Source organism: Muscardinus avellanarius (genome assembly GCF_963383645.1).
Source record: "Muscardinus avellanarius genome assembly, chromosome: 16".
NCBI lineage: Eukaryota > Metazoa > Chordata > Mammalia > Rodentia > Gliridae > Muscardinus > Muscardinus avellanarius.
The window spans coordinates 38,701,074-38,772,518 of record NC_137802.1 but is presented as its reverse complement, the minus strand read 5'-3'; the positions used below and the strand labels follow the sequence as shown (position 1 = coordinate 38,772,518).

At 43.8% G+C, this 71,445-nt stretch overlaps 2 protein-coding genes and 1 pseudogene across 4 annotated transcripts in view; 2 read left to right on the top strand and 1 right to left on the bottom strand.

The window, feature by feature from the left end:
- LOC308275681 (uncharacterized protein C17orf67 homolog) overlaps positions 1–4,127 on the bottom strand; it is a gene marked incomplete at both ends in the record, with an annotated part of 15,140 nt that extends 11,013 nt beyond the window's left edge. Inside the window, 2 exons of the mRNA XM_080714037.1 lie at positions 2,479–2,585; positions 4,073–4,127. Coding sequence (XP_080570163.1) covers positions 2,479–2,585; positions 4,073–4,127 — 162 coding nt within the window. The remainder of the gene's footprint in view (positions 1–2,478; positions 2,586–4,072) is intronic.
- Positions 4,128–17,837: 13,710 nt separating this feature from the next.
- On the top strand, positions 17,838–45,087 carry DGKE (diacylglycerol kinase epsilon; the record flags this gene model as incomplete). 2 transcript variants are annotated; one of them, XM_080713715.1, is made up of 11 exons in its annotated part: positions 17,838–18,301; positions 29,135–29,294; positions 33,355–33,474; positions 35,199–35,342; positions 35,830–35,987; positions 36,883–36,934; positions 38,697–38,810; positions 40,456–40,527; positions 43,221–43,348; positions 43,566–43,629; positions 44,908–45,087. In XM_080713715.1, the coding sequence occupies 11 exons, from the start codon at positions 17,838–17,840 to the stop codon at positions 45,085–45,087; spliced, it is 1,656 nt and encodes a 551-aa protein (XP_080569841.1). The 2 variants fall into 2 exon arrangements, with proteins under 2 accessions (XP_080569841.1, XP_080569840.1); XM_080713714.1 differs by having other exon boundaries at positions 43,566–43,677.
- Positions 45,088–53,795: 8,708 nt separating this feature from the next.
- Positions 53,796–54,028, top strand: LOC308275680 (cytochrome c oxidase subunit 7C, mitochondrial-like; annotated as a pseudogene). The gene has a single exon. The product of its transcript is annotated as a cytochrome c oxidase subunit 7C, mitochondrial-like (transcript).
- The last annotated feature ends 17,417 nt before the right edge of the window (positions 54,029–71,445 follow it).

Here is a 71,445-nt window from a genome sequence, read left to right as displayed (position 1 = left end):
GTACCACAAAAGAATAAAGTGAGTCTCTCTGGATGAGTAAGAGTTAACCAGGTAGACAAGAGCAAAAGAAACAAATAAGTGGGGGGCCTAGGAGAAGAACTTAAAACCCACTATCATCCTGCGGTGTGGTGTGGTGTTGTCCGTGGTGTTGTCTGTACAGAACCCCGTCAATGTTGTTCCTTCTCCTCCTTCTCTGCACCCTCCCCTCCTCCCCCAGGAATGGCCACTGCTCTTAAGACCTCTCCTTGAAGACAGGAACATAAACTGTTGGAACTTGCCGGGCGTGGTGGCGCACGCTTGTAATCCCCGCGCTTGGGAGGCAGAGACAGGAGGATCGCGCAGGATCGAAGCCAGCCGCACGCGCTGGCTAAGGAGACCCTGTTTCCAAATAAAAAATGTAAAAATAGATCTGGGAGTGTAGCCCGGAGGTAGAAGGGCTTCCATGGACCCCAGTACCACCAAAAAGTAAAAGTAAAATAAAATAAACTGTTGAAACTCTTTTGCAAAGTAATTCAATAATCTATACTAAAAAGCTCTGAGCACATTCATGTCCTCGGACCTCACAACCTATTTGTATTCACCGGTTTGTAAAACCCCCCTGTGGTTCTCTTCTGAACACAAGATAAAGAACGTGGTCCTCAGACCCTTCTCGCCCCTGCTCTGTTGGCCTCCCTGAGCCCTCCCATCCCGCACCTGGGCTATTTGAACCCCTCTGGTTTCTTCTGATGTTTAAGCCACTCTGGGTCACAGCCAGGGGCCCCCTGCTATCTCCAACAGACTCTAAGCAGAGACCCAGTGACTCTTTCCGACAGCATCAGCACCCAGACTTAGCACCCAGCCCCAGCACCCAGTCCCAGCACCCAACTTCAGCACCCAGCCCTAGCACCCAGCCCCAGCACCCAGCCTCAGCACTCAGCTCCAATACCTAACCTCAGCACCCAGCCTCAACACCCAGCTTTAGCACCCAGCCCCAGTACCCAGCCTTAGCACCCAGCTCTGCACCAGTACTTCTTGCTCAAAAGTGTAGTTTCCGTATGCGAGTGCTGTCCTAAGTGCTCCTCTATGAACAATTTTACTATATCTCCATGAAACAGTTATGTTACCGCTCCTGAGAGTGCTGGCACATGCCTGTAATCCCAAACTGACTTCAGCCAGTACTGTGCCACGGGGCATTGTTTTTCTCTCTTTTTTTCCTTTTTTGTTTTTGTTTTGGTTGTCTTGGATGTGTGTTTGTTTTGTACTAGGGATTGAATCCAGGGGCATTCTACCTCCAAGCCACACTCCCAGCCCTTTTTATTTTTTATTTTTAACAGGTTCTTACGAGGTTACTGAGTCTCATTAAGTTGCTGGGCCTGGCATCAAACCTGCGATCCTCCTGTCTCAGCCTCCCACCTACTGGGACAACAGGCATGCACCACCATATCTGGCTTCATCGGACACCTTAATAAAAGACTTTTTAATGAACTTGTCAGACTTTGCACAGGGTCTACACCGAGTGAAGGCAGCGGCAGGTCCTTCGGGGCCTTCACATGGAAATGCAGAGAAAAGGGGCTGAGCGGGCCCGGCCACGGGACCAGAGATGGGAGGCCAACCAGACCCGCCCCAGGCACTCTGAGCCAGGGTCGTCAGCCTTGCCCTGAGTGGGACAGAAACGCCGTGAATGCCGGAACTGCTTCAGCAGGGAAAAGCCGAGCCAGGCCCGAGTTGGGCCTGAACCAGCAAGGCAGGGTCTAACAGCATCCACTAAAATCACAAAACAAAGGTAGAAAAGGGTGCTCTGGTTCCAAAAGACTAGATGGGGGACACCATAAACCCACAAGACAGAGTTGTGGCGCACGCTTGTAATCCCAGCCCTTGGGAGGCTGAGACAGGAGGATCACAGGTTTGCAGCCAGCCTCAGCTACTGAGTGAGGCTCTCAGCAACTTAGTGAGACTGTTTCCAAATAAAATATAAAATAGGTCTGGAGGTGTAGGTTGGAGGTAAAAGGCCGCTGGACCTTCCCTGAGCTCCATCCCCAGTACCACAAAAAAAAAAATCAAAATCAGGGTGACAGATCAGGGAAGGCCCCCCACAGGCAGCTGGGGCCCTGATTCTGTCAGACCATCAGGACTGAGGAAGCTAGTCCAGCCCTCCCAGGGCCCACAGGGAAAGGTTGGGTCAGCATCAGCCCAAGGGAACCACTTCCTAGCAACCAGATCAGGCTCCAGGTACTGGCACCCTACTGCCAACCCCACTGTCTCCGTTTCAGACACTGTATTCACAATAGGTGTGTGGAGCTGGCACATCCAGGAAAAGAAAAAAAAAAAAAAAAAAACCTAAGTAAAGGTTGAGTGCGTGCATATCTCATAGCTGAGACTGCAGCAGGACCCCCCATCTCACAGTCCTCGCGGGCACAGGAACCCACTTTAGTTTCAGAGTGAAGGAGTCCTCAGCAAACAGCATTTTTTTTTTTTTAAGTACCAGCATCCAGCGCTCACCCGCATTGGCTCATCAGGGAATCCGGGCTTGTTGGGCCTGTCCTGTCGCCGGGACCTCAGGAGCTGCTTGGCCTGTTTCTCCGTCAGAATCGGGGAGGCCTCTGAAAAAAATCAGGGAGGTGCCTTAGAGACTGTCGGGCCCAGGAGTTTATCCTCCATCTCCACCAGCAAGGCAAAGCATTTGAAGTTCAATTTTGGATAGCATGCAAAAGTTCTCTCCCAGAGACCTGTCCCAAAGAATGTGGCGTTCCAAAGGGCTCAGAGAGGAATTTTAAGTTGTTTCTCATCTGGTTGACTAAGAGCAAAAGCTTCAGAATGTAAATCTATTTACCTGTTGCAATAGCCCATCCCTTTAAAAGTGAGTGGGCAGCCAAGCGTGGTAGCATACGCTTTTATTTCCAGTACTTGGGAGGCTGACAGAAGCACAGCTTCGCAGCCAGCCTCAGCTACTTAATGAGGCCCTCAGCAACTTAGTGACACCCTGTTCCAAAAAAAAGAATAAAAAATAGGGCTAGGGGTGTAGCTCAGAGGTAGAATGCCCCTGAATTCCATCCCCAGTACCTCAAAAGTAAGTAAATAAGTGACTGTGTTTTTTTCTTTTTTCTTTTTTGATACTAGAGAATGAACCCAGGAACATTCTACCCCCAAGCTATACCCCCAGACTCCCCCCTTTTTGTTTTAAAACAAGGTCTCAAAGCCAGGCGTGGTGGCACACGCTTGTAATCCCCACACTTGGGAGGCTGAGACAGGAGGATCACACAGGTTCAAAGCCAGCCTCAGCTTCTTAGTGAGGCTCTCAGCAACTTAGTGAGACCCTGTTTCCAAATAAAATAGAAAATAGGTCTGGGAGAATAGCCCGGAGGTAGAAATCCTCTGGGTTCCACCCCCAGTACCACCAAAAAATAAAAAAACAAGGTCTCACTAAGGGCTCACTAAGTTGTCAAAGCTGTCCTTGAACTCCCAATTCTCCTGTCTCAGCCTCCCAAGGATTATAGGCATGTACCACTATTAAGCTAATAGTAGGCATTAACTTAATAAACACATGTTTTCTTTAATGTGTTTTCTTCAGTTCTCTGGTCTGTGTTTTTCTCTTCCCTTCAGTTTGCTTTAATAGTATTTTTTTTAATCCCCAGTAGACAAAAACAAATTTAAAGTTTCCTGGAGGATTCTCAGTCATAAATAAATAAGAGTATGATAAACCTGACCATCACACGTACTCCTCAAAGCAGATACTAAAATCCTATTGTTTTTGATCATCACAAACATTAAAAAATAGTAACATAATAGTATATCAAATTTTAGTGATCTCAGATGAATTCTAAAAGACGACAGCATAGCTGAGAATTTATTGGCATTTTTAAGAATGAATACTCCAATAGAGTTAAAGATTTTTTTAAGAAATAATTTATCCCTAGTGATAGTACTTCTAGAAGCCTGCTTTTACAGAAAAGAAAAACATTGAAACATCTGTACAACATACACTAGGTATTGTTTAAAATGAAAAAAAAATTATTTCGGAAATACCAGGTACACCGCTGTTCCAGTTTACCATGTTAGCATAGAAACAGGCAGCAATTCTGGAGAGCGTGCCCACCTGAGAAGAGAGCCAGCAAGCTGAGAGCCAGCGCAAGGGCTGACAGCTTCTCCATCCCGCCCGGGTTCTTCTCCCTCCTGTGGCTGAATGAACGGCCCCGGACTGAGCCAGCCTACTTGAAGGAAGCGAGGAGGCTCCTTGGGCTGGATGCTTGTTTACGCCTCGACTAACAGAGCTTGCCCCGCGATGCTAACTGTGCCTGACTAGAGTTTGGAGTAGTGACCGCTCAAATATTTTCCTCTGGATCCTGGTGAATCTTCATCCTGAGAAAGGAAGTTGTCCCTCTGTAATATGACTTTCAGAATTTGACTTTGAGAAAGCTGCACGCAACGTCCATTTCATTTAAACAGAAATAGCTAGTACATCCAATAGTCTCTATAAATATTTATCTGTAGCTTTGGCTTCTGTGCCTGTTTTACTGAATACTAACTGTAAGGCGATCGGCGCAACCCAAGAGACTAGAGACCCTGGAGGCCGATTTAATTAGGGAAAATTTATTGCAGGCAAGGCTAAGCTGCCGAGCTATCTCATGCAGGAAAGCAGCAGTGCTAGGAGAAAGCGAGAAATTTTTTATATCAGGGGAGCAAGGGGCGGGGGGGGGGTGCCTGGTCCCAGGAACTCAGTTGCTCCCAGGTGGTGGGGGCTGGCCTTGGAGGTCAGGTTGGAATGCTCCCCCTTGGGTTGTTTTCTTGTTTGGGGTAACTACTCCTTACACTGGCTCACACTGCCCTGTGTAACAATGGCACAGCCGTGCTTGTGAGACCCACCAGGCCCTAGGCGCCCTCTGACCTAACACTAATCATCTCTTACATTTGCATATTTTATGATATTTTTCCAAAGCCTTCACCAATCTAAAAGTGTTTGTTTGTTTGTTTTGTGGTACTGGAGATTAAACCAGGGATGTTCTACTCAATTTTGAAACAAGGTCTCACTAAGTTGCAGAAGGTCTTGCTAAATGGCTGAGGCCGTCCTCAAACCTGCAATCCTCCTGTCTCAGTCCCCCAGGTACTGGGATTACAGGCACGCATCACCACGCCTGGCTCTAAACGTTTGTTTACTTGTTTCCAGCTGACTTTGGCTTTGGAGTGAAAAAGACCAGAGTCCAACTCCTAGCTGCCTCTCTTTCTAGCACCGTACTTTAGATAAGTCACTTGCTCTTTCTGAACTTTTGTCTTCTTCTCTGTGAAAAGGAGAGAATAAGCCGGGCGTGGTGGCGCACGCTTGTAATCCCAGTACTTGGGAGGCTGAGACAGGAGGATCACAGTTCGCAGCCAGCCTCAACTACTTAGTGAGGCCCTTTGCAACTCAGTGAGACCCTGTTTCAAAATAAGGAATAAAAAATCAGGCTGGGGCTGTAACTCGGAGGTAGGATGCCCCGGGGTTCCATCCCCAATACCTCAAAAATAAATAAATAAATAAATAATTTACTACTGACATAGGAGATGCCAACTATCATTAGTAAGAAATATATGTACAAAGTATAATCTTTTAAAATTCTATGAAATAAACTGGGCATGGTGACGCAGGTTTGTAATCCCAGCATTTGGGAGGCTGACACCCAGAGGATTGCGGTTCGCAGACAGCCTCAGCTACTTAGTGAGGCCCTCTGCAACTCAGTGAGACCCAGTTTCAAAATAAAAACTAAAAAATAGGGCAGGGGGTGTAGCTCGGAGGTCGAATGCCCTTGAGTTCCATCCCCAGACCTGAAAAAAATAATAATAATAAAAGTTCTATGAAATAAGCCAGGCATGGTAGCACATGCCTGTAATCCCAGTTCTTGGGAGGCTGAGACAGGAGGATCGCAGGTTCGAGGTCAGCTTCAACAACTTAGTAAGACCCTCATCAACATAGTTTCAAACTAAAAAAAAAATAAAATAAAGCTAGAGGTGTGGCTCAGAGGAAGAATGCCCCTGGGTTCAGTCCCTAGTACTACCAAAAAGAAAAAAAGAAAAAAAATCTCCACATGATGAGTCCCTTAAATTCACGTCTAAGTAGCACATGAAGAAATTAATAAAGATGTTATAATAATATATCCAGAAGAGATGTGACATCTCTTTGGAAAAAGCCCTCCATTCAGAGAAATGGCCTGATGTTTCTGCAGTCAGTTGGCCAGCTCAAAAGAAAACAAAACCTTTTCTGTAGCTGTCTGAGTCGATGCTAATGCGTGTAACTGATATTAAACCAAAATGTCCTGCCCACTCGGTATAAAGATATTTTGAGCAGATTGTAAACAAGAAAAAAAGGCAAGCATTGTTAACAGGGTCGCTTCACATGTTAATTTACTCAAAATTGGTTTGGTTTTATGTACTCTGCCGCTATTAACATCCTCCTGTTTTCAAAAATGAAGGAATTTTAGAAGATTATTTTAGGAATGTGTGTGTGTGTGTGTGTGTGTGTGTGTGTGTGTGTGTCACACTAAATATCTTGGGTCTTTTCTATTCATATTCAAACACTCCATTCCTTTTGCTCTTTGTAGCGCTACGTTGTTTTGTTGTTTCGAATAAACATCTCCACAGACCAGAAAAAAAATTATACCTAGTTGGTAGTGTTTGTGCATGATATCAGGAGGTGAGCCTAGGAGCATTTTACCTCCAAGATACACTCTCATCTCTTATTTTATTTATTTATTTATTTATTTATTTATTTATTTATTTATTTATTTTGGTGGTACTAGGGTTCCTGGAAGCCCTTCTACCTTCGGGCTACACTCCCAGACCAATTATTTTTATTTTTGGAAACAGGGTCTTTTAAGCCAGCGCGGCTGGCTTCGAACCTGCGTGATCCTTCTGTCTCCGCCTCCCAAGCACGGGATTACAAGCCTACGCCAGGCCATCCAGGCCTGGATGGCTTTTAACTTCGTGTGTGTTTTGGTGAGGCAGAGGTTACTTGAACCCAGAGGGATTCTACTTCCGAGCCACAACCTCAACGCTCTTTTTCTGTTTTTAAATAGGGTCTCAGGTCTATGGCCATACCACCCTGAACGTACCCCGTCTCATCTGAAACAGGGTCTCTCGAGGTTACTCAGTCTCCCTAAATGGCTGAGAGAATGAACTTGAACCTGATCCTCCTATCTCAGCCTCCCAAGCATTCGGATTACAGGCACATGTTATCACGTCCGGCTGGCCTGTAACTTTTGATCCTCCCGAGTAGCTGGGATCACAGCCCTCTGCCACTTGCCTGGCTAGTAGAGTTTTTGATTGGTTTAACTAGTTGGTAGACCGCTTCTCTTCTTTGATTCAGAGGATCCCAGATGAGACCTTTGATTCAACTCTTATTTATTTATTTATTTATGTTTTTGGTACTGGGAATTTAACCCAGGGGCATTCTACCTCCCAGCTACACCCTCAGCCTTATTTTATTCCTTTTCTTTTGAAACAATAGAAAAAGAATAAGGCATTCTACCTCCCTAAGTGCTGAGGCTGGCAGTGAACCTGTGATCCTCCTGTTTCAGCCTCCCCAATACTGGGATTATAAGCCTGTGCCAGCACGCCTGGCTTGAGGCTTCAATTTAAGTTTCTCCTGCCCACTTAATACTTAATAAAAGCCTACTTAATAAAAGGTCTCTACCCTACCTTCTTTTTTTTTTTTTTTTTTTTTTTTTTTGGTGGTACTGGGGGTGGAACCCAGGGGCTTTCTACCTCCGGGCTATACTCCCAGACCTATTTTTTTATATTTTATTTGGAAACAGGGTCTTACTAAGTTGCTGAGAGCCTCACTAAGTAGCTGAGGCTGGCTTCGAACCTGTGCGATCCCCCTGACTCAGCCTCCCAAGCGCGGAGATTACAAGCATGCACCACCACGCCCGGCTACCCTACCTTCTAATTACTGGCCATCTCATAGTACCATAATTTATAAATATTGTATTGATTTGTTTATTTTTTAAGTCTGCCTCCTCCACTGGATCATAAGCTCTAAGTAAGCTTGTATTGCTTTTATAGAGACTGAAGAAGTGACACTGGAAAGCCAGAGCCTATATCACAACCTGGGATGCTGGTACCTGGCCTCAGGTGCAGAGGGCCCCTCAGGTGTGATGCTGGAAGGACCATTCAAATGCCCCTCAGTTTGGCCTCTGGGGATATTTTCCCAAAGCAGGGATGCTATAGGAAGACTGAAAAGGCAAGGGCTTTTGTTTTGGGTGTCACTCCGATGAGTAGAATTCTCTTCTACTCCACTACCCCATTCCCAAAGAAAGTAGCAACCAGATCCTCCGGTGATTCAGGTTCTCAATAGATGACGCAATTCCCACAAAGTCCACAAGGTGGCAGAGTAGAAAGTGGAACCAAGGATAACCAGGGTCAGGGGAGAGAAACTCGGGTCCACCATGGTTGACTGTTCAAGTTGCCAGGGGTCCTGGTGAATCCCTGGCGGTGGGGAGAGATGGTGCTGCCAGGCCTAACACTGGTAGTTTAGCGGATAAACTACTTGAAGGCCTCTATCGTATGCTGAGGATTAAGAAAGCTGTGTTACCAATCTGACATTTCAGAACATATAAGGAACGCTACCACCCACATTCATAGCACCCTAACATAACCAATGTTTTCACTTGTGTGTGTCCTCCATTTCTTTTTTGGAGAAATTTTCAAATTACACAGTTATTTAAGAAACGATGACAAAGCAAACATCACATAATTTTCAGCATTGTCATGCTAAATACTGTCTTAACAGGAAAAGAAAATTATTTCAAATTCTGTGAGCTTAAGAATTTCCAGGATGGGCATGGTGGTACAGGTTTATAATCCCAGGACTTGGGAGACTGAGACAGGAGGATCCAGGTTCACGGCCAGCCTCAGCTACTTAGTGAGGCCCTCCTCAAGTTAGTGAGACCTAGCCAGGCCTGGTGGCGCACGCTTATAATCCCAGCATTCAGGAGGCTGAGACAGGAGGATCCAGGTTTGCGGACAGCCTCAGCTACTTAGTGAGGCCCTCTGCAACTTAGTGAGACCCTGTTTCAAAATAAAGAATAAAAAATAGGGTAGGTGGTATAGCTCAGAGGTCAAATGCCTCTGGGTTCCATCTCCAAATCCGCAAAAAAAAAAAAAGAAAGAAAGAAAAATTAGTGAGACCTTGTTTCAAAAATAAAGAATAAAAAATCATGCTGGGGGTGTAGCTTGGAGGTAGAATGCCCCTGGGTTCAATCCCCAGCACCACACACACACACACACACACACACACACACACACACACACACACACAAAGAAATATCTGAAGCTGAGCATAGTGGCGCATGCCTGTCATCCCAGTACTTGGGAAGCTGAGATAGGAGGTTCAAGGCCAGCCTCAGCAACTTAGTGAAGCCTCAGCTACCTAACAGGACTCTGTTCCAAAAAAGGAATAAAAAGTCAGACTGGAGGTGCAGCTCAAAGGTAGAATGCCCCTGGGTTCCATCCCTAGTACCACAAAAAATAAATAAGAATTATAATGAGGTTATTTTGAGACTTAAAAGACTATATTTAAGAGTTTCTACTTGGAGTCTAATACTTGAAAATCATTATTACTATTATTGTAACCATTACTTTTTGATACTGGGGATTGAACCCAGGGCATTCTACCTCAAGTTAGACCTCAGCCTTATTTTATTTATTTATCTATTTATTTTTGAAACAGGTGTTGCTAGATTGTTGAGAGTCTCACTACTTGTTGAGGCTGTTCATGAACCTGCAATCCTCCCCTGTCTCAGCCTCCCAAGTACTGGGATTATAGACATGCACTACGATGCCTGGCTTAACATGATTACTTTTCCATGTAATAAAAGTCTAATAATTAGAAACCATATAAGCCGGGCGTGGTGGCACTCACTTGTCATTCCAGCATTCTGGAGGCTGAAATAGGAGGATCGTGGTTCGTGGACAGCCTCAGCTACTTAGTGAGGCCCTCTGCAGCTCAGTGAGACCCTGTTTCAAAATAAAGAATAGCCGGGTGTGGTGGCGCACGCTTGTAATCCCCGCGCTTGGGAAGCAGAGACAGGAGGATCGCGCAGGTTCGAAGCCAGCCGCGTGCGCTGGCTTAGGAGACCCTGTTTCCAAATAAAAATGTAAAAATAGGTCTGGGAGTGTAGCCCAGAGGTAGAAGGGCTTCCAGGAACCCCAGTACCACCAAAAAAAAAAAAATTTAAAAATTTAAAAATTTTAAAAAAATAAATAAAAAATAGGGCTGGGGGTGGAGCTCGGAGGTAGAATGCCCCTGGGTTCCATCCCAAGTACAGGAAAAAAAAAAGAATAAAAAAGAAACCATATGACCATGATTATCATTTATCCTCCATCTCGATCTTAAATCACCCTCCTTTTTATTTGCATATCCTGAGACACACGATAGAAAGACTGTAAAAAGAAGTTGTGAAGTACTAAAATATAGAAATTAATCACATATGTATTAAGATACACCACTTTACACACCTGGAATCCTAGTACTTGGGAGCCTAAAACAAGAGGATCACAGGTTCAAAGCCAGCATCAGCAACTTAACAAGACCCATTTCAAAATAAAAAAAAAAAAAAATAGGGTTGGGGTTTATCCCAGAGGTAGAACATCTCTGGGTTCTACCCCCAGCACTTACACACAAAAAAAAGATATACAGCTTTATATATTGTTGAATTAAAAACATGTCTTTATTAGAAAAGAAAACACGGTCCCTTTTTAATGAGAGTTGATTCTCCCCGTGTCCACCCTGCACCCTGGCTTCCTCTTACTTATCCTTAGTGCTTGACACACACACACCCCTTCCTGTTTGGAGCAGTAATACAATGGCCTTGGACGGGGGCCTTTCCGGCCTTCTGCACACTGCCAAAGATGGACTTTGATTTTTCTCCTGGGTCTAGGACATTGGCCTCCGTTGCCCAACAGGTGAGGACAGCCAAGGTCAGCCACGGGCTCCCCAGGGCCACAGCCAGGGTGCTGTCCAACTTAAACAGGAACGGGAGGACCGGCAGAGGGGCAGGGATGTGGGATGGGGACAAGTGGTCACAGAAGGGGGACAGAGCGCAGGCAGAATCTTTAATAGAGCCACGTCGACGGCCGCTGTCGTGTTATATTTCATTCCGGAAAAGCACTAGGGCATTTCCCTGGAGACAGCGCCAGTTCTGGGGGGAAAGACAGGTTGTTTTTCTCTGTGGGATCTCAGTTGGGCCGACAAAACTTCAGAGAGATCAGGAGACTCTTTGGCAGGAGTTCTCCAACCTTAAAGTACACAGGAACCACTGGAGGCTCAGTAGACATGTGAGATGCCTCCGACATGGAAGATAAGACAAAACTTAAAATAAACAAAAAGATTGAGAGTCGAGACTATGAAAAGTGAGAAAATCAATAATATTAATAAGTCAGACGTGGTGGCACACACCTGTAATCTCAGTACTTGGAAAACTGAGATAGGATGGTTGCAAATTCAAGCCAGTATGCAGTAACTTAAAGAGACTCTGTTTTTATTTATTTATTTTATTTATTGGCAGCAGTGGGCATGGAACCCAGGGGCATTCTACCTCTGAGCTACACTCTCAGCCCTATTTTTTATTCTTTATTTTGAAACAGGGTCTCACTGAGTTGCAAAGGACCTCATTAAATAGCTGAGGCTGTCCCCAAACCATTGTCTCAGCCTCCCGAATGCTGGGATTACAAGCGGCTTGAGGGACTCAATTTTAAAGTAAAAATTAAAAAGGGCTGGGGTTGTAGCTTAGTAGGAGAGCATCCCAGGGTTCAATCCTCAGTATCAAAGATAGATAGATAGACAATCTTCTGAGAGACAAGAGACAATGTTTGCTTCCATGAAACATGCACAAGACGCTCAGAAATGGGACTATTTGGAAAACAAATCAGGGAATGAAGAAATTCTGAGCAGAGTGCAATGTAGTCCCAGCACTCAGGAGACTGAGGCAGGAGGGTCACTTGAACCCAGGATTTCAAGGTCAACCTAGGCAACTTAGACCCTGTCTCAAAAAAAAGAAAGGAAGGAAGGAAATACATTCTTGGAAATTAAAAAAATATGAAATCAGAAATGCAAAAGTCAATTAAAAGATTTAAGGATAGGCTGGCATGGTGCATGCTTGTGATCCCAATACTTGGGAGGCAGGGACAAGAGGATTGCAGGTTTGAGATCAGCCTCATCAATTTAGTGAATCCTAGAAACCTAGTAAGACTCTGGTTTTGGTTTTTGTTTGTGATACTGGGGATTGAACCCAGAGACGTTCTACTTCCAACTTATGCCCCTATCCCAATTTTATTTCTTAGTTGGAAACAGGATCTTGCTAAATTTCCGAGGCTGGCTTCAAACTTGCAGTTCTCCCGTCTCAACCTCCCAAGTACTGGGATTACAAGTATGCACCACCACGCCCAGCTAAACTCTGTTTCAAAAAAACAAAACATAAAGAGGGCTAGGGTGTAGCTCTGAGGTAGAATGCTCATGGGCTCAAACCCTAGTTAAAAAAAAAAAAGATTTAAGGATAAAACTAAAGCAACTTTTAGAACAAATAAAGCAAAAATGAAAGACTAAAATTAAAGGAGAGGAAATATTTGTTTAAAGAGAGGACATGTATCCAAATGAGTTACAAACCTCTGTCCACGCAGAAGCACATAGATACTCGCAGAAGCTTTATCTGTAGCTGCCAAAACTCTGAAGCAAACAAGATGTTCTTTCAGAGTTGAATGCATAAACAGTAGTACATTCAGACTGTGGAATAGTATTCAGTGGTGAAAATAAATGAGCAATTAAGACACGGAAGAGCCTTATATGCATGTTAGAAGGTGAAGGAGCCACTCTGAGGCCAGACTGCTTGGGGAGCCTGGTCCAGATGTGTATCTGGATTCTGTTGACCTTGAAAGCCAGGAGCTGCTGAGGTTTCTGCTCTCCCTCTTCCCGTCCCCATGTTCTACGACCTGGATCAGCTGCAGTTACTCATTTCTCCCTGAGAAGGTTCTAGTTAACTTTTTGGGAAATTAAAGGAAGCACTAACGAGCTGAGATGTGAAAATAGAAGCTTCCTGCCTCGCCAGCCGTATTTTTGCCAGATGTTCAAGCTACAGCCCGGCTCTCCTGTTGGCACTGCAGTGAGCTGTCTTCCCAGACCTTACCCTCGGGCATCATCTCTGGCACTCAAAGATGCTCGGCTTCCTGGCAGCCTTCACTGGATCAACAGCTTTAGGGCTATTTCATGACAGCGCTAGGTTTGAGCTTGCTATTCCGTCTCTTGAGATAAAACCATATTGTTTAGGAATGCTCTCAGGGATGGTGTATCTAAAGAAAAGCAAGGAAATCCACAGACATTAGAATCAGGATTCCCTTTCATGGGGAGAGAGGGGCAGCAACCAGACCAGCACACGAGAGCCCTCTAGTGTTCAATATGTCATCCTGGGTAGTGGGTACACCCATATTTTATTATTAGTTTTTAAGGTATGTGTGCGTGTGTGTGCGCGTGCGCGCGTGTGTATGTGGTACTAAGGATTGAATACAGGGGTGTTATACCACTGAGCTATACCCCCAGCCCTATCTTTATTTTTTAATTTTGAAACAGGGTCTCACTAAGTTGCAGAGGACCTCATTAAGTTTCTGCAAACCTGCAATCCTCCTGTCTCAGCCTTCCAGGAACTGGGACAACAGAAGTGTGCCACTATCCTCAGCTTTGTGTGCATATATTTTATTAACTCCTATGTAGGTCATGCATTTCATAATTTAAACCAAAACAAAAAAATAGTTTGAGTTCCAAGGGAACTTAGTAAGAAGGCAGATTGCTAGCCTCACTGCAATTCTTATTCAAGAGACCTGGTCAAGACCTGGAAATACAGGTTCTTAAGTGACGCTGATGTAAGTTTGTCCAAAAACCGCACCTGAGACTCCTGTGTTGTTTAAGAATACTCTTATGCAACCACTAAATCTGACTTTTAAAGACATGTAAAAGTTATTTTGTAATACTAAATTTTAAAATAGCCAAATAGGAAATATATCTACCACATGATCAAAAGTATATGTATAAAAATTCAAACCAAGGCTGGGCGTGGTGGCGCACACTTGTAACCCAAATACTTGGGAGGCTGAGACAGGAGAATTGCAGGTTTGAAGCCAGCTACAGCTACTTAGTGAGACTCTTAGCAACTTAGTGAGACTCTGTTTCCAAATAAAGTATAAAATAGGTCTGGGAGTGTAGCCCGGAGGTAGAAAAGCCCCTGGGTTCCACCCCCAGTACCACCAAAAACAACAAAAACGCGCCAGTCTCAGCTACTTAGTGAGGCTCTCAGCAACTTAGTGAGATCCTGCTTCCAAATAAAGTATAAAATAGATCTGGGGTGTAGCTCAGAGGTAGAAGGCCCCTGGGTTCCATCCCCAGTACCTCACACACACACACCATTATTACTATCTTTAAAATTTGCCAGGTGGCCAGGCGTGGTGGCGCACGATTGTAATCCCGGCGCTTGGGAGGCGGAGACAGGAGGATCCTGCAGGTTCGGAGCCGTGCTGGCTTAAGAGACCCTGTTTCCAAATTTTAAAAAAGTATAAAATAGGTCTGGGAGTGTAGCCCGGAGGTAGAAGGGTTTTCAGGAACCCCAGTACCACCAAAAAAAAAAATTGCCAGGTGTGGTGGCACACGCCTGTAATGCCCTTGGGAGGGTGAGACAGGAGGATCACAGAGGTTCAAAGCCAGCCTCAGCTACTTAGTGAGGCTCTCAACGACTTAGTGAGACCCTGTTTCCAAATAAAGTATAAAATAGGTCTGGGAGTATAGCCCGGAGGTAGAAAAGCCCCTGGGTTCCAACCCCCAAAACCACCAAAAAAAAAAAAAAAAAAAGGAAGAAGCCAGGCATGGTGGCACACACTTGTAATCCCAGTACTTGGAAGGCTGAGACAGGAGGATCTCAGGTTTGTGGACAGCCTCAGCTACTTAGTGAGGTGCTCTGCAACGTAGTGAGATCCTGTTTCAAAATAAAGAATAAAGCCAGGCGTGGTGGAGCAGGCTTGTAATTCCCGCGCTTGGGAGGTGGAGACAGGAGGACTGCGCAGGTTTGAAGCCAGCCTCACTGGCTTAAGAGACCCTGTTTCCAAATAAATAAATAAATATATATATATATATATATATATATATATATATATATATATATATATATATATATAAAATAGGCCTGGGAGTGTAGCCCGGAGGTAGAAGGGTTTCCAGGAACCCCAGTACCACCAAAATAAAGAATAAAAATTAGGGCTGGGGTGTAGCTTGGAGATAGAATGCCCCTGGGTTCCATTCCCAGTACCACACAAAAGAAAGAAAGAAAGAAAGAAAGAAAGAAAGAAAGAAAGAAAGAAAGAAGAAAATAAGCCAAAATGTTTAAACATAGGTTTTCCTGGGGTAACAGCTGGGTGATTTTTGTCCCTGATATTTTACTTTTCTGTGTTTTCCAAATGTTCTACAATAGGAATAAAAATTTTAAATGTATTATTTTATTACCTTTTAAAATGTGAACTAATTTAAGGACCCTGCATCAGCTAGGCTTTATAAAAGACAATGATGTTTGTATACATTGTGCCAGTTCAGAGCAGAAGGGATGCTTAGAGATCCTGCCCACTCTCCCATGTTGCAGTTAAGGAATCTGAGGCCCAGAGAGGCTAAGTGGTCCATCCAGGAGCACACAGCCCCACTTGTGAGGGCTGGGATCTGTGACAATTCACAATCCCATATAATGCTCTGTCCATTTCACCACACTCCCCGAATCCACTTGTGCATCCAAAGTGTGGTCCTGGAACTAGCCTCTTCCCAAGAAAGGGAATCAGAACCTGCATTTCAGCAAGATCTCAAGGGCAAGTTATCCCAGAACTGACAATGTTAGAGAAACATTAGAGAAATGGTTTAGATGGCACACTGGCCTGGATTGCCATATTAAAAAACGGTGATCTCGGCTCAATATTAGTTGTGCAGCAGGAAGCATATGTCTCACCCCCTCAGTGTCTCTGTTTTCCTGAGCTGTAAAATGGGATGCTACACTTAGCGCTGTGCCTCACAAGTACGGACAAACAGAATTGGTAAATGTTGCTTCTCCTAAGGTGTTTCAACAGGTTTGGTGCTCTGTAAGAGCTGGGACATCTGCACACTGCTTGGTACAAGTAAGTACTAAGCCAGCGTATAAAAAATAACAGCAAGAACACAGGCGACATTAACCGCTGTTTGACTTGGACTGTCCCACTCCTTGGCATTTAGCACTCTCAAAATTACCGCTTTTCAGCCGGGCATGGTGGCACACGCTTGTAATCCCAGTACTTGGGAGATTGAGACAGGAGGATCCCAGGTTCAAAGAGGGTCTCAGCAACTTAGAAGATCCTGTTTTCAAACAAATAACAATAACCAAAAAAATAGGTCTGGGAGTGTAGCCCGGAGGTAGAAGGCCACTGGGTTCCATTCCCAGTACCCCTCCTCCAAAAAAAATTACCAATTTTCACCAAGTACAGTGGTGCACATCTGTAATCCTAGTACTTGGAAGGCTGAGACAGTAGGGTCGTGGATCCAAGGCCAGTCTCACCAACTCAGCGATTCTCTGTTTCAAAATATGAAATGCAAAAAGGGCTTAGAGCCCAGGTGGTGACTCATGTCTGTAATCCCAGTACTCGGGAGAGTGAGACAGGAGGATTGCAGGTTCAAGACCAGCCTCAACAATGTAGTTAGACTCTTAGCAACCTGGAAAGACCCTGCTTCAAAACAAAAAATGAAAAGGGCTGGCATAGGTTGGAGTAGAATGCTCCTGGGTACAATTCCCAGTTATCAAAAAGAAAAAGGAAAGTTAAGAAAGCTAGGATGAGGCCGGTGTGGTGGCGCACGCTTGTAATCCCAGCATTTGGGAGGCAGAGACCAGAGGATAGCCATTTGCAGACAGCCTCAGCTACTTAGCAAGGCCCTTAGGAACTCAGTAAGACCCGGTTTCAAAATAAAGAATAAAAAATAGGACAGGAGGTGTAGCTCGGAGGTCCAAGACCCCTAGGTTCCATCCCCAGTCCCACAAAAAAAGAAAAAAGACTAAAAATAATAGGCTGGGAGTGTAGCTCGGAGGTACACTGCCCCTGAGTTCCATCCCAGTACCGCAAAAAATAAAAATAAAAATATATAGGCTAGGGTCAGGGCTTAGTGGTAGAGCACTTGCCTGGGATGCATCAGGCCCAAGATTGGGTTCCCAAATACCGCAAAAAAAAATAAAAATAAAAATAAACCTGCCAGTTTCCTCTATCCCAATATTCAAAACAGTGCCAGCTCTCACCTCCACCAAGGAGGGGAGCCGACTTAAGGTAATATACCTTAAATCATTAGAACTTTAAACGATTAAGAAATGGTAGCGCTCAACCATCCTCACGCCCCCATTACTACCCCGCCCCCTTCTTCCTAAGCCCCGCCCCTGTCCGCCCCGCCCCGCCCCTCCGCGGTCTCCACCCTTTTCTACCCGCGCCGGCCCCGCCCCCAGCTCTGGCCCCGCCCACCCGGGCGCGCCGCCGCAGGCCCCGCCCACCCCGCGCTCGGGAAGCGGCGGCTGCGGGCCGACTGCCTGCGCTGGGCGCTGGGCGCAGGGCGCGCGGCCTCCTCGCCTCCCCGAGGCCCGGCGTCCGGCCGGCGGCGCCAGGCCCAGGCGGGAGGTAGGGGCGGAGGGCCGGGGCCTGGGGCGGGCGCGGGCGGCGGGGCGGCGCGGGCCCGCGGTGACGGCGCGGCCTGCCCGCCGGGAGCCTGCGGGCGCGGGAGCCGGGCCTCGGGCTCCGCCCCGGTCCTCGCCCGGCCCACCTGCTCCCGCGCGCTCCCTCTCCTAGTGAGCCCGGCGGCGGAGAGGATGGAAGCGGAGCGGCGGCCGGCGCCCGGGCCGCCCGCCCGGGGCCTCCTCGCCGACGGCCACCTGATCCTGTGGACGCTGTGCTCCGTGCTGCTGCCCGTGGTCGTCACCTTGTGGTGTAGCCTGCAGCGCTCGCGCCGCCAGCTGCACCGCAGGGACATCTTCCGCAAGAGCAAGCACGGCTGGCGCGACACCGACCTGTTCAGCCAGCCCACCTACTGCTGCGTGTGCGCGCAGCACATCCTGCAGGGCGCCTTCTGCGACTGCTGCGGGCTCCGCGTGGACGAGGGCTGCCTCAAGAAGGCCGACAAGCGCTTCCCGTGCAAGGAGATCATGCTTAAGGGCGACGCCAGGGCCCCGGACGCCATGCCCCACCACTGGATCCGCGGCAACGTGCCGCTCTGCACTCACTGTGTGGTCTGCAGGCAGCAGTGCGGCAGCCAGCCCAAGCTCTGCGACTACAGGTATGGCCTGGGAGGGAGGGCTGGAGGCCTGCTTTGATCTCAGCACCTGGCTTCAACCGCTCACCGAGAAACACTCCCGGTTTTGTGCAAACCCGGCAGGTCTGCAGTTAGTCTTGCTGGGATGACGCCTCTGAGCCTCCGCTCCTCAGCCAACAACCTGCTCTTTGGGGTTCTAAAACTTGGCTTTTAACTTCCATCCAGAGGGTTTCTAAGTGCTGCCTGTTTCGTGGCCACTGGCGGCTTCCCTGTTTTACACAGGGAAAAATGAAGTATGGTCAAATTAACTTTTCCTCATACACAATATATATATATATCCATATCCTTGTTTTTATGCCACGAAAACAAGTGTCGTTCCAGCTTTAAATGTTTTGCTAATGTAGCTATTGGTGCCATAGTGAAATATACCCCCCCCCCCCGCAAAGAAATACTGAAAGGAATGTTCCTTTTGACAGATGGTCTTTCAGGATGCTTGGCATCTGAGATAAGTGACGTTGGTTAAACCAGGAGAATCTTAGTGGTCTCTACATACATACTGGACCACACATTTGTGTTGATCATTGTCTGAAATAGATGAAGATGTTCTTGGCTCGTGTTAGAGATAGATAGAAGAGAATGCTGCTTTGCAGATCATCTATTTTAACTAATTTTACAGGTGAGGAAGTTAAAGTATAAAATAGGACTGGCTTTTGGTACTGGGATTGTACCTAGAGGCAGATACCTTCAAGCTACGCCCCCAGCCCGATTTTTTTTCTTTATTTGGAAACAGGGTTTTACTAGGTTTCTGAGAGCCTCACTGCATTGCCAAAGCTGGCTTCAATCCTCCTGTCTCAGCCTCCCAAGTACTGGGATTACAAGGTGCCACCAGGATTTCTTAACTTCCAAAATAGTACATACTCACACATGGCCTTCTCTGAGCTATAAGTCTGGACATCTTTATTGTAATGGGCTTATTTCTGACAAATAAAAAAGCCTGTGAACATAAGAACTAAAATAGAAAGCCAGGACTAGATAGGAAGCAACTTTTTAATTTTTTGCAGAAAAATCCTTTTTTTTAACATTAGCATAGGCACTATTATGTCAGTACCTGTTTTTAAATCTTACTTTAATTATCAGATTTAGACTTAGGAAAGTTTCGAAATAAGACATCTTAGAGTTTTGTAACCATTTTTATTTGTATACATATCTTTAAAATGTAGATGTCCATATGTCTTTTGTCCTTATCAGTGAGTACCAAGTTACCAGTGACTTTAAATAAATCTCATTGCCGGGCTTGTAATCACGGTTCAAGGACAGCCTCAGCTACTTAGTGAGGCCCTTTGCAACTCAGTGAGACCTGGTTTCAAAATAAAGAATAAAAAAAAAAAAAAATCAGGCTGGGGATGTAGCTCATAAGTAGGATGCCCCTGGGTTCCATCCTCAGTACCGCAAAAAAAAAAAAAAAAAACCTCATAATGAATTGAATATTATTTTATTTCCTTCCCTTCTCTGTGTTCAAAATTAGGCCTCCTGTTCTTTCCTCCAGGAACCCTTTCCTGGTTTACTTATTTTCATCTCTCCCAATTTTATTTTTCTTTATTTTGGTGGTATTAGGGATTGAACCCAGAAGCATTCTACCTCTGAGCTACATCCCCAGTCCTTTTTTTTTTTTTTTTTTTTTTTTTGCAGGTCTGGGGATGGGACCCAGGGGCATTCAACCTCCGAGCTACACCCCCTGCCCTATTTTTTTTATTCTTTATTTTGAAACCGGGTCTCACTGAGTTGCAGAGAGCCTCACTTAGTGGCTGAGGCTGTCCGCGAACCACGATCCTCCAGTCTCAGCCTCCCAAATACTGGGATTACAAGCGTGCGCCACCACGCCCGGCTTCAGTCCTATTTTTTATTCCTTATTATGAAACAGGGTCTCACAGAGTTGTGGAGGACCTCACTAAGAAGCTGAGGCTGGCCATGAACCTTCGATCCTCCTGTCTCAGCCTCCCAAGTACTGGGATTACAAGTGTGTGCCACCACACCCAGCTCAATTTTTCCTTCTTGGTGATGACATAATGTCCTGTATCTCAGGGGTTCTCAAAATAAGATCTTTAGACCACAGCATCAGCACTCCTTCAAAATCTGTTAGAAATGCAAATTCTAGGGTTGCCAGATTTAGCAAATAAAAATATAATACTTGGAGCTTACAACACAAAAGTATTTGTTTCTCTGAAATTCTCATTTACCTCGGCATCCTCTGTTTTCTCTCTGGCTTCCCTAGCCCCACCCAGATGCACTGAATCAGAAGCTTGGGTTGGGAATCAGCAACCTTTGCTTTAACAGACCCTGCAGGTAAATTCTAAAATTGGAGAACCACTGCCATGTTTGTGTCTTTTAACACATGAGTCAGGTGCTGTGGCTCACACCTATAATCTCACCTACCCAGGAAGCTGAGGCAGGAGGATTGAATGTTTGAAGCTCACCGGGCATGGTGGCGCACGCTTGTAATCCCCACGCTTGGGAGGCTGAGACAGGAGGATTGCGCAGGTTCGAAGCCAGCCTCAGCTACTTAGTGAGGCTCTCAGCAACTTAGTGAGACCCTGTTTCCAAATAAAAAAATATAAAATGGGTCTGGGAGTATAGCCTGGAGGTAGAAAGCCTCTGGGATCCACCCCCAGTACCACGAAAGAAAGAAAGAAAGAAAGAAAGAAAGAAAGAAAGAAAGAAAGAAAGAAAGAAAGAAAGAAAATGAATGTTTGAAGCTAGCAAGATCTTGTCTCAAAATGAAATAAATACAAGGGCTGGGGTTGTAGCTCAGTGTTGAGTGCTTGCCTAGCATGTGCAAATCCCTGGACTCAGTCCCCAGTACACACACACACACACACACACACACACACACACACACACACACAGCCTCTATTAGGACACAATCTAGTATTGTGTCCTGATAAGCACAATGAATTTGTTTGTAATAATAGCTCTCCTTCTAATTAGCTTATTCTTAGGGGTTACTGGACAATTTGTTCCCAACATGCTGCACCCCTCACCCATGGTAGAAATGGTCTCTCTATAATTTAGGAAGTATTATTCCCAGGAAGAAAGGGTAGTGTCCTGAGTTCTGTGTATTCTACAATGTTCTGAACTGAATTATTTTACTAATAATTTTATGTGGGATTACAGTCTGCTCTGACCTTCTGTAGAGATGAGAAACAAATCATCACTGTTTAGAGCCTTTGAACACAAGCCAGACTGTCCCCGTCTAGATTTTATCCAACGTGTTTAAGGCCTCTTCTCTGTCTGCTTCACATACTTAGAGTAGTTAGGGAACTCAACACTGGTCAAAACCAGCCATTTCAAAGGGAGAAATAGCAGAATAGCTAGTGTGTGTGTGTGTGTGTGTGTGTGTGTGTGTGTGTGTGTGTGTGTTAGTAGGGATTAAACCAAGGGACTTCTACCTCTGAGCGACCCCCCCAATCCTTTTTTTTTTTTAACAGTCTCACTAAGTTGCAAAGGGCCTTGCTACGTGGCTGAGGCTGTTCTCAAACCTGTGATCCTCCTGTCTCGACCGCCCAAGTACTGGGATTACAAGTGTATGCCACCATGCCTGGCTTGGTGACCGATTTTAAAGCCTGCAGTCTGTCCAACTCTGCAGTATAACTGGCAGACCCTTTAATGTATACTCTTTGGGTCTTTATACTTACTGGGCGTTTTATGCCCAACGTTGTTTAAGTCTCTTCTCCTCGCAGATTTTTTTCTCTTTTTGTGTTCCTGCTTGTACTCCACACTACAGTGTATTTTGGTGCCTTGGTTCTTGTCACTCCTTTAGTTCTCCCTATTCTTTGTGTTCTCACTTTCCTTCTGACCAAATTGGTCATTAGGTTATATTTACAAGCCGGGCGTGGTGGGGCACGCTTGTAATCCCCGCGCTTGGGAGGCTGAGACCGGAGGATCGCACAGGTTCAAAGCCAGCCTCAGCTACTGAATGAGGCTCTCAGCAACTTAGTGAGACCCTGTTTCCAAATAAAATATAAAAAAAGGTCTGGGAGTATAGCCCAGAGGTAAAAAGCCTCTGGGTTCCACCCCCAGTACCACCAAAAACAGAAAAATAGGTTATATTTACATAGTCATCATATTTATTAAGTAAAACTTTGTTCATTGAAATATTTTGTCTTTCAGTAAGAGAAAAGGAATTTGGTGCTCTTTTATTTTAGAAGGTTTTTTTCATTATTCCCTTTCTTTTCCCCCCAGGTACTATGATTAGTAAAACAAAACTTCTGGCTTGTATAATTACATTGGCCACTTGTAGTCTCAGCTTTGATTTTAAATTTTATATTCCTTTATTCCTGTGTGTGTGTGTGTGTGTGTGTGTGTGTGTGTGTGTGTGTGTGTTACCAAGGATGGAACCCAGGGGCATTCTACCTCTGAGCTACACCCTCAGCCCTTTTTTTATTCTTTATTTTGAAATAGGGTCTCACTGAGTTGCAAAGGGCCTCACTAAGTAGCTGAGGCTGTTCTCGAACCATGATCCTCCTGTTTCAGCCTCCCAAACGCTGGGATTACAAGTATGTGCCACCACTCCTGGCTTAAATTTTATATTTCCATGTTCTGTTGGTGTATGTTTGTATAATTAATTATCAAAAAAAATGAGCAATACCAAATTATCTTCTCAAGCAGAGCCAAAAGTAAGGAGCCAAAAGTAAATATTTTAGACTTTGGGAAGCATTTGTTTTTTGTACTTACTTAATTCTACCTAGTCTAAAACCAGCCAACACCTAAGTAAACAAGCATAGCTGATTCCTCTGAAACTCTTCATGAGATCAGGTGGTGTAGTTTGCCCAACCCTGTTCTTGTATGAAACTCATAAATGACCATCTCAACGTCATATGACTCAGCTGCCTCCTCCAGGATACTAAAGAGAGCTACTATGAGTAAGTAGTTATTTTTAGAGAAAATAATACCCATTGTTGCCAGCATATTTTTTTCCTCACTAAACTCTTTTTTAAAATAAAGCAAGCTGGGTGTGGTATCCCATGTTTGTAATCCCAATACTTGGGAGGCTGAGACAAGAGGATCACAGGTTCAAGGCCAGCATCAGCTACTTAGTGAGACCTGTTTCAAAATAAATAATAAAAAAAAGAGAGCTGAGGATATAGCTCCAAGGTAGAATGCCTCTGGGTTCCATCCTAGTACCACAAATAAATAAATAAATAAACAAACAAATAAATAAATAAATAGGCTGGGGTTGCTCAGAGGTAAAATGCCACTAGGTTCCATCCCTAGTAAAATAAATAAATAAACAAACAAACAAATAAACAAACACAAAGCCAGGCTTGGAGGCACACACCTATAATCTCAGTACTTGGAAGGCTGAGACTGAAGGATCACAGATTCATGGCCAGTCTCAGCAACTCAGGAAGAGCCCAAGACTGTTTCAAAATAAAAAATAAAACAAGTCTGGGGTATAGCTCAGAGTTTAAATGACCTTAGGATCGATCCCCAATAACAATAATTAAAAAGGAAGGGAGAAAGCCGGGCGTGGTGGCGCACGCTTGTCATCCCAAAATTCAGGTGGCTGAGACCTGAGGATCATGGTTCACAGACAGCCTCAGCTACTTAGTGAGGCCCTCTGCAACTCAGTGAGACCCTGTTTCAAAATAAAGAATGAAAAATAGGGCAGGGGGTGTAGCTCAGAGTTAGAATGCCCCTGGGTTCTATCTCCAGACCCGCAAAAAAAAAAAAAAAAAAAAAAAAAGGAGGGAGAGAGGAAGAGGAGAGCAAGGCTTACTGTAGGAGAAATGTTAGTTAAGAATAGGGTGAGGTCAGTAGTAAAGCACTTGCCTAGTGTTCTATAGGCGCTGTATTAGATTCTCAGCACCATAGAAAGGGAGAGGGCAAAAAAGGATTAGAATGAAGGGTGAGTTTAGGGTATGCATTTTGCTATACTTTTATCTCTCTGGAATTTTGAAATTTTCAAAATAAAAGGAAAAATGAACATAAGTAATTACCCAGTGTCATGATGCGGAAACTAAAATATAAAGGGGTGTTTGTGTGTGTGTGTTTGTTTTTACTGAATTGACTCAAGCATTCTACCTTTGAACTACATCCCAGCCCTATTTTATTTTTTACTTTGAAATAGGGTCTGACTAACCGGGCATGGTGGCGCACGCTTGTAATCCCCGCTCTTGGGAGGCTGAGACAGGAGGACCGCACAGTTTCGAAGCCAGCCTCAGCTACTTAGTGAGGCTCTCAGCAACTTAGTGAGACCCTGTTTTCAAATAAAAATATAAAATAGGTCTGGGAGTGTAGCCCGGAGGTAGAAGGCCTCTGGGTTCCACCCCCAGTACCACCAAAAAAAAAGAAAGAAAGAAAAGAAATAGGGTCTGGCTAAACTGCTCAGAGTCTCGCCAAGTTGCTGAAGCTGTTCTTGAACCAACAATCCTCCTGTCTCAGCTTCCCAAGTACTGTTATTACAGGCACGTGCCACCACTCCTCAATAAGATATTCTTATATTTGTATTTTCCTGTTGGCTTTGAAATCTAGGCTAAGCAAAATACTAATTACAAAGTAAGTAATGAGAATAAGTTTCAAGTTTTAAAATTATATCTCTAAGGAAAAATTTAATACTGAATAACTGGTATGCATTTTGCCTTTACCTTTACAGAGCAAAGGCCAGTAACTATTATCTTGTTTAAAAAAATCTTTCCTAGCCAGGCGTGGTGGCACACGCTTGTAATCCCAGCATTAGGGAGGCTGAGACCATAGGATCGCGGTTCGCAGACAGCCTCAGCTACTTAGTGAGGCCCTCTGCAACTTAGTGAGACCCTGTTTCAAAATAAAGAATAAAAAATAGGTCAGGGGTGTAGCTCGGAGGTCAAATGCCCCTGGGTTTCATCCCCAAACCCCCCCCAAAATTTTTTTTCCTGGAGCTGGGCATGTTGGCACACACTTGTAATCCCAGTACTTGGGAAGCTGAGACAGGAAGATTGCAGGTTTGTAACCAGCCTCAGCTACCTAGTCAGGCCCTCTGAAACTTAGTTAACTTATTCAAAATAAAGAATAGCCGGGCGTGGTGGCGCACACTGGTAATTTCAGCACTTGGGAGGCTGAGACAGGAGGGTCGCAGTTCACAGCCAGCCTCAGGTGCTTAGTGAGGACCTCCGCAAGTCAGTGAGACCCTGTTTCAAAATAAAGAATAAAAAATAGGACTGGGGGTATAGCCTAGAGGTAGAATGCCCCTGGTTTCCATCCCTAGTACCATAAAAAATAAAGAATCAAAAATAGGACTAGAATTGCAGCCCAGAGGTAAAATGCCCCTGGGTTCAATCCTCAGTACCACACACACAAAAAAAAAAATTTCTAGACTGAGGATGTACTCAGTATTAGAGTGCTTGCCTAGCATATGTGGGACCCTGGATTTGATTCTCAGCACCCAAAAAGAATTTTTTTTTTCTTTTCAGAAATTAATCAGAAACTGATAAATGATAAATGTGTCACAAATCAGTGGGAATAGAAACTTATTTTATGAATCATATAAGGGCTAGGGTTCTGGGGAAAAATAACTTTAAGATGAATATCTAATTTGGAAATGGCAAAAAAAAAGTCTATATTTGTCTATGTTTGTGGAACTGGGGGGTTGAGCCCAGGATTCTACCTCCGAGCTGTGTCCTAAACCTTTTTTTTTTTTTCTTCTTTTTTTTGAAATGGTCTCATTAGGTTGATGAGACTTTCACTACTTTGCAAGGCTAGGCTATCCTCAAACCTGCAATCCTCCTGTCTCAGCCTCCCCATGTACTGGGATTACAAGCATGCACCACCACATCTGGCAAAAAATACTTAAATATGACATCATTTAAGCCTAGCATGGTGGTATACGCATGTAATCCCAGTACTTGGGAGACTGAATGATTACAGGTTCACAGACAGCTTCAGCTGCTAATTGAGGCCCTCCGCAACTTACTGAGACCCTGTTTCAAAATAAAGAATAAAGCTGGGCATGGTGGCGCACACTTGTAATCCCTGCGCTTGGGAGGCTGAGACAGGAGGATCACACAGGTTCGAAGCCAGCCTCAGCTACTTAGTGAGGCTTTCAGCAACTTAGTGAGGCTTTCAGCAACTTAGTGAGACCCTGTTTTCAAATAAAATATTAAAAAAATAGGTCTGGGAGTATAGCCCGGAGGTAGAAAGCCTCTGGGTTCCACCCCCAGTACCACCAAAAAATAAATAAAAATAAAGAAATAAAGAATAAAAAATAGGGCTGGAGGTGTAGCTCAGAGGCAGAATGCCATGCCCCTGGGTTCAATCCCCAGTACCGCAAAAAAAAAAAAAAAAAAAAAAAAAAAAGAAGTTCTTTCTATTCCTTAGTACTGCTTTTCTTCTTAGAGGAAAACATTGTGAAATAATTCAGTGAGCATCCTCTCAGAATACTCTGAACAATAAAACCCTATTTTTAGAGCATGATCCTCTTTCAGGAAGCCACCATCCTGTGCTAGGTTCTGCTTTTCTTTCTTTCAGTATTAGTTTCCTGATATAAGATTAGCACCTTCTGAGTGGAAAACCATTTGACTCCATAGAATGTGTCCCCTCCTCTGCTTGGGAGGCTGACCAGAGGATCAGAGATTCAAGGCCAGCACAGAACGGGCCAGGGTGTACCTTAGAAGTAGAATGCCCCAGGGTTTCACCTCCAGTACCACACTCACCAAAAAAAAGTGTGCCCTCTCTTAGGCATATCTGTATAATCTATGTACAGGGTCTGGTTACCTGCCCAGTTGCAAATTCCCAGAAGTTAGGCAGAGGAGTATCTTTAGTTTTACCCAATTTAAAGGTTCGTGATGATGGGCATGGTGGTGCACACCTGTAATCCCAGTACTTGAGAGGCTGAGACAGAAGGATTGAAGATTTAAGGCCAGCCTCAGCAATGTTTAGAGACTCAGCAACATAGTGAGGCTCTCGGGAACCTATTGAGACCCTGTTTCAAAACAATATAAACCAGGCATCATGGTTTATATTGAAATCCCAGTACTTGGGAGGCTCAGACAAAAGGATTGGAGATTTGAGGCCACCCTCAGCTACTTAGGCCCTCTACAGTTTAGTAAAACCTTTTTCAAAACAAAGAATAAAAATAGGACTGGGGGAATAGCTCAGAGGTAGAATGCTGCTGGATTCAATCCCCAGTTAAAAAAATAAAAGTTCATGATAAGAGTTATGCTGAAGCCGGGTGTGGTGGCGCACACTTGTAATACCAGCATTCAGGAGGCTGAGGCAGGAGGATCCCAGTTCGCGACAGTCAGCTACTTAGTGAGGCCCTCCACAACTTCGTGAGACCCTGTTTCAAAATCAAGAATAAAAAATAAGGCAGGAGGTCTAGCTTGGAGGTCGAATGCCCCTGGGTTCCATCCCCAGACCCGCAAAAAAACAACAACAAAAAAAAAAAAAAAAAAACAGAGTAGTGCTGTCTTCCATAAATAAATGTTCTAGTGGTGATTGCAGAGAATACACGTAGTATACTATTTTGAGGTTAATGGTAAGCCAAGTGTTGGAAGTATCTGTCTTCAGCTGCGTCCATCTATTGTAAGCTCAATTGAAAAGCAAGTATTGGCAGATGTTACTGTGCAATTTCTTTTTGACAGATTATGCATATAACTATTTTTAGCGGTAAAAATGAATCTTGGGTATCAGCAATATTTTATTTGATAAATCTGAAGATCTGAAAAAAACACCCTTATAACAGAAAGCCAAGAGCTAGCAATGGGAAGAAAGCGCTTGTCCTCTGTTACTTGTTGTAAACATTCCTCTCCAGTGACCTGTTTTTGTCTGCCCAGGCAGATCTACCGCCTCTGTGAGTGGATTAAATACTTAACAGATTAGTATTTGAAACCCCAGACATTGCCAGCATGCTCCCTACCATTGTACACATTGATACCAGATGCACATGTTCTTCTATCTGTATTTCAAAAGCAAACATATAACTTTTTGTTTATCAACTGCCAGAAAGAATTAGACGATTTTACTTAAATTTACAAGTGCAGAGATTGTCAACTTAGACCTGAGGTGTCTTCAGTACGCAGTCAGGGGCACATTTAGGCTACAAGGACTGTAATGTAAACCTCCTGGACCTGTTTCAGCCACAGTGCAAATGACTGATGGATACAGCAAGTGTTCCGGATCGGCTTTTGTTTGCATGAATTATATCTGTTGATATTTGCCATGTTATAAATTAGAACTAAGAGCCAGGTATGGTGGCATACACCTATAAATCCCAGCACTTGAGAGTCTAAGACATAAAGATCACAGGCAGAAGGACAGACTCGGGACGTAGTAAGACTTATCAACCTATTTCAAAAGCCTGTTTCAAAATAAAAATAACTTATGGCTAGAGCCGGGCGTGGTGGCGCACGCTTGTGATCCCAGCACTCGGGAGGCTGAGACAGGAGGATCGATTGCACAGGTTCGAAGCCAGCCTCAGCTACTTAGTGAGGCTCTCAGCAACTTAGTGAGATCCTGTTTCCAAATAAAGTATAAAATAGGTCTGGGAATATAGCCCAGAAATAGAAAAGCCCCTAGGTTCTACCCCCAGTACCACAAAAAAAATAGAATATGGCTGGGGGGTATAGCTCAGAGGTAGAATGCCACGGTCTAATCCCCAGTACCGCGCATGCATGAACACACAAACACAGTACCACTGTTAAACTGCCAGATTTGTTCACACCTTATATCTCTATTTTCCCAATGCAGATATAGCTACATATCTTTTATTTTTGCTTGGTAGTGATGAGATTATTGTTTAAGGTTTTTTGACAAAAAATTTATTTATAGATTAGTAAGGTATGGTTTTAAATCAGTTAATGCTTTTATTTCTTCTTTCCCCAGGTGCATTTGGTGTCAGAAAACAGTCCATGATGAATGCATGAAAAGTAGCCTAAAGAATGAAAAGTGTGATTTTGGAGAATTCAGAAACCTCATCATCCCTCCAAGTTACTTAACTTCCATTAACCAGATGCGTAAAGACAAAAAAACAGATTATGAAGTGGTAACTAATGTTTTTCATATGTAATTGATTTCTACAAAGTTATTTTAGTCATTACGGGAAATAGTTGATTCTTGTATGCGTGAGAAGAATCAGGGTCAGGAATAAAATTAAAAGATCAAGAAGGGATATAAAATGCCATTGTGGTTTAAACTATAAAACCATACCCAATTCTTAGGAATGTGTCATGAACTTTGGCTCTTGAGATGGAGATTGGAAATGTTGTACTAATTTTTTTTTTTTTTTTTTGCACTGGGGGTTGAACCCAGGGCATTCTACCTACGAGTTATACCCCAGCCATATTTTCCATATTTTCTTTTTTTTTTTTAATAAGGTCTCACTAGATTAATGAGAGTCTCATTAATTGTACAGGCTGTCCTCAAACCTGCAATCCTGTCTCAGCCTCCCAACTTCTGGAATTAAAGGCATGCGCCACAGTGCCTGAACATTCATGGATTTTTTTTTTTTTTTTTTTTTTTGAAGGGGAGTAAATGGTTTATTGGAAGCAGCAGGGAATAAGTGAAGATTGATGAACACCCCAAAGGGGCTGTTGGAACTTTGGGGTCCAGCAGCTGTCTTCAGGACATTACTTGGGAGTAGCCCAAGCCGAATGCCTTCAGTTACAGGCGGCTTTCTTCCAGAGTCCACGCGATCTGCCAGAAAGGAATAGGGAAAGTAGCAGAATACCTCTCGGGCTGTCAGGTCCCTAGTGTCCAGCCGCTGCCTTCAGGACATTACTTGGGAGTAGCCCAAGCCAAATGCCTTCAATTACAGGCGGCTTTCTTTCAGAGTCTACACGATCTGCCGGAAAAGAGGAGCAGGTCACCCCTACGGGCCCTGGTCAGCCTTGATGTCCAGCAGAGACCTTCAGGTCACTACCCGAGAGTAGCCCAGGCCAAATGCCGTCATTGCACTCCACCTTCTCTCAAGGCTAACACGACCTGCGAGAGAGAGAAAAGCTCCCCAAAAGGGGAGGGGGTCCCCGAGAGGGAAAAACCCCCATTCATGGATTTTAAAAGAGAAAATCTTTTAGCAATTTTTCCCATTTTTTGGGGGGAGATTGAACCCAGAGACAGTCTACCTCTGAACTACACTCCCAGCCCTACTTTATTTTTTATTTCAAAACAGGCTCTCACTAAGTTGTTAAGGGGCTCACTAAGTTGCTGAAACTGGCTTCAAACTTGTGTTCCTCCTGTCTTAGCCTCAAATACTGGGATTACTAGCATGCATCACCATATCCAGCTCTTAAAGAACTTTTCTATATTGAACTTTATACACGGGAACTCTCTCTAGAGATCCCCATAGATACAGTTGTCTCTAGAGGAAACAAGCTGATCTTGTCTCTAGAGACAAGTTTACAGTTCACATTTATAATCCAGAAATAATGCTAAATATTAAAGTTGACAAGGGTTTGTAGTACATATGTATGTTATATGCATGAAAATTGATAAATCTCTTGAATAATTATAAAAGTTCACACATTTGCCGGGCATGGTGGCACACGCTTGTAATCCCAGTATTTGGGAGGCTGAGACAAGAGGATCACAGGTTCGTGGCCAGCCTCAGCTACTTAGTGAGGCCTTCCACAATTTAGTGAGACCCTGCTTCAAAGTAAAGAATGAAAAATAGGGCTGGAGATGTAACTTAGAGGTAGAATGCCCCTGGGCTCAATCTCTAGCACCTCCTCAAAGAAAAAAAAAAAACATTTGTTTTCTAATATGCCAAAATAATTGAGCTTTTTTTTTTTTTTTTTTTTTTTTGGTGGTACTGGGGTGGAACCCAGAGGCTTTCTACCTCCGGGCTATATTCCCAGACCTATTTATATTTTATTTGGAAACAGAGTCTCACTAAGTTGCTGAGAGCCTCACTAAGTAACTGAGGCTGGCTTCGAACCTGTACAATCCTCCTGTCTCAGCCTCCCAAGCGCGGGGATTACAGGCGTGCGCCACCACGCCCGGCTGAGCTATTTTATTTTACAATTAAATCGTTCTTTTAAGTTAAGAATTATATCTTTTTTTTTTTTTTTCTGGTGGTACTGGGGTTCCTGGAAGCCCTTCTATCTCCGGGCTACACTCCCAGACCTATTTTTACATTTTTATTTGGAAACAGGGTCTCCTAAGCCAGCACGCGGGGCTGGCTTCGAACCTGCGCGATCCTCCTGTTTCTGCCTCCCAAGCGTGGGGATTACAAGCGTGCGCCACCACGCCCGGCTAAGAATTATATCTTAAATGTTTCTTTTGACAATATTCCATCAAGGAAAGGTACACTTTACAATTTTTAAACCTTAAGGTGGTTGTGATAAATTTTGTTAAATGTACAAGCCCTTATTTATCTGAATTCAATCTGAAATCATAAGAGGTGAAAATCACCAAGTAAAACAAAAGAACAGTTTTATTAATGTTGACATCTACAAGGAGAGGGGAAGAGAAAAGAAACAGATTATAAAAAGGATGAATTTTAGCCAGGTGTAGTGGTGCACACTTGTAATCCCAGTACTTGGGAGGCTGAGACAGGAGGATCATAGATTTACCGCCAGCCTGAGCAACTTTAGTGAGGCCCTCTGCAACTTAGTGAAACCCCGTTTTAAAATAAAGAATAAGAAGTTGGGTGTGGTGGTGCATGCTTGTAATCCCAGCATTCGGGAGGCTGATATAGCAGGATTGCGGTTCGAGGCCAGCCTCACCTACTACTTAGTGAGGCCCTTTGCAGCTCAGACCCTGTTTCAAAATAAAGAAAAAAAAATGGGCCAGGTGTGTAGCTTGTGGGTAGAATGCCCCTGGGTTTCATCCCCAGTACCGCAAAAAAATAAAGAAAGCAGGAAAGAATAAAATAGGGCTGAGGGGGCCAGGTGTGGTGGCACACGCTTGTAATCCCAGCATTTGGAGGCTGAGACCAGAGAATCACAGTTCACGGACAGCCTCAGCTACTTAGTGAGGCCATCCGCAACTTAGTGAAGCCCTGTTTCAAAATAAAGAATAAAAAATAGGGCAGGGGGTATAGCTCAGAGGTAGAACGCCCCTGGGTTCAATCCCCAGACACGCAAAAAAAAAAAAAAAAAAAAAATAGGGCTGGGGGTGCAGCCCAGAGGTAGAATGCCCGAGTTCAATCCACAGTACCACAAAAAATAAAATAAAAATTAAAAGGATTAATTTTATTTGACTTGGCTATGACAAATCTATATTTGTGAATCTATTTCTGAGCACCCCATTTATAAAATAAACTTACAAATTAAAATATACTAGAAAATGATAATAGATAATATCAAGAGATCAGAGAAAATCGTCCATTCAAAAAATAATTTAAAGAACTTAAAATGTATTAAATATGTTATCTGGGGACAAACTTATAAGTGATACAGGTTGAGCACATTTAATACAAAATTTTTTGGGTGCCAACGTGATGCCACAAATAGAAACTTCCACACTTCATGTGATGCTGGATTATGGTCAGAACATAGGCATACTAAAATATTTTCTAAAGTTTCCTTTGTGCTGTGTGTAGGAGGTATATATGCAACATAAGTGAGTTTCATGTTTAGACTTGTGTCCTATCCCTAAGATATCACAAATGCTTTTTTAAATATGCCAAAATCAGAGACAGCTCTGGTTCCAAATATTTTGGGTAAGAAACACTTAACCTATACAACACTTCAGGTGTTTGAACACAGCAGTGATATGGAAGAATGAATAATTTCTTGTTGCTTTAGAAGCAAAATTAGAACAATGGCTGAAAGTTATTAAGAGAGTTTTCAACTCAGTTTAAGCCGGAACTTGGTACCAATCTGATTTTGTAGTGGAATGGCCCACCATGTTAGTGAGTTTCTTCTTAACCTAATTATTAGAGCACCTGCTCTGTGGTTTATCTTGAATAACGTGGAGTAAAATTCAATACTAAATGGAAAGTTATCCTCTTTTAGAGTTATTTGATTTTCAGATTGTATTGCTTATACTGGTATCATTGTTCTTATTTCAGCAAAGTATAGCACCGTTGTTACTAAGGAATGAAAAATGTTGTTTACCCTCTCTGAGAGACTGTATTCTTTTTCCTCGTGTTAATGTTTTAGCTGGCCTCTAAGTTTGGAAAGCAGTGGACCCCATTAATAATCCTGGCCAACTCTCGTAGTGGAACTAACATGGGAGAAGGACTGCTAGGAGAATTTAGGATCCTGTTAAATCCAGTCCAGGTAACTAAAGAAGCACCTTTCTTTATTAATCTTTTCATTTTTTTCTAAAACAGAATGATTATTATTGACTTAAATTACAAGTCACCTAGTTATAGGAAAGAATAATAATTACAAAGAGGTCAAGCCATTCAAATAGGTAGAAAAACAAAAACCTTACCACGTTATCACCTAGCAATCCCAGTTCCATTAATCTACCCAAGGTAAACGAACACATATGTCCCACAAAGACTTGCATACAAATGTTTAGAACACCAAATTATTCATAATAGCCTAAAAGTGGAAACAACTCAACTGTCCATCAGTTAATGAGTGGATAAGCAGAACGTATGTATCCATAAAACAGATTACTCAGTGATATAAAGCTGCAGATTACATATCATAGTAAATTAATTTCAAGACCATTACATTAGCCGGGCGTGGTGGCGTATGCCCCTAATCGCATTACTTGGGAGGCTGAGACAGGAAAATCACAGGTTCGGGGACAGCAAGGCAAGTAGTGAGATTTTCATCAAGCTTGCGAGACTGTTCAAAATAAAAAGGGCTTGGGGTATAGATTAAAGATAGAATGGCATGTGCTTGTAGTTCCAGTGTTTGGGAGGCTGAGACAGGAGGATCGTAGGTTCGCAGCCAGCCTCAGCAGATTAGTGAGACCCTGTCTCAAAAGAAAGAAATGACCACATATTGTGTGATTCTACTTATATGACCTGTTTAGAAGAGGCACATCAGTGGAGATGGAGAGTAGATTGTTGTCTGGCTGAGGCTGGGGCTAGAAATGGGGAGTGAGTGTAGAGGAACATTGAAGGACCTTTTTATTTTATTTTATTTTATTTTTTATTTTTTGCAGGTCTGGGGATAGAACTCAGGGGCATTCAACTTCCGAGCTATACCCCCTGCCCTATTTTTTATTCTTTAATTTGAAACAGGGTCTCGCTAAGTAGCTGAGTCTGTCCATGAACCACGATACTCCAGTCTCAGCCTTCCAAATGCTAGGATTACAAGTGTGTGCCACCACGCCTGGCTTGTTTTGTTTTTTTAAACAGTATAGGGCTGGGGTATGTCTCAGTGGTAGGGCACTTACCTACAATGTGTGAGGAGGCCCTGGGTTTAATCCCCAGAACCAACATAAAAAAAAAAAAGAAGTATAAAATACTAGTTTAAATGCCAGACCTGATGGCACACGCACGCTTATAATCTTGGGAGGCTGAGACAGGAGGATCGTGGTTCGCGGACAGCCTAAGCTACTTAGTGAGGCCCTTTGGAACTCAGTGAGACCCTGTTTCAATATAAAAAATCAGGCTGAGGATATAGCTCAGAGGAAGAACACTCCTGGGTTCTATCCCCAATACCGCAAAAAAAAATAAAATACTAGTTTAAGGTACACTTATTCACAAATTATAGTTTTATTTGAAGAGAAACTAGGCAGTGTGATAGAGACTCTTGAGTTTGAATTTATACTTTAGCATTTATTTACCTGCACAATTACAGGAAAAAGATTGAACTTCCTTGTGCCTTGTTTCCTGGTCAATGAACAAAACTGACCCCCGCTTTGCAGGGTCAGCATGGGAGATGAGCCACAGTGAAGTGGTTTGGCACATTGTTAAAGATAAATACACAGCAGCCAGTGTTGTATTTAGCTGTATCTCTACTAATCTGCAAGGAAGTCATCCTTTCAGATGAAGACCAGTGTTGCATAAAAATAATTTTTCTTGTTCTTTCATTTCTAGGTTTTTGATGTAACTAAGACTCCCCCTATCAAAGCCCTACAACTTTGTACTCTTCTTCCCTATCATTCAGCCCGAGTCCTCGTGTGTGGAGGGGATGGGACTGTGGGCTGGGTCCTGGATGCAGTTGATGAAATGAAGATTAAGGTATATCTCTTTAGAACTGCTATAAGTGGCCGGGCATGGTGACACACACTTGAAATCTCAGCATTTGGGAGGCTGAGACCGGAGGATTGCGGTTCACGGCCTCAGCTACTACTTAATGAGGCCCTCTGCAACTCAGTGAGACCCTGTTTCAAAATAAAGAATAAAAAATAGGACTGGGGGGTGTAGCTCAGGGGTAGAATGGCCCTGGGTTCCATCCCTAGTACCACACACACAAAAAAAAAAAGAAGAAGAAGAACTGGGGATGTGGCTCAGTGATAGAGCACTTGCCCAGTATGTAACAGGCCCTGAACTCCTTAGACATTGCCAGTTCAACTAGGTAAGCATAGGGTATTATGATTAAGGAGTCAGCACAACCTACAGTTACTACATTTCTATCTTGACTGCTTTGGTACTTAAATTTTATAAAATATGATTATGCTATAAATAGTCTAAAAAGAAAATCTGAAATCTATCTTCCATATTCTAGGGACAAGAAAAATACATTCCCCAGGTTGCAGTGTTGCCTCTGGGAACAGGCAATGATCTATCCAATACACTGGGCTGGGGTACAGGTTATGCTGGAGAAATCCCCGTTGCACAGGTCTTAAGAAACGTAATGGAAGCAGATAGAATTAAACTAGATCGGTAAGTAATACTTTGCCTAAAAGTATATTTCTTTACCTCTGGTATGTTATTTGGTTTGTAAATGAAGACTTCTTATAGCTATAAAGTTAAATATAAGTTGGATGTTATGGCTCACGCCTGTAATCCCAGCTACTCAGGAGGCTAAGGCAGGAATATTGCAAATTGAAAGCCACCCTGGGCAAATTAGCAAGACCCAGTCTCAAAAGAAAAAATAAAAATTAAAAAGAGCAACTTAATGAGACCCTGTTTCAAAAAATTAAAAAAGAAGGCTGAAAGAATAGCTTGGAGGTATTCTTGAATTGGCTTCAATCCCCAGTTCCAAAAATTGGGGGGGGGGGGGGGGGTAGCCATTAGTAGAGCATTCCTGGATTCAATCCCCAGTACCACAAAAATATATTTTTTAAGTTCAGTGTTACTTAAATATGAAAGACAGCCAGGTGTGGTGGCACACGCTTATAATCTCAGTATTTGGGAGACTGAGACAGGAGGATCCAGGTTCATGGACAGCCTCAGCTACTTAGGCCCTCTGCAACTTGATGAAACCTTGTTTCAAAATAAAGAATAAAATCAGGTTGGAGGTATAGCTTGAAGGTAGAATGCCCCTGGGTTCCATCCCTAGCACCACATACAAACACACACACAATATGTGTGTGCATATATATATATGACTATATTAGTTGTACTTATACATAGATATAGATATGTATGTGTTTCAAAGTCATAAATTATGCTGAATAATTTCTCAAAATTTGCATACTTAGATATAGTTACTTGCTCAAATGCTATTTTAGTAGAAAAGGCTATAGCTGGCATATACCAAGGACCTATATTCTGACAACCAGAATATAGGATTTTAGGCAAAACATACTGATTGTTTTTTATTTCTTTGTTTTAGGTGGAAGGTTCAGGTGACAAATAAAGGATACTACAAATTAAGAAAACTCAAGGTATGTTTTTAGTGCTTGAGTTGTGAAAAGTTTTAGCAAACAGTCGCAGCATGCCTCCGTTGCATGAGATGGCGTTTAGGTAGGGTACACAGCGCTGACGCTTATCTTGAGAGCGGAGTGAAACAGAAGAGAGAGCCCCATGCCCACCTCTCTGTACTGCAGAACCTGCTGTGGGAGAGAACAGGGTGTAAGTGCACTTAGCTCTGCCTTGACCAAGCAAGCAGGGAAGACTAGAGGGAGTGATGTGAGAGTGGGTCCTTAAGAGGTAGATACAATTTAGATCAACAGAGAAAGGACCAAAAGACTTAGCAAATAGCAGATAGTACAGGGATAATAGATCTGTTTGGGGGTTTTTTTTTGTTTGTTTTTGTGACACTTGGGGTGGAACCCAGAGGCTTTCTACCTCTGGGCTATACCCCCAGACCTATTTTATATTTTATTTGGAAATAGGGTCTCACTAAGTTGCTGAGAGCCTCACTAAGTAGCTGAGGCTGGCTTCAAACCTGTGCGATCCTCCTGTTTCTGCCTCCCAAGCGCGGGGATTACAAGCGTGCACCACCACTCCCAGTTTAGCGCACACTTCTAATCCCAGCATTTGGGAGGCTGAGTCAGGAGGATCGTGGTTCGCGACAGCCTCAGCTACTTAGTGAGGCCCTTTATACTCAGTGAGACTCTGTTTCAAAATAAAAAACAAAAAATAGGGTTGGGGTGTAACTTGGAGGTTGAATGCTTCTGGGTCCCATTCCCAGTACCACAAAAAAACAAAAAAGGTAAAAATAGGAAGTTTTCAGCTGGGCGTGGTGGCGCACACTTGTAATCCTTGCACTTGGGAGGCTGAGACAGGAGGATCGCGCAGGTTCGAAGCCATATTCAGCTGGCTTAAAAGACCCTGTTTCCAAATAAAATATTAAAAAAAAAATAGGTCTGGGAGTGTAGCCCAGAGGTAAAGGGCCCCTGGGTTCCATCCCCAGTACCACCAAAAAAAAAAAAAAAAATAGGAAGTTTTCTAGCCAGGCGTGGTGGTGCACACTTGTAATCCCAGCATTTGGAAGGCTGATACAGAAGGATTGTGGTTCATAGACAGTCTCAGCTACTTAGTGAGGCGCTTTGCAACTCAGTGAGACCCTGTTTCAAATTAAAGAATTAAAAATAGGGCCGGAAGTGTCACTCCGAGATAGAATGCCCCTGGGTTTCACCCCCAGTACTGCAAAAAAAGAAAAATAGGAAGTAGGAAGTTTCAAGTATAATAGACAGAAAATGAGTGGGTTTGGGGTATCTCAACCCAACATCTGTAGAATATTGAAGAAGAAGCTGGAAGTTTGGGCTAATCGCTCAGGTATTAGAATAGAGCTGGGTTTGGGTTGAGGGGTCCAGCCTGGATTGGAAAGTAAAAAAAAGGGAGTCCCAGGAACCTGAGCTGAGATGGTAGAAGCGAAGAGCCTGGCAGTTGCAGAGAAGGCACAGAGCACACGCAGTGGGGACGCGGGAGCGAAAAGCGCGTGTGCTTGAAGCAGCCCTTCTAGGTGACAGGCTCCAAAACGGCATATTACACAGAAATGGGACGTGCGGCTCAGAGTTAAATGTAGGTATCAGCCTGGAACTGAAGCTTTATTTCTGGTAACTTCACCAGAAAGCCTAAAATAGCTCTGTGAAAAATAAATATGGAAGATACTCAGTTGTCTGAAAGAGCATAAAGACTTCGGGACATATTTAAATGTGAAGGCCAGCATCAACTGCTGCTGACCCTCACCCTTTCTCACAGGAATTCACAATGAACAACTATTTTTCTGTTGGACCCGACGCTCTCATGGCTCTCAATTTTCATGCTCATCGTGAGAAGGCACCGTCTCTGTTTTCTAGCAGAATTCTTAATAAGGTGTGTTGGATAAAATAACATTTCCCGCTTATCACCAAAGGTACAGTAAAAATCAATAGTTCAGTTATATTTAATATTCTTAGATTCAGATTGAGCCAATTTACAGGAACATTTGCTGTTCTGTTTCGTATAGATCCTTTCATTAACTGTAGCAAATTATTTTAAATTCGAAGTTGGGATGTTTTACAACATATTTTGCTTACGTGGAAACTAATGATAGTTTATCTAAAATGACAACTAAAATTGAAAAGCAATTTTAGACAAAATAAAATTTTAGTTAAGTAATTTCCAAAAACAGTCTGTACTATTGGCTTAGAAAATCTCCGCAAGGAAAATGAGGCAGGAAAGGTGCAGCTCATGTCCCAAGGCGCTCAGCTGTGGCTGTCGCTCATTCTGGAACAGTCGATTTCTCTGATGGGGATTTTTTAAGGGAATTTTGATTACTGAGAAAAAGGATATGATTTTTAAAAATGTAAAAATTGTATTCCTGATCTTGTTTTACAATTATTTCAAATTTTAAAATAGCTTCCTGGTTTGGGTTTTTGCTTGTTTGGTACTGGGGATTGAACCCAGGTGCATTGTACCTCTAAGCTATTTTTTATTCTTTATTTTGAAACAGGGTCTCACTGAGTTGCAGAGGGCCTCACTAAGTAGCTGAGACTGTCCGCGAACCGCGTTCCTCCAGGTCTCAGCCTCCCGAATGCTGGGATTACAAGCGTGAGCCACCACGCCTGGCTTGAACTTAACATTTCAATACTTCTGTCAACCTTTGTGTATGCAAAAATGACCACTAAATTTTTGCTAGATTTATATGTACTTTTCTTAAGTAATCTGAAATACTAGAAAAAACTTTCAATTATTTCTCTATAAAATGCAAATTTTTGATAAATCAGAAGAAAGTACCACCAGCCAGGCATGGAGGCGTATGCTTGTAATCCCAGAATTTTGGAGGCTAAGTAGAGGATTGAAGGTTCAAGGCCAACCTCAGCAACTCAATGACACCCTCTGCAACTTAATGAGGCTCTTCTTCAAAATAAGAAATAAAATCAGGCTGGGAGTGTAGCTCAGAGGTAGCACTACCCTAGGTTCAATCCCCAGTGCCACAAAAGAAGTAACAGCCTTTATTGTCACCTTTTAAAGAGAGGAATAAACCGGGCGTGGTGGCGCACGCTTGTAATCCCAGCACTTGGGAGGCTGAGACAAGAGGATCTCACAGGTTCAAAGCCAGCCTCAGCTACTAAGTGAGGCTCACAGCAACTTAGTGAGACCCTGTTTCCAAATAAAGTATAAAATAGGTCTGGGAATGTAACCTGAGTTCCATGCCCCATACCACCAAAAAAATAAATATAAAATAATAAATAGAGAGGAATAATTAACCTTTCTCTCTTGTGTCACAGCTGCCCTGGAACTCTTAAACCATGAGTAGCATAATAGGATTAATAGAACTATACTGAAAAGGATACTAAGAGGGCTGCATACCAGAAACGTCTTTGGTGGTCCCTCTGTCTGTCAGTGTCCAGTCTGTTCTAAGGAAACACCATTCAGCAGGCAGAGCAGGGGGCTTTGGTACAATGTCTTTTTTCTCAGTATTGCCAACATTTGCAAGATTGTTTTAACGTCATGATTTTTGCCCGCTCTTTTATAGGCTGTTTATTTATTCTATGGAACCAAAGATTGTTTAGTTCAAGAATGTAAAGATTTGAATAAAAAAGTTGAGGTAAGCTAAAGTTTTAAGTGTTTTCTGTATTAGGAATATTTTTAATAGAAATATTGGATTTTCTGTTAACATATTTTGCTAACATATACCAACTATTTATTTGTGTACCATGCAGTGTGCTAAGTGCTTTATACACATCCTCCCTCTAAATTCCCACAGCACATGTAAAGGGGGTTCTTACAGTCCCGTTGCACAAAAGAGAGAACTAAAGCAGGTACGGTGCATGCTGCCCGCCAGCACTTGGGAGGCTGAGACAGGAGGATCACAGGTTCAAGGCCTAGTCAGACACTGTTTCAAAATAAAGAATTAAAAAATAGGGCTGAGGGTTGTATCTCTATCTCAGAGGTAGAATGCCCCTGGGTTCCATCCCCAGTACAACAACAAAAAAAATTAATAAAAAAAACACAACATCAAAAACATAAATAAAGTAAGTAAAAAGGAAAAGGATGATAAACCTCTTGGGAAACGAGTGAGTAAAGCGAGCAGGGCACAAGGAGTCTGGTGCAGCCTGGGAGAGCTGCTGCCATGGCAGACACTTAGGGAGAGCTCTGCAGTAGGAAGAATAGAAGGGTCTCCATAAAAAGGGCTTTGTGCTGCTTTATCATGTCTTTTTTTCTGAGCTTTGAGAGTATGGGGATAGTGAAGCATATAAGATAACACTTTGATGTTTAATTTGTACAAAAGTTGTTAGGTTTTGTTTTTTGTTTGTTTGTTTGTTTTGTAGTACTAGGGATGGAACCCAGAGTCATTCTACCTCCGAGTGACACCCTCAGCCCTATTTTTTTATTCTTTATTTTGAAACAGGGTCTCACTGAGTTGCAAAGGGCCTCACTAAGTAGCTGAGGCTGGCTTCGAACCTGCGCGATCCTCCTGTCTCCACCTCCCATATGCTGGGATTGCAAGTGTGCACCACCACGCTCGGCTTATACAAAAGTTGTTTGTGAAGCCACCTACAAAATGCCAGGTACTGTGGTAGGTCTTGGAGATTCCAGTGATGAATCCCGTTGTCTTAAGTTTACAGTATAGGGAGGAGAAGAAGATACTTATTACATTGCAAATGAAAAATACGCACTCTTAGAGGAATAAATAAAAGTACACAGTCTTATAGAAGTAAGAGCAACAGATTACCCAGCAGCTGCAGAGACTTTATACAGAAAGCGACAGAAACAAAAAGTCTCTCTAAAAGAAGTCACAAGCCATAATCTGAAAATTAAAGGAGAGTTAGCAAAGTGGTGATGGAGGGAAAGATTGTTTTAGGCCAAGAACAGAGTGTGTAAACAGCCCAGAGGTAGAGGGAAGTGGCCAGATCCAGGTGGAGAAGTGGATGAGGCCGCAGCCGAGGCCACATTGGCCTATGAAGGAACTTAGATTTTGTCATAAGAAGTGTCAGGACAGCTTCTCCGTGAGGGGTGGGGAGAGGAGAGTGACGCTAAGGCAGACAGGCCACTTGTGCGTGAGAGAGAAGAGGCTGATTCTGAGCTTAGGTACTGTTGAGAGTGATAGAACTAGCATTACCTGTTGCAGATGGGTTGAATGTAGATTATAAAGAGGTCCAAGATAACACCCAGGTTTTTGGCTTGGTGGAGAGTGAGGAGTTGTGTTGCTTCTTCCTAGGAATTAAGTTAGGGAGGGGGAACAATTTGCTGAGAAGTTTTGGACTGTTTTGTGCATTGGAGTCTTAGATAGCAGTCAATAGAAGTGTTTTGTAGAATGGTGTACACTTGTAATCCCAGCATTCAGGAGGCTGAGACAGGACTGCTGTTCACACACAGCCTCAGCCACTTAGTGAGGCCCTTTGCAACTCAGTGAGACCCTATTTCAAAAAATAAAGAATAAAAAATAGGTCTGGGGGTATCACTTGGAGTTAGAATCCACCTGGGTTCCATCCCCAGTACTGGGGGAAAAAAAAGTTTTATAGGCAGTTCAATATATGGATTTGGCCCAGCTTACTTTACTGGGCCAGCAAACTAAAACTGTTGCTGGGTATGGTGGCACATGCCTGTAATCCCAGTACTTAGGAGGCTGAGATTGGAGGATCACAGGTTCGAGGACAGCCTTAGCAGGTAGTGAGACTCATCAACCTAGTGAGACCCTATTTCCAAATAAGAGATAAAATCGGGCTGGGGATGTAGCTCAGATGCTTCTGGGTTCAGTCCCCAGTACCACAAAAAATAAAACTATCAGCATGGAGGTAGCAATTAAAAGCATGGAACCGCTGCTTCCCCCCAGAATCTGCAGTATGAGAAGGGTGGTTGACAGCTATGAGGAAAGCCCTGCACGTGAGGCAGGATGTGGAACTCCCAGCAGGGAGGAGGAACATCCACGGAGACCATCTACACAGTCTGCGGTCCCCAGCAAGCAAAGGAGCGCTTCCACCTATGGGACAGAAGGGAGGCAGGGAGGGAGGGCAGGCGGGCCGGGCTTATCCATGTCCAGTTCCATGGAAGCTGAGTTAGATCAGGCCCAGGAAGAACGGTGAGGTTGAACAAAAGGACATCACTGATGTCTTGATAAAAACAACTCAACTGCAGAGGTGCAAGAGCCAGGCTGTCTCCAGTGAGAGGCAGAAAGTCTTCCTGAAACGTGCATCTCTCATGTCTTTGACTTGTGCGTGAATATGGGTGCGAATTCTAAGTGGGTATGTGTGGAAAACGTGGGCCCTGCAGTAACCAACTGCTTGTGTTTCTTTAAAGCTAGAACTGGATGGCGAGCAAGTGGAGCTGCCTAACTTGGAAGGCATCATCGTTCTGAACATTGGCTACTGGGGCGGCGGCTGCAGGCTGTGGGAAGGGATGGGAGACGAGACTTACCCTCTAGCCAGGTGGGTATTTTTACAGTCTGCTTTATGGCAGTTTCTTTAAAGCACTCCTGTTTTTTGTAGATGTTCACGTTTCCCTCAGATTTTTTCTTCTGTTTACCTCAATAGTATTTACGTTTCATAAGTTGATAGCCCACCTATATTAAAAAAGTAATGCCCTTGCGTGGATGATTTTATTTTATTACATCGTATAATCCATATTTTCTTTTTCCATGGTTAGGCATGATGATGGTTTACTAGAAGTTGTTGGAGTATATGGGTCTTTCCACTGTGCTCAGATTCAAGTGAAACTGGCAAACCCTTTTCGAATAGGACAAGCACACACAGTGCGGGTAGGTGAAGCAGTGTTATAACAGGCTCATGTGTTGCAGTCTGTTTGAAAGCCATTTATCTGTAGAGGAAAGTTTGCCTGCTTTTGGTCACCCTACACCAGGGGCTTGAGTGGATGAAGAAGAAATAGGAAACATGGCCCTCAATCCAGTTAAATAAAACACCCACTGAAAAAGAATCCCTTAGCAATCCATGAATAAAGATAAATTCACGCGGGCAGGGGTATAACGGCACACTTTAATCCCAGTACTTGGGAGGCTGAGACAAGAGGATCACAGGTTCAAGGCCAGTGTGCAGTAACTTAGACCTTGTTTCGAAGAATAAAATAGAGCCGGCAAACCCTGGCTTGGTGGCACATGCTTGTAATCTCAGCACTTGGGAGGCTGAGACAGGCGGATAACAGGTTTGTGGCCAGCCTTGGCTACTTGGTAAGGCCCTCTGCAACTTAGTAAGACCCTGTTTCAAAATAAAGAATAAAAACTAGGGCTGGGGGTGTAGCTGGGAGGTGAATGCCCTTGGGTTCAATCCCCAGTACAACAAAAACAATAGGGCTGGAAGTATAGTTCAGAGGTAAAATGCCCTTGGGTTCTATCACCAGTACCACCACCAAAAAAAAAGAAAAGATATATTAAGATTAGTTTTCTAGGTGGGTATAATGGCAGATGCTTGTAATCCTAACATTTGGGAGGCTGAGACAGGAGGATTGTGGTTCACGGAGAGCCTCAGCTACTTAGTGAGGCCTTCTGCAACTTAGTAAAACCTTGGTTCAAAATAAAGAATAATAGCTGGGGCATGGTGGCGCACGCTTGTAATCCTAGCACTTAGGAGGCTGAGACAGGAGGATCGCACAGGTTCAAAGCCAGCCTCAGCTACTTAGTGAGGCTCTCAGCAACTTAGTGACACCCTATTTCCAAATAGAGTATAAAATAGGTCTGGGAGTATAGCCCGAAGATAGAAAAGCCCCTGGGTTCCACCCCTAGTACCACAAAAAAAGGAAGGAAGGAAGGGAGAGAGGGAAAGAAGGAAAAAATAAAAAATAAAATAGGTCTGGGGGTGGGGCTCAGAGGTAGAATGCCCCTGAGTTCCATCCCCAGTACCACAAAAAAAAAAAAAAATAGATTTCTAAAAGTGAAATGTAAAAGAGTTAAGGGACCACAGGTGATATTAGTAAGAAAGACCTTCTGAACTTTCTTGAAACTGACTCTTTTCTAATTTCTGTTTCCCAATATCAGCTGATTTTGAAGTGTTCGATGATGCCGATGCAGGTGGATGGGGAGCCATGGGCCCAGGGGCCCTGCACTATCACCATAACTCACAAGACACATGCTTCCATGCTCTATTTCTCTGGAGAACAAACAGATGATGACATCTCTAGTGCTTCAGACCAAGAGGACATAAAGGAAGCTGAGTAGACTGCTGAGAAACTGAAACTTAGTACCGACACAAACAAGTAGACACTGGCTCCTGCAGGGGTGGAGGTTCTGTCAGCCGTCAGCCTTCATTCACTCACAGTACAGTGGGTACACACTTAAGGGCTGGGCTGAGTGAAGCTCTCCGGCAGAGGGCTTGCTTGATCAGACCCAGCATCGCAAAACAAAGTACAGTTTAGTGGGCACACATTTATGTAAATAGCATTCCCAAAACCGCCAAACTTGAGTTACTACAAATGCCTATTTTTAAGTGAGATACTTTACGCACACATAACTAACCGGAAAGGCACTAGAAGTTACATGTTTTTCACTATTATATGTTTTGACAGTGAAGCTTACTCTGAAGTATGCACCATCTCATTCCTTATTCTTAAAGAACACATTTGATGGATAGGGTATGGGTGTGAAAGAACATTTCCATCTTCATTTTTAACTGGTGACACCGTCCCATTTTAAAAACTAACTTGCTCTTTTGAAAGGAAACAGTTCGTGTCAAGCAGGCATGGATAGCACGCATCCTCCTGTAGCATAGCTCTTAAAATTTCCTACACCCCAAGCCAAAGTTATCCATACACACTGATTTCCAGGGAGCCCCTAAAGGATAAATGTAAAAGATAATACTTAAGCTTTGTTTACAGTATTACAATTTTTAGTTTAGGGTCATTTTTAGACCTCTAGATACTGTTTGTTGTTTGTTAGTAACCCTGTTAATGACCATATTGAGCTGAAATTCAGGGTTGGTTGGCTGGTGTACAGTGCTGGGGACTGAATCCTGGTCTTGATGGATTCTAGGAAGGTGATGTACCCCTGACCCAGCCCCAGGATCTTTTTTATATCAAAAGAAACCCAGAGAGGTGCATTCGTCTAAAATAAGATTTAAAGCACTTTGGATTGAAAGTTACAGGTTGTTAGCTGGACAGTTCATCAACTTCTCTTTTGACTGAAAGTGTCAATAATTTTTTAAAATGTGCTTAAAAAAAACCTTACTAGTCAGATTAACTGCTTTAAAGTTTAAGGCTGCTGGGCATGGTGGTGTATGCCTATCATCCCAAAAGGGGATTATAGGAGGCTGAAACAAGAGGATTGCAGGTTTGAGGCCAACCATAACAATTTAGTAAGACCCTTTTTCAAAATAAAAATAATAAAATAAAAAGGACTGGGGGTATAGCCCAGAGATAGAATGACCCTGGGTTCAATTCCCAGTACAAAAAAAAAAGCTTAAGGATGATTTGTGTTTTTAAGATCCAGGGGTCTTACAGTATTTTGAAATGCGGTAGTCTTTTATATCTAAAGTACTGGATAGAATTTCTCCTTGGGGAGGTAAGTGGACGGAAAACTTTGCTAAAATGTTTATATCATATTTATTTTAAAATGAGAAAGATATATATTTTTAATTTATTTATTATTTAATTTGTAGTACGAGACCTGTGTTTAGTGTTTACACTATATTACATTTTATTTAATAAGTCAAATTGGCCACATAAATTCTGCTAGTCACAGATAAAAATTTAGCCTATTGACCAAGTCATTAAAATCTCAGTTAATTATCACCCCAGAAATACTCCCTAGATATTCTTATTCTTCGGTATTTAAAGAGGAGAGGGATAGGCGTGGTGGCGCACGCTTGTAATCCCAGTACTTGGGAGGCTGAGACTGGAGGATCTGGGATAGTGGCCAGCCTCGGCTACTTAGGGAGGCCCTCTGCAACTTAATGAGACCCTGTTTCTAAATAATGACTAAAAAATAGGGCTAGGGGAGTAGCTTGGAGGCAGATTACCTCTGGTTCATTCCCCCATGCCACAAAAAAAAAAAAAAAAAAAAAAAAAAACAGAGGGTCATGGAAAGCACTGGGTCCTGCTCTGGGTATGGAATGCTTTGTTTCAGTACTGCCTTTCCATTGCCGAGTACCTATTGAGGGGCAGTTCCCCGGGGGCCCATTAGAGGGCGCCCATCTGCCACTGTCACCCAGCCTGACCCGCGTGTCAGTGTGTCCAGCCAAGTGTTTTTCTGATAAATGGCCCTTGTGGGCTTGGTGGTCTTAACTGACATTAATCTCTGAAAAACTAGGATGTGTGCCCCCAAACACTATTAGCCCTCTTTAAGGGTCTGTTAAGAATCTGTTGTCCATGAATTGCCACAAACTTCAATTTGAGTCACTTTACTTCCGGGGCATATTTTGTACAAACAGCTTAGTAGTATATATAGCAGTCAGTACATTCCATAAAATATTTTTGTTAAATTAACCTCTTTCAGATATCCGTGAATGATACTAAATTCTAGCATTGAGAAATTGTGTGTGCAAGTCTCTCTTGAGCTTACTTCTACCCCTTTCCATTGGGTAACTATAGCAGAGGTAGCAGGAGAGTTTTGTAGATTTTCTTGAATGGGCTGGTCATATTCTGATCATGTATAATGAAGTTTATCTTTTCATTCATGATCAAAGTTGTTACAGAGACCACATCTCATAAGTATGCTGTTCAGTTCATTTGCTATAGGTTGTTCCTATGATTCATAGTGTTAATTGTAGTAGAAGCAAAGTAAATAGTCTCTTGGGGATATCAGAGTTTAAATAATCAAAATAACTAATTTTTAATTGCTGATAAAAACCGTAAAGCTGTACTGGATTTAGAACAGGTTTGTGTACATTGCCCTCACGTACTAAGCAAATTGGTTTTTCAGTTACCATCTAGTGAAGGTTTTTCCCCTGCTAACTCTTCATGGAATTTTTCTGCTGCCTTATTCACTCATTCAGACTTCATTTTCATTTAGGAAAGTTATTTGAGAGTATTATATCATAAACATATTATTATCTTGTTTTTAAGCAAAATCAGTTACATTTTTAGACAAGATTTTACCCAGCAGATCAGATAAATGTATAGGCACGTGCCTTGTTTAAATAAATACAATTTGTAAGCTTTCATATTTGCAAGTTATATATTAGGATAATTGTTTATATTAGGATTCTATACTTTATGAAATAATGTACCATACGATTTTTCTGTTCCATTTAAAATTATCTCGATGTTAAAATAACTGTCTACATTCTCAGGAAGAAACATAGGAGTAAATCACATCTCTATCTCTCTTCGCATTTCTCTCATCATTTATGCCCTAACACATTCCTCTAACTTCTCTAAACCCTAGTGGCTTAAACACGGAGCACCCGGCAGCTCTTACAGATCCCCGAGGTAGATGGTAACTTTCAGTGCTGTTATATTAAATAGGAATGAGGTGGATTTGTGTTTTAGAATACAGGTTGTCTAGTAAGATTAAATAATTTAAATGTTTTAGGTTGTCTGTGACAATTAGCTGTGAAACTTAATGTAACTAATGTTTGTAAAAAAATTTTATAGTCAAAAGTATTTATTTTTATTTTTTTAGAGTGTGTCAAAAATGTGTAGTACTTCCTTTCTAAAATGCATTTGTCTACTTAGAGCTATAAACGATGACTCAGAAATTACAAAGTCCTTTTGCGCTGTACAAATTAGTACTACCAGCATGTCAAAAGAAAAACAACTTCATTTGTAAGATAAAGTAAACTTGTATCTACTGTATATTATGGGTTTTTTAAACTTGCACTAACTAGAAAACTTTAAAGGTTAATGTTAATTTACAGATTAATGTGGACACAAACATATATTTGGCCAAGAAAGTCAATAAAATGGATGATAGTTTTGTGCAATATTTTTTCAAAAAGAAAAAATAGTTTGGCTAGGTGGGATGGTACATGCTAGTAATCCCAGTACTTGGGAGGCAGAGACAGGAGGATCACAGATTAACAGCCAGCCTAGCTAAGAGGCCCTGCACAACTTAGACCTTGTTTCAAAATAAAGAATAAAGAGCCAGGCATGGTGGCGCACGCTTGTAATCCCAACATTTGGAAGGCTGAGACAGGAGGATCGTGGTTTGAGGACAGCCTCAGCTACTTAGTGAGATCCTTTGCAACTCAGTGAAACCCTGTTTCAAAATAAAGAATAAAAAAATAAGGCTGTGGGTGAAGCTCGGAGATAGAATACCCCTGGGTTCCATCCCTAATACCACAAAAACAAAAAACAAAAAGAATGAAAAATAGGACTGGGGATGTACCTCAGAGACAGAATGCCCCTGGGTTCCCTCCCCAGACTCGCCCAAAAAAAAAAAAAAAAAAAACAGCTGGGCATGGTGGTGCACACTTGTAATGCCAGCATTTGGGAGGCTCAGACAGGAGAATCACGGACAGCCTCAGCCACTTAGTTGAGGCCTTCTGCAACTTAGACCCTGTTTCAAAATAAAAAATAGGGCAGGGGGTTTAGCTCGGAGGTCAAATGCCCCTGGGTTCTATCCCCAGACCCGCCAAAAAAAAAAAGAAAGAAAAAATAGTTTATCTCTTTTTTTTTTTTTTTTTTTTTGGAGTACTAGGGATGGAACCCAGGGGCATTCGACCTCCGAGCTATACCCCCAGCCATATTTTTTATTATTTATTTTGAAACAGGATCTCACTGAGTTGCAACGGGCCTCACCAAGTAGTAGCTGAGGCTGTGCGTGAACTGTGATCCTTCTGTCTCAGCCTCCCAAGTATTGGGATTACAAGCATGCGCCACCACATCCATTTCAGTTTATCTCAATTTGAATGAAGGTTCATGCTCAGCAACAGGACAGAGAAAGTTGTTTTATTTTGCTTTTAAAAAGTATTTTTCTGCCAGGCATGATGGCGCACACTTGTAATCCCAGCGCTTGGGAGGCTGAGACAGGAGGATCATGCAGGTTCAAAGCCAGCCTCAGCTACTTAGTGAGGCTCTCGGCAACTTAGTGATAGTGACACCCTGTTTCCAAATAGAGTATAAAATAGGTCTGGGAGTATAGTCTGGAGGTAGATAGCCTCTGGGTTCCACCCCCAGTACCACCAAAAAAAAAAAAAAGTATTTTTCTGCTGGGCGTGGTGGCACACATCTGTAATCCCTGTACTTGGAGAGTCACAGGTTCAAGGCCAGCCTCTGCAACTTGGTGAGATCCTGTTTCAAAGTAAAAAATGAGCCAGGCTTGGTGGCACACACTTGTAATCCCAGCATTTGGGAGGCTGAGACAGGAGGATCTGCGTTTGTGGCCAGCCTCAGCTACTTAGGCCTTCTGCCACTCAGACCCTGTTTCAAAATAATGAATAAAAAATAGGACTGGGAGTGTAGCTTGGAGGTAGAATGCCTCTGGGTTCCATCCCCAGTACCATTAAAAAAAAAAAAAAAAAACAGTTAAAAAATAAGCTGGGCATGGTGGCACACACTTGTAATCTGAACTTTGGGGAGGCTGAAACCGGAGGATTGCAGTTTGCAGACAGCCTTAGCTACTACTTAGGCCCTTTGCAATTCAATAAGACCCTGTTTCAAAATAAAGGATAAAATATAGGACCGGGCATGTAGCTCAGAGGTAGGATGCCCCTGTGTTCCATCCCCAGTATTGCAAAAAGAAAAAGAGAGAAAATAGGGCTGGCTGGGCATGGTGGCACATACTTATAATCCCAGCATTTGGGAGGCAGAGACAGGAGGATCACGCAGGTTCGAAGCCAACCTCACTGGCTTAAGAGACTGTTTCCAAATAAAAATATGTATTTAAAAAAATAGGTCTAGGAGTGTAGCCCAGAGGTAGAAGGGTTTCCAGGAACCCCAGTACCACCAAAATGATGATGATGATGATGATGGTGGTGATGGTGATGATAGAATAAAAAAATAGGGCTGAGGGTGTAGCTCGGAGGTAGAATGGCCCTAGGTTCCATCCCCAGTACCGGGGGGAAAAAATAGGGTTTGAAAGCTGCTACTGTAATGACTTTGTTGTCATTTGGCTGATTTTCTACTGTTTTTTTTTTTTTTTTTTTTTTTTTTTGCGGGTCTGGGGATGGAACCCAGAAGCATTTGACCTCTGAGCTACACCCCCTGCCCTGTTTTTTATTCTTTATTTTGAAACAGGGTCTCACTAAGTTACAGAGAGCCTCACTAAGTAGCTGACGCTGTCTGCGAACCTCAGTCCTCCAGTCTCAGCCTCCCGAATGCTGGGATTACAAGCATGACCCACCACGCCCAGCTTCTACTGATCTTTATGTACTCAGAAACCTCTTGTTTTTATTGTTGAAAAGACTATTTTGGGCCAGGCATGGTGGCGCAGGCTTGTAATCCCCGTGCTTGGGAGGCAGAGACAGGAGGATTGTGCAGGTTCAAAGTCAGCCGCACAGGTTCAGAGTCAGCCGCGCTGGTTTAAGAGACCCTGTTTCCAAATAAAAAGTATAAAATAGGTCTGGGGGTGTAGCCCAGAGGTAGAAAGGGCTTCCAGCAACCCCAGTACCACCTAAATAAATAATAATTTTTAAAAGACTATTTTGGGGGTGTTTTTGTTTGTTTTTCTGTGGTACTGCGAATGGAACCCAGGGGCTTGCTACCTCCAAGCTACACCTTCAGACCTATTTTACATTTTATTTGGAAACAGGGTCTCACAAAGTTGCTGAAAGCCTCACTAAGCTGCTGAGGCTGACTTCAAACCTGTGATCCTCCTGTCTCAGCCTCCCATGGACTGGGATTACAAGCGTGCGCCACCACGCCGGGCTCTGAAAACACTATTTTGGAGGTTTCTTGCTGCTTAGAATATGGCCACTTGGCTGTTTCACAAATCTCAAAGTAAAGCACAAAATTTAGCTTCTGTTTCTTGTGTTTCTAATTTTAATATAGAAAGTATCTGTATGTAGTTAATTTTAGGTATATAAATATATACACACATACATATTCACTTCATTGGCCCTGACTGCATAGTCAGTGCACCAGGCTTGCAGGTCTCATAGGCTCCTGGGATCCCAGCTACTCAGGACTGAGGCAGCAGGATTGCAAGTTTGACACCAGCCTGGGCAACTTAGATCCCGTCTCAAAATAAAAAGGGCTGGGGATATAGCTTAGTAGTAGAGCGCTTTCCTAGCAAACACATTGCCCTGAATTCTATTCCTAGTAATACAAGGGGAAAAAGAGAAAAACATATTCCAAGTTCCTAGGGAAAGATTTTTTTGTTTGTTTTTGCGGGTCTGGGGATGGAACCCGGGGGCATTCGACCTCCAAGCTGCACCCCCTGCTCTATTTTTTTTTTGGGGGGTGGTACTGGGGGTGGAACCCAGAGGCTTTCTACCTCTGGGCTATACTCCCAGACCATATATATATATTTTTTTTTTTTTTTTGAAACAGGGTCTCACTAAGTTGCTGAAAGCCTCACTAAGTAGCTGAGGCTGGCTTCGAACCTGTGCAATTCTCCTGTCTCAGCCTCCCAAGCGCGGGGATTAAAGCGTGCACCACCACGCCCGGCTCCTGCTCTATTTTTTTACTCTTTATTTTGAAACAGGGTCTCACTAAGTCACAGACGGCCGCACTAAGTAGCTGAGGCTGTCCAGGAACTGCGATTTTCCTGTCTCAGCCTCCGGAATGCCGGGAGTTACAAGCATGCTCCACCACGCCCGGCAGGAAAGACCTTTTTAAAGTCACTTAGTTCAGAAGTTCACAAGATTTCACTGAGCTCAGCCCTTCCTAGGATTAAACTCTGTGACAGTGCTGCCCATACTAGACCAAGGACATTTCCTCAGTCTTCACAAGGATGCCCTGGGCTACCTCCCCATTAAAGAAGGCGCCAGTGTAGAATGCACTGAACAGATGAGCCCATAGGAAGTCTCCATGCTGTACTTCGTTGACTGACAAAGAATGTTGGGGAGGGAGAGCTGGGGAGTTAGGTTTTTCCTTGCCCGGCTAGCATTGTCAGTGGCCCGGCTCTCAGAAAAATCCCAGAGTGAGGCAGGACCCCGTGCCTCACTGATGGTGGCTCAGAAGAACATTGATCCTCATGGCCCAAGAGCCAGTTCTCAGGCTCTCCAGTAGTCCAGCCAGCTGGATTTTTGCGTGAACGCACACTACAGCTAGATTGGCTGAGACTTGTAATTCTGTGCAAATCTAGAGCAGCCTGGCTGAGCCCTTGACCCCCATCACTCTTACAAGAAAACTAACCGATGCCGGTCTCTGAGCCCAGGCGGCGTGAGGCCACACTGGACACGCTTGAGCAGCCAGCTGGACTCCAGCAGCTCCCTCCCCGCCTGGCCACGTGCGAGCACCTGTCGCCTGGTTGCCCGTGTTTACTACTTTGTTGTGTTGGGTTTGTATCTTGGCCAGTGCCTACTGGCAGAAATGTGAATTGAAAACATATGCTATAAATAAAGGTATGTGCTTGTCTTTTAATAAAATTTAAAGTTCCGCACCCATAAAGTAGAATTCTGGGTTGTTTTTTACACCATAATGAGATAAATTCAGAAGTTCAGTATTAGTTTCCAGCACATGGTTGTGGAGATTCTTCTCTGGGACTTGGGAGGGAGAGACCTGAGAGGGGAAACCGAACAGCTACCTGATGGGCAGCTGCCCTGAACACCGGACAGTTGCCTGATGAGCAACTGTCCTGAAATGAAAGCAACAGCTACCTGCTGAGCAGCCAGACTGAAATGTAATTACCTGATGAGCAACTACCCTGAGATGAACGCACAGACAATCGCCTGATGAGCAAGGACCAAGTTTATTCTCTAAAACCAAGATCTTTATACCCTTCTCCAGTTAGGTTAATCATCGGATCCTAGTAGAAAAGTGTAAACACCAAAAAACAATACTGGGGTATTGGAGGAGCAAGGTCGGTGGAAAGAGACTTGGTGTATCATGGCCTTTATTTCTCCTGGGAGTCTGCGCCTTTCGCAGAGCTTCGCTGTGTTGGGCCAGAGCGTCCAGAGGTTCACCACCTCCGTGGTCCGCAGGAGCCACTCTGAGGAGGGCCTGGGCAAGAATTTGCCGTTTTCAGTGGAAAACAAGTGGTGTTTGCTGGTTATTTATACTTTGGTTCTGGATTTGCTGCACCTTTCTTTATAGTAAGACATCAACTGCTTAAGAAGTAAGGATGTTCTGATACATCCACTTAACAGATGTGAAGAATGTTTAAAGAAGTGCAATCTCTTTGGAAAATGGATCAAACTCTTGAATTCACAGCATATTAGATGTTTGTAAATAAATTAATGGCGTGACTGCAAAAAAAAAAAATAGTGGGGTATTGAGTGAAGGACATGGAAATCACTAATCATAAGCAAGACAAAAGGAAGACTTCACTGTTCTTGTGATTAAGGTCAGCCCCCAGACCTTGGGATTAAGATCAGCCCCCTGGCCTTGCAGGTGGGCCTTAGAGGGCAAATTCCTGAAAGACAATAGTTACACCCAGAGTTTTGGAGAATTCGACCTTCCCTGGAATCTCCTTTAACTCTTTGGAACCTTCTGTTGCTCCAGCTTTGTCCATGTCTCCATCACATGGTCCTTTCCTTGGTCTAGCAGCGCAGGTTCTTTTTTTTTTTTTTTTTTTTTTTTTGTGGTATTGGGCATGGAATTCAGGGGCATTCTACCTCTGAGCTATACCCCCAGTCCTATTTTTTATTCTTTATTTTGAAACAGTCTGAGTTGCAAAGGGCCTCACTAAGTAGCTGAGGCTGGCTGCGAACCCAGATCCTCTTGTCTCAGCCTCCCAAATGCTGGCATTACAAGCGTGCACACCATGCGGTGTGTGTGTGTGTGTGTGTGTGTGTGTGTGTGTGTGCGTGTGTGTGTGTGTGTGTGTGAGAGAGAGAGAGAGAGAGAATGAATGAATCTGGGGTGGGGGGGGTTCTACCTCTGAGCTATAACCCCAGCACTGTTTTTGCTTTATTTTTTATTTTGAGACAGGGTCTTGCTAAATTGCCCTTGAACCTGTGATCCTCCTGTTTTAGCCTCCCAAATACTAGGATTACAAACTAGTGCCACCTTGCCCAGCTTGACTCGGGTGTGTGTGTGTGTGTGTGTGTGTGTGTGTGTGTGTGTTTTACCAGAGATTGAACCCATGGTTATTCTACCTCTGAGCTACACTCCCAGCCCTTTTTATCTTTTCATTTTGAAATGATCTCACTACATTGCTGAGATTATAGACATGCACCACCACTCATGGCTGATTCGGAAGAGAAGAATATAAAATCTATATTGCATGGCCTTTGTGGCATTCGGCACAGAAAGTACACAAATATGGCCCGTACTTATTGGCACTTGAAGCAGCCTAGAACTGGAAGAGGAGTGAGGAAATAAAATAGTAGAGTTAATAAAATGGGGATCACCTTGTTTTAGTCATTGGAGTTCAAGAGTGTACAGTATGTTGAAAATAGGTCAGGAGCCAGGCATGGTGGCACACTTGTAATCCCAGTACTTGGGAGGCTGAGACAGGAAGATCACAGGTTCGAGGCCAGCCTCAGCTACTCAGTGAGGCCCCCCACAACTTAGTGAGATCCTGTTTCAAAATAAAGAAAAAAAAATATAGGGCTGGGGGTGTAGTTCAGAAGTAGAATGCTCTGGGTTCCATCCCCAGTACTGAAAAAGAAAAAGGAGAAGAAGAAGAGCAAAAAGAAGGTAGAGGAGGAGGAGGAGTGATTATCCTGTGGAGGTGGGTGAATACATCCTAATACACCTGGCAGAACTGGGCATAGTGGCACCTGCCTGTAATCCCAAATACTTGGGAGGCTGAGACAGGAGTATTCCAGGTTCTAGGACAGCCTCAACAGGTAGTGAGATGCATCAACCTAGCAAGAGCCTGTTTCAAAATAAAAATTTAAGAAACAGCCAGCCATGGTGGTGCACATTAGCAATTCTATCAAGGACAGCCTCAGCAAATAGTGATGAGGAGGTAGAAAGGAAATAGGCAGATAGGGAAAAGGCCTTGGTAGAAAAAAGTTAATTTCCTGATTTTCCTGAGGGGCGACAAATGCCTGAAATTCCAAAGGCTCAGAGATAAGAAGGCCAGAGCTTCACAAAGCCATCCTGAGTTTCCTAATCAACAAACCCACTGAGCAAGTCTGGCATTCCTGAAAGGAGACCCTTCAAAGGACTTGCAAATGCCCTATGCAAATTCTCCTTGGAATCCCAAAGTCACCACAACCAAGAGAGGATTCCCAGGAATTGACAAAGCCTTAGTCCCCCCTAGCAGATCAGTTACCCACTCTGGGAACCCCTCCCCTTTTTGGGAGTCTCGCTCTTGCTCACAGGTCGTGTTGGCCCTGAGAGAAGGCAGAGTGCATCTGAGGGCACGTGGCTTGGGCGACTCTGGGAGAAAGTAGTTTGCAACTGATGGGCACTTGGTGAAGGAATGCAGGAAGAGGAGTCTTCCCCAGCATGAGAGTTTAGTTGGGAAGACTTTCTCTCCTAATGAGGATGAGGTGTGAAATGAGATATTGACAATATTAGTGTATGGAACCTATTAGAAATAAGAAAGTAGGATATTAGAATTAAAGTAGGACCCTTGTAGAAGTAAGAGAGTAAAATATAGAAGTAAGGTAAGAGTGGAAGCAGAATTAAGATCTGTGAGCCCAGATGCCCGAAGGCCCATCCAGCTTGTCGGACAAGGTCTCTGTCCCCGAAGGCCCTGTCCCCTCGGAGGTCTCTGTCCCCTCGGCGGTGCCCAATATCTCTCCCTCCCTCCCTCCCAGCCTCCGGAACAAGATAATACTAACTTACCCTCCAGGCAGATTCCTCATCGCGGAGGTCAGCCTGGCCTAGCCGAGGTGAGGGGGAAAAGGCAGCCCCCCTCGGACTGGGATTTTCCAGTCCAGATTTGGAGAGGTCCTCCTCCATCCTCCCAACCCTGGGGTGCCAGGGCCGGGGCCAGGACCCGAGCCCAGACCCTCTGGAGGGATCTGGGTGCCAAGTCCTGTGTGGGCAACGGCAGGGATACCGAGTATTCCTGACTCACAGGAACAGAGTCTAGACCCCGGCTAAAGGGCAAGTCTGAGGGGTCAGGAAGAGAAGGGCAGAAGGAAAGGGCCAGACGGGTCTAGGACAGCAGGCCTAGCCCAGGGAGTGGAGCAGGCTGCGGGTCAGGACAGCCTGGCCTCGCCCTTCCACTACTCCTCTGATGGTACAAGGCAGGGACCCCTGTGGTCCACCATGGGCCACTGCCTCGGACCTGACCCCTGATTTCTGGCCAGGCTTCCCTGGTACTGTTAAGAATGGCTTTAGAGAATTAAGACATTGGGATTTAGGAATGTTCAGCAGGTCCCCCACAGGTCCCTGTGGGAAGGCCCCAGCGTGCACGGCCCTGTGCGGGTGAGGAGATAGAAAGGAAATAGGCAGATAGGGAAAAGGCCTTGGTAGAAAAAAGTTAATTTCCTGAGTTTCCTGAGAGACAACAGATACCTGAAACTCCAAAGGTTCAGAGATAAGAAGGTCAAAGCTTCACAAAGCCATCCTGAGTTTCCTAATCAACAAACCCACTGAGCAAGTCTGGCATTCCTGAAAGGAGACCCTTCAAAGAACTTGCAAATGTCCTATGCAAATTCTCCTTGGAATCCCAAAAGTCACCCTAACCAAAAACGGACTTGCAAGCGGTCAGGCATCGGCCAGTCAGATGGCAAAAGTGGGCACTTTCCCGCTCAGGACCCCCTCCCCTTTGGGGAGCTGTTCTCTCTCTCGCAGGGTGTGTTGGCCCTGAGAGAAAGCAGAGTGCATCTGAGGGCACGGGCGACTCTTGAGTAGTGACCTGAAGGCCTCTGCTGGACATCATGGCTGACCAGGCCCCTAGGGGTGACCTGTACCTCTTTTCTGGCAGATCGCGTGGACTCTGGGAGAAAGTAGTTTGCAACTGATGGGCACTTGGCTCGGGCGACACTCGGGTTCCGACAGCTACTTTTCTCTATTCCCTCCTGGCAGATCGCGTGGACTCCAGAAGAAAGCAGCCTGCACCTGAAGGCAATTCGGCTTGAGCTACTCTCAGGTATTGTCCTGAAGGCAGCTGCTGGACCCAGAGTTCCAGCCCCTTTGGGGGTGTTCAGCCACCCTTGCCCCCTTCCCTGCTGCTTCCAATAAACCTTTTACTCCCCTTCCTGAGGTCTGCGGGTGTCATTCTTCGCTCACCGTAGACAAGAACTCGCCGGGGTTTTCTCTCAAGAAACCCCCGGTTTCAGTGAGACTCTCATCAGACTAGGGAGACCCTGTTTCAAAATAAAAATAGAATAGGGTTGGGGTGTAGCTCAGTGGTAGAATGCCCTGGTTTCAATCCCCAGCACCACCATCACCACAACAAAAATGCCTGGCAGAAGTGTTCTTCCATTTGAATTTCCATTAAGCTTCATGGCTAATCAGCTATAATCTAGATTTCACATACAGTTTATGGCATATAACATATTTTTATTTCATTGGATATTAGAGGAAAGAAATGCTATGGTCCAGCCAGGCATGGTGGTGCACACTTGTAATCTCAGTACTTGCGAAGCTAAGACAGGAAGATCACAGGTTCAAGGACAGCTTCAGCAAGTAATGAGACTCTCATCAACCTAGTGAGACCCTGTTTCAAAATAAAAATAAAATAGGGCTGGGGTGTAGAATGCCTCTACTGGGTTGAAGCCCTACTGCCACAAAATACAAAAAAGAAGAATAGAAAGAAATTCTATGGCCCTACTTTATTCCATCATCTTTAGTCAGACATGCATATTTACTTTTTTTTTTTTTTTTTTTGCTTTATTTGTGTGTGTGAGTGTCTGTGTGGTATTGGGGATTGAATCCAGGGGCATTCTACGTGTGTGTGTGTGTGTGTGTGGTGTGGTGTGGGTGTGGGTGTGTGATGTGTGTGTGTGTGTGTGTGTGTGCATATACCCATGTGCGGGATGCTGGAGATTGAACCCAGGGGCATCCTACCTCTGAGCTACACCCCAGCCCTATATTATTCTTTTTATTTTGAAACAGGGTCTTACTAGGTTGATGAGAGTCTTACTACTTGCTGAGGCTCTCAGCAACTTAGTGAGACCCTGTTTCCAAATAAAGTATAAAATAGTTCTGGGGGTATAGCGCGGAGGTAGAAAAGCCCCTGGGTTCCACCCCAGTGCCACAAAAAGAGAAAAAAAAAAAAAAAAGAATAAAAAATAGACTGTGAGTGTGGCCTAGAGATAGAATGCCCCTGGGTTCAAACTCCACTACTGCCAAAAAATATGTATATATTTTTACATAAATACATATATATAAACACATGACTAGCCACTGTGGTACATATCTCTAGCACTTGGGAAGTTGAGACGGGAGGATCACAGGTTCAGGGCCAGCCTCAGAAATTAGCATGACCCTGTTTCACAATTTAAAAAAAATAAAATAAGGCTGGGTGTGGTGGTCCACACTTGTAATTCCAATACTTGGGAGGCTGAGACAGGGGGATCACAGGTCCGCAAACAGCCTCAGCTACTTAGTGAGGCCCTCTGCAACTTAGTGAGACCATGTTTCAAAATAAAGAATAAAAAATAGGGTTGGGGGTGTAGCTCAGAGGTAGAATGCCCTTGGGTTTAATCCCCAGTACTGCAAAAAATAATAATAAAATAAAATAGGGCTGAGGGTATAGCTCAGAGATAAAATGGCCTTGGTTTCAATCCCTAGCACCAAAAACAAACCAAATACTTATATTTTAACATATGATGTTTCAGAGAGCAAGGAACAAAACTTGGTGAACCTTCACCACACCTACTTTGAGAAACAATGTCTTAAAGAGCATACCCGCTTCTTTTAGGAGAACAGGGGCCCAGCTGCACTGAGTTTCTTTTCCTTATAAGCTTATGCTCTGACTAAAATGATGTAGGAACCTGGCTTTAATTTGGCAAGAGGAGCCATAGCTGCCAGTGTCTGATACCAGAGGTTGGCTCCTGGCTATGATCCAGGTAATGGCAATGAACTCTGGACCAATGGAGTGCTCAAGCAGAGGGAGGGGACAGGAGGTAGATAGGAACCTCTTATCTCAAACAGGATGTAAACTGGAACAAAAATGGAGCCAAATGGCTAGGGGAGTAGCATTTGATCATTTATAAAGCAATTTTGAGCCCAGTGCAGTGACCCACACATATAATCCCAGGAGGGTCACAGGTTCATGGCCAGCCTCAGCGACCTAGAGAGGCCCTCTACAACTTAGTAAGACCCTATTTCTTTTTTTTTTTCTTTTCTTTTTTTTTTTTTTTTTGCGGGTCTGGAGATGGAACCCAGGGGCATTTTACCTCTGAGCTACACCCCCTGCCCTATTTTTTTTTTTTATTCTTTATTTTGAAACCGAGTCTCACTGAGTTGCAGAGGGCCTCACTAAGTAGCTAAGGCTGTCCGCGAACCACGATCCTCCGGTCTCAGCCTCCTGAATGCTGGGATTACAAGCGTGTGCCACCACGCCCGGCTTATTTCTTTTTTCTTTTTTCTTTTCTTTCTTTCTTTCTTTTTTTTTTTTTTGCCATACTGGGGATTTAACCCAGGTGCATTCTACCCCCAAGCTATACCCCTTGCCCCATTTTTTTTTTATCCTTTGCTTTAAAACAGGGTCTAAGTGGCAGAGGACCTCACTAAATAGCTGAGGCTGGCCACAAACCTGTGATCCTCCTGTCTCAGCCTCCCAAGTACTAGAATTACAAGTGTGTGCCACCATGCCTGGCTGGTAAGACCCTATTTTAAAATAAAATAGTAGCTGGACGTGGTAGCGCACGCTTATAATCCCAGCATTTGGGAGGCTGAGACTGTACCAGTATTGGGAAGAGGCGTCAAAATGTATTTATGTATCAGTATTGAGAAAGATGTTCAATTTTCAAATATCTTTGGTAGTAAGAAAAAAAAAAAAAAAAGCCGGGCATGGTGGCGCACGCTTGTAATCCCAACACTTGGGAGGCTGAGACAGGAGGATCGCACAGGTTCGAAGCCAGCCTCAGCTACTGAGTGAGGCTCTCAGCAACTTAGTAACACCCTGTTTCCAAATAAAGTATAAAATAGGTCTGGGAGTATAGCCTGGAGGTAGAAAAGCCCCTGGGTTCCATCCCTAGTACCACCAAAAAAAAAAAAAAAAAGCCAGGAGCTTCAAGGAAAGGGCTGCAGATTTCCAGGCGCCAAGGGTAATCAGCAAGAGAATAGAAAGAGCCCAAAAGCCTACGGTCTTTTTACACTTCTAAGAGAAGCAAACTTCCTCAAGGATGTGGGAGAATGCCAGACTCCTGATAAGCAACTTAATACATTTTGGAGTGTAACAAAAGGCATGGGGGCCTGTGCCTAAGACAAAGCTGGTCTATCAAAAGAACTGCCCTCCCCTTTCCTGGAGAAAGGGCAGATCTAGTCGGGTCAGAAGACTGGTTATAAAAATACTCTGTGTCCAGGAATCTTCAGTGACTTAGTTTCAGGTCATCCCACGCTGTCACTCTATGGTGTAGTGCTTTACCCTAAGCTCTATCTTTCCCTCTTTCTAATGCCATCCTAACAGTTACAACCATAACAGACTTGTTGGCAACTTCGTCTCAGGTCACCCCCCTATACTCTCCGGGAAATAGTATATGGCTGTAAACTTTTTCCTATATTTCTATCTTTGTAATAATAAACTTATTTAAGAGCCGGGCGTGGTGGCGCACGCTTGTAATCCCAGCATTTGGGAGGCTGAAACCGGAGGATCGCGGTTCGCAGACAGCCTCAGCTACTTAGTGAGGCCCTCCGCAACTCAGTGAGACCCGGTTTCAAAATAAAAAAAAAAATTGGGCAGGGGTTGTAGCTCAGAGGTTGAATGCCCCTGGGTTCCATCCCCAGACCCACAAAAAAAAAAAAAAAAAAAAAAAAAAAAAAAAAAAAAACTTATTTAAGTTTTCAGCAAGAGTTCGGACTAGTGTATATCCATCCTGGTTCAGAACAAGAACCCGCGGCTACAGGAAGTTTCCAGGAGCCTAACAGAGGTCCCTGGGAACAATTCCCCCAAATCGTAACAGAGACCAGAGAATTGTGGTTCGCCGACAGCTTCAGCTACTTAGTGAGGCCCTCCACAACTTAGTCGCACCCCTATTGGGAAGAGGCTTCAAAATGTATTAATGTACCAGTATTGGGAAAGATTTTCAACTTTCAAAATATATCTTTGGTAGTAAAAAACAAAATTCGGGAGCTTCAGGGAAAGGGCTTCAGGATTCCAGGCAGAGAGGGGGATTAGCAAGACAACAGAGATAGTCCCAGGGTTTTTTTTTTTTTTCATTGCATTGTAAAGATAAGATTTCCCAAGAATGTGGAAGGATGCCATAAACCTTCAGGAGATCTCAGACTTCAATAATCATGGGAGAATGCCATAAACCTTCAAGAGATATCAGAATCTGATGACCCATTAACACATTTGGGCGAATGACAAAAGGCTTGGGGTCTGTACCAATTTTTACAATTGTACCAGAAACAGGACACACCTGCAGGAAAGAATCCCCCACATCAAAAAGCTGGCTCCAGAGAGGGCGGATCTAGTTGGGTCAGAAGACTGATTATAAAATATTCTGTCCAGGAATCTTCAGTGGCTTCGTTCCGGGTCATCCCACGATGTCACTTGGTGGCATAGTGCTTTACTCTACACTCTGTCTTTCCCTCTTTCTAGTGGTGTCATAACAGTTACAACCTGTATTTCTATCTTTGTAATAATAAACTCATTTAAATCTTCAGCGAGAGTCCAGACTAGTGTATATCAATCCTAAATTCAGGACAAAATGCACCTGGGTTCCACCCCCAGTACCACCAAAACTAACTAACTAACTAAATAAATAAATAAGGAAGTTTGGGCATGGTGGCACACGCTTGTAATTCCAGTACTTGGGAGATTGAGACAGGAGACTCTTGGTTTGAAAACAGCCTCAACCACTATTTAGTGAGGCCCTTTGCAACTCAGTGAGATTCTATTTCAAAATAAAAAGTAAGGGCCGGGCGTGGTGGCGCACGCTTGTAATCCCCGCGCTTGAAAGGCACAGACAGGAGGATCGCACAGGTTCGAAGCCAGGCGCCTGTGCTGGCTTAAGAGACCCTGTTTCCAAATAAAAATACAAAATAGGTGTCTGGGAGTGGAGCCCAGAGGTAGAAGGGCTTCCAGGAACCCCAGTACCACCAAATAAATAAATAAAATAAAATAAATAAAATAAATTTAAAAAATAAAAAATAAAAAATAAAAAATAGGGCTGGGACCAGGCGTGGTGGCACATGCTTCTAATCCCAGCATTTGGGAGGCTGAGACCTGAGGATCGTGGTTTGCGGACAGCCTCAGCTACATAATGAAGCCCTTTGCAACTTAGTGAGACCCGGTTTCAAAATAAAGAAAAAAAAAAAAAAAAAAAAATATATATATATATATATATATATATATATATATATGTATATGTATATTAGAATGCCCCTGGGTTCCATCCCCAGACCCGCAAAAAAAAATAAATAAATAAAAAATAAATAGGGCTGAGAGTTTAGCTCAGAGGTAGAATGCCCCTGGGTTCCATCCCCAGTACAGCAAAAAAGTAAAATAAAATAAAATAGCGCTGGTGGTGTAGCTCAGAAGTAGAATGCCTCTGGGTTCAATCTCCAGTACCACAAAAAAATTAATTAATTAACTAATTAATTAATTAAAATAAAACAACTATATGTAAAGTATTTCTCTCAAATCCAATTGAGTACGCAGTGTGGATATAATGAATGAATTACGCTGTGATTCAGACAGGTTAATGACATGACAGTGTTGCACAGAGTGAAGAGCTATGAATTCAATCTTGCGACCGCCCCCAAAGCTAGCCTGGTTTGCTGTTCCTTTGTCCCCATCTCCACTAAATTATGGCCTCTCTGCCTAGGTCAGGGGTTCCCAGATCTTCCTGGGTTCCAAGCCGACCTCTACACTGCGTTGGCTACAGTTACAGCCGCTTCATCCCTCCCTCCTCCAGCCCCACCGCTGTGCACAGCCAGCAGGATTTTATGACCAATTTCAGAGGCCTCCTAGACTCCAGTTAAGAACTTCTGACGCCGGGCGTGGTGGCGAATGCTTGTAATCCTCGCGCTTGGGAGGCAGAGACAGGAGGATCCCGCAGGTTCGAAGCCAGCCGCGCTGGCATAAGAGACCCTGTTTCAAAAGTATAAAATAGATCTGGGAGTGTCTAGCCCGGAGGTAGAAGGGCTTCCAGGAACCCCAGTACCACTAAAAAAAAAAAAAAAAAAAAAAAAAAAAAAAAAAAAAAAAAAAAAAACCTTCTGAACCAGGGACACTGGTCCTAGCTGCGATGTTTTGTAATATTTAGCATCAACTGACGGTGATCTCGCTCTTGACTGGGTACCTTCTGCCATCTCCAGTTATTTTCTACTCTGGCTCATCCACAGCCCACAGGAAGCTCAGCACCCTGCAGATTCAGAGGAGGAACATTTCAGGGAAAAAGAAAGTGATACTGAGGCCGGGCGTGGCGCATGCTTGTAGGGAGGTTGAGACAGAGAGGATTAAAGGTTTAAGACCAGCTTCAGCAATTTAGTGAGGCAGCAATGTAGTGAGACAGACCCTGTTTCAAAATAAAAATAAAATAGGGTTGGGGGTGTATCTCAGAGGTAGCATGCCCCTGAGTTCAATCCCCAGTACCACCAAAATAAAAATAAAAATAAAGCCAAGCATGGTGGCAGTATTTGGGAGGCTGAGACAGGAAAATCATAGGTTCGAAGACAGCCTTAACAAGTAGTGAGACTCTCATCAACCTAGCAAAACCCTGTTTCAAAATAAAGAATAATAAAAAAAAAAAAAAAATGGCTGGAGTACACCCCATTCCCCTGGGTTCAATCTTCAGTACCATCAAAATAAAAATAAGGGCCGGGCATGGTGGCGCACGCTTGTAATCCCCACGCTTGGGAGGCAGAGACAGGAGGATCGCGCAGGTTCGAACGAAGCCAGCCGGGCGCGCTGGCTTAGGAGACCCTGTTTCCAAATAAAAATGTAAAAAATAGGTCTGGGAGTGTAGCCCGGAGGTGGAAGGGCTTCCACGAACCCCAGTACCACCAAAAAAAATAAAAAATAAATAAAAATAAAATCGCTCCAGGGGTGTAGCTCAGATGTAGAGTTGGTGCTGAGTTTAATCCCCAGTTTAATAACCGCAAGAAAAAAGGAAGCGATAGTTACGTGTGTGCCTCCAAGGAGATGCTAGTCAAGCAAATTTGAAGACTAACATGCTGATCAAGATGGCAGGAAGAAAAGGTTGATGCAGAAGATTAATGGGAGAGGAATTTGGGAAAGAGCAAATGACCAAGCAGTAGAGTCTTGAATAAGAGTCTAAAGACTAGCCAGGCGTGGTGGTGCACGCTGTAATCCCCGCGCTTGGGAGGCTGAGACAGGAGGATCGCACAGGTTCAAAGCCAGCCTCAGCTACTTAGTGAGGCTCACAGCAACTTAGTGAGACCCTGTTTTCAAATAAATTATCAAACAGGTCTGGGAGTGTAGCTCGGAGGTAGAAACCCCCAGGGTTCTATCCCCAGTACCACAAAAAAAGAAGAAGCTAAAGTATGTCAACCTAAGGTTTGTGAACTTTAGGGTTATGTATACAAAATGGCATTTTAACAGCCAGGCACATGGTGGCACAAGCTTGTAATCCCAGTATCTGGGAGGCTGAGACAGGAGGATAGTAAGTTTGCTGCCAGCCTCAGCAATTTAGTGAGGCCCTCCACAACTTAATGAGACCCTGTTTTAAACTAAAAAAAATGAAGTACACCAGGCATGGTAGCACATGCCAATAATCCCAATACTTGAGAGGCTGGGACAGGAGGACTTCAAGGAGAGTCTCAGCTAGTATTGAGACTCTCATCAATATAGTGAGATCCTGTTTCAAAATAAAAATAAAATAGGGCTGAGGATATAGCTCAGAGGTCAAATGCCCCTGGGTTAGCACCAAAAAAAAAAAAAAAAAAAAAAGACATTTTAAAATTACTCTGGGCCAGGCGTGGTGGCACATGCTTGTAATACCAGCTATATATATATATATATATATATATATATATATATATATATATATATATATATATATATATACATATATAAAGCCAGGCATGTCTCAGTATTTGGAAGGCCAAGACAGGAGAATATCAGGTTCAAGGCCAGCCTCAGTGAGGGAAACTGTTCTAAGTCTCAAAAATATTGGCTTAAATATTTATAACTTCTTGCTTACTTTGACAGAAGACTGCCTTTGAGGGAACTGAAGACTGTGACCTCCATGCCCCTTCCCTACCCAAGCTATTTCCTACCTTTGTTTGCTTTTGCTTAAGGAGGGAGGTGAAGACCCGAAACCTCTGAGGCTCATGCAAAACTGCCAGATAACTATCTCCTAAAACATTCCTAACTGGAGGCCTTCCTCCCCAACAAGAGACAGTCAATGATTTAATGAGCCAGGCTTAACTCTGTGAGGCTATAAATAAAAGGAAAAGCTGAGATTCACCGTGGAGTCTCTTGACTCTCTTGACTTCTCCCCTCTCCCCTCTTGGAGACCAGGAATAAAGTCTCAAGAGTGATCCAGGTGTGGTGGCGAACACTTGTAATCCCAGGCCTTGGGAAGCTGAGACAGAGGGATCGCACAGGTTCGCGGCCAGCCTCAGCTGCTTAGTGAGGCTCTCAGCAACTTAGTGAGACCTTGTTTCAAAATAAAGAAAAAAATATAGGGCTGGGGTATAGCTTAGAGATAAAATACCCATGGGTATAATTCCCAGTACTACAAAAAAATAAAATAAAACAGGGCTGCAGTGTAGCCCAGAGGTAGAAAGCCTCTGTGTTCCACCCCCAGTACCACCAAAAAAATAAAAAAATAAATAAAGTATAATATAGGTCTAGGAGTATAGCGCTGTTGTAGGATAGAAGGAATAAATAGGTAGAGAAGAGACAGAAAGGAAAAGTAAAAATATAACTTTGATATAAGAACCTGGAGCTGAAGTGCTTCTGCCTCTTGTCCACAAACCAGTTCTTTTTCCCAGGCCTGACTCTATCATAAATTCCTGGGAAACCTGTAGATCCTAGAATTAAAAATATTTCCGAGAAAACCTATAATTTAGGATATCCCAGTTTATCCGTCAATCAACTAATGAGGACCCCAGTCGACCCAAGATCATCCACCCTAAGGCTGACCAGACCACAGGCCCTCAGGATGCGCCTCGGGACTCCTGGACTGAGCTCATCCACCCTCAGGCTGCCAGACACCTGCCCACCATAAACCGCCTTGGGACTACCGGACCGAGCTCATCCTCGCTTCCTTCTCTAGCCCACCCCTCACGAAAGTCCCCATAAGGAGAGAGCCCTGATCTCCCCAAAATGCCTTCCTCATCTGGAGGGGCCCGCATTCTCTCTTGAATGTGTGTTTCCTCCCCTTTTCCCCAATAAACCTCTGTCTCTAACTGGCACGTGCTGAAATTCTTTTCCGTCACGTTAGCCAAGGACCCCGCAGACCCCGAGTTCCTGAGCCGAGAACTCACCCCAACATCTTTGGCACCCCAACAGCACGGAGGTAAAAAAAGCCCCTGTATTCTACCCCCAGTGCCACACACACACACAAAAATAATCATTAGCAATAGCTGAAGAAAAAAAAAGCAAAACTGAAGCCACCCCACCCAACAGGTGGGGCTCCTGTTCATAGCACAAAGTCTACAATTTATACCACACCTGCCACGTACAGGGAAGTGAATACAGAAGCTTATTTTTTACTTATACTTCATAGAATTGGGCAGGGGCAGGTGCTAGGGATTGAATGCAGGGATTTCTAACTCTGAACTACACTTTCAGCTCTTTTTACTTTTTTTTTTTTTAATTTTGAAACAGGATCTCACTAAGTTGCTGAGGGTCTCATTAAATTGCTGAGGCTGGCCTTAACCCTGGGATCCTCTTGTCTCCGCCTCCTGAGTACTGGGATTACAGGCCTGTGCCATCTTCCCCACCTTATTTAATAGAATTTTTAAAGATCGCATCCCAAAGCCTGGCGAGGGAGTGCACGCTTTCCCTTCCTCTGGGCTCCCTTCTACCCATCTCTAGTCTCTCTACCCTCAGCATGGTATGAAGAGGAAGGGGATGCTGAAGCCACACGCGCATGCTCCCCGTCTCTGCTGTGGGATGCCCCGCGTCACCTCGGGAAAGCCAGCAGGAAGGCCCCCACCAGGTGCAGCCCCACCACCTTGCACCTCCAGAACCACGAGCCCAAAGAAAACTCAGCTGTTTAGTGAGGCCCTCTGCAATTCAGTGAGACCCTGTTTCAAAATAAAGAATTAAATAAGGCAGGGGTTGTAGCTCAGAGGTTGAATGCCCCTGGGTTCCATCCCCAGACCTGCAAAAATAAATAAATAAACAAATAAATAAATAAATTTTTGTGACATTACATAAATATTACCCATTCCTATGGCAAAAGCCCCCATGAATTCCCTGAAACTGTGTGCCAAGCGTGTGTCTGCAGAGGTGTGGGTCTTGCTCTGATAAGAGAGGTCTGAGATCTAGCTGTAACCAGATTCTCAAAGTGGTCTGGAAAACTGTTACAGTTTGGGGAAACTGTCCCCGGGGACCCTTGTTAGGGTCACGGACACAATTTCCCTCAAACCACAAAAAGATAAAAACAGAAAAAGATAAAAAGGGCACGGGTTCTTGTCCTGAGCTAAGGATAAATACGCATTAGCCCAGACTCTTGCTGAAGATTTAAAGAAGTTTATTAAAAAGATAGGAATACAGAAGACAGTTACAGCCCCATGCCATTGAAGAGTGGCATGGCGGGCGGCGGGGAGGGGGGGGTTTGAATGAATTCACGGAACAAACTTTATACATGATGACCTCCATCTTGTTCACATAATTCTGACGTAGTAAACGTCCCTGTAAGGTACCTCCCCTACTTTCCCCACCAACGTGTACTTTCCCTCCTAGGTGTCTCTTTTCGCGAAGGTCATGGTCGGTCGGAAGGTCGACCCCCTCCTCCCATCCTAGCTAGCTTATCCAATTATGTAAACCTGTCTTTAGAATTAGTTCCCCTCTCCTATGGACTTGCTAAGGTTAATTTACATTGGAATAGTTGCCTGCTTTTTTTTTTTTTTTTTTTTTCAGAAACTAAGTCCTTTCACCAATTTTTGAAATATAATAATCAGAGCTTTCTCAAATCTTCCTAGGCTATTCCCAATACTGGTCAAAAGACCAGAAAGATTTAAGCAATGGCCAGGCATGGTGGCACACACTTGTAATCCTGGCATTCAGGAAGCTGAGACTGAAGGATTGCAGTTCACGGATAACCTCAGCTACTTAGTGAGGCCCTCTTCAACTCAGTGAGACACTGTTTCAAAATAAAGAATAAAAAAAAAGTAGAGCTGGAGGTGTAGCTTGGAGGTAGAATGCCCCTTGGTTACATCCCCAGACCCACACACAAAAAAAAAGATTTAACCAATGACTGTCCATCATTCATCCATCTGTCTGTCACCTCTGTAAAGACTAGGACATTATTTATGCTATGATGCTTTCTTTGTCCATGATTCCATTAAGAGACAAATTCTTCCCAGACAGTAGTGTCTCAATGTGTTTGTAATTTTTTGTTTGTTGTTGGCACTGGGGATTGAACCCAAGGGGGCATTCTACCTCTGAACTACACTCCCAGCCCTGTTTGATTTGATTTTATTTTAGTGTGTGTGTGTGTGTGTGTGTGTGTGTGTGTGTGTGTGTGTGTGTGTGTGTGTGTGTTACTGGAGATAAAAATAGGTCTGTGAGTATATATAGCCCGGAGGTAGAAAACCCCTGGGTTCCATCCCCAGTGCAACAAAAATTAATAAATAAACAAATAAAATAAGCAAGTAACGCCGGGTGTGGTGGCGCATGCTTGTAATCCCTGTGCTTAGGAGGCTGAGACAGGAGGATCACACAGGTTCAAAGCCAGCCTCAGCTACTTAGTGAGGCTTTCAGCAAATTAGTGAGACCCTGTTTCCAAATAAAATATTAAAAAGGTCTGGGAGTATAGCCCGGAGGTAGAAAGCCTCTGGGTTCTACCCCCAGTACCACCAAAATAAATAAATAAATAAATAAATAAATAAATAAATAAAATAAGCAAGTAATTTGTGAAAGAAAAGGGAAAGCTGATTAGGGTGTCTTGCCATTGCCCAGCCCAGCCTCACACCTCCCTCCCTGGGTGGGAAACTCAATCCCTGAATGGTCTAGTTGTCTTAGCATACCTCAACTTTTCTTTTTTCAGTACTGGGGATGGAACCCAGGAGCATTCTACCTCTGAGCGACACCCCCAGCCCTATTTTTTATTCTTTATTTTGAAACAGAGTCTCACTGAATTGCAAAAGGCCTCACTAAGTAGCTGAGAATGTCCGAGAACCACAATCCTTCTGTCTCAGCCTCCCAAATGCTGAGATTATAAGCATGCGCCGCCACACCGACTACTTTAATTAATTAATTTATTTATTATTTTTTATTGCGGGTCTGGGGATGGAACCCGGGAGCATTTGACCTCCGAGCTATACCCCCTTCCCTAGTTTTTTTTATTCTTTAATTTGAAACTGGGTCTCACCAAGTTGCGGAGGGCCTCACTAAGTAGCTGTCCATGAACCACGATCCTTCTGTCTCAGCCTCTTGAATGCTGGGATTACAAGCGTGCACCACCACTCCTGGCTCTACTTCGATGTATTTAAATGTCCCACTCAGATCGCACAGGTTCGAAGCCAGCCTCAGCTACTTAGTGAAGCTCTCAGCAACTTAGTTGTTACGGATTAAGAGAATATGGTTTGAAGAAACTATTCCCCGGGAACCCCTGCTAAGGTCCCGGACACACTTTCCCCCAACCCATAACAAAAACCCAAAACGACCCCAAACAAGAAATACCGTGGATTCTTGTCCTAAGCTAAGAATAAATATGCATAGCTTGGACCGTTGCTGAAGATTTAAAGAAGTTTATTAAAAGATGGAAATACAGAAAATAGAAATACAGCCCCATGCCAAAATGGCATGGGGGGGTGACTCGAAATGAATACACCAAAGGGATTACATATGGACTCGGCCTTTTATACCCATGACCTCCATCTTGTTTGCGTGACTCTGACATAGTGAACGTCCCTGTAAGGTACCTCCCCTTAACCCTGTAAGGTACCTCCCCCAACCAGGTGTGGCAAGGCGTCTCCTTTCCTGAAGGGCAAGGTCAAACCATGCCCTATCCTCCCTAGATCATCATGTAGATCTCTTTAGAAAGCAGAAGTCCTAGTGAAACGGGGGTTTCTTGAGAGAAAACCTGGCGAGTTCTTGTCTACGGTGAGCGAAGAATGACACCCGCAGAACTCAGGAAGGGGAGTAAAAGGTTTATTGAAAGCAGCAGGGAATGGGGCAAGGGTGGCTGAACACCCCCAAAGGGGCTGGAACTCTGGGTTCAGCAGCTGCCTTCAGGACAATACTTGAGAGTAGCCCAAGCCGAATTGCCTTCAGGTGCAGGCTGCTTTCATCCAGAGTCCGCAGTTCTGCCAGAAGGGAATAGAGAAAAGTGGCTGAACACCCCATAGGGGCGGTCCGAACTCCGGGGTC